A 71,347-nucleotide genomic window follows, 5' to 3' on the forward strand; every position below is an offset into this window, starting at 1 on the left:
TGTTTGCGATGCTGTACCGGCAGGAGCACGTGCGTGAATGAGAACGATAGCGGATAGAACGGAGGATGGAGTACCATTTTGATTAGTAGCTTAAAGTCTTAAATTAAAAGTAAGTACACGCCTACGCAATAAATAAGAAAAGCAACCGTTCGTCTCCTGAATCTCCGATAAGATTAACTCGCGAAACGAGGGAAAATTAATTGCTTTTATAGAATGCGATATAATTACGAGTTAAGCAGCCATTAGCTCGATATATCACACGATATGCGCACGAGATTTCGTGTTTCGCACGATGTGCACTCGATCGCGAGTAATATCGATTGCCCGGGTCGCACCACTTGGAGGTTGCCGCTGTTAGAGACCCATATTATAGAAATAAATCGATCCTTTCTAAAGACTGACTTGGTAATCGTCAAAGTCGAACGAGCGGTACGCATCTACGTCGGCACCGTCTACGTCCACGCGTACGAGTTCGCGATAACGCCGACTGAAAAAAGTGCTTTCGATCGGATAAACGCGATTAACGCTACGAAATAAAATATTAGCTCCCTGTCGACGGAAAACGGATACGGATTTTCGATTAACGAAGAACCGAAGAGCGACGAGTTTTCGAGAGTGGATCATCGATACGCCACCTGTACGTGCGTCTGTAATATTATAGGCATGCACATATGTCTCTATGTATTGTACATATACATATATACACGTATACACGTAGGTACATCTTGTGTCGCATCGCTCTTCGTACATGTCAACGGGGATGATGTTGCTAGTAAATCGGGGAGCTACTGTTAATTTTCGTTAACAGGAGAGGCACGTTGTGTAGCGAGAGGAGATGTCGATATCCAACGGGGAGACTTATTATTTAAAGGGATGATAAAAACGTTGAACGCGGCAGGATAGAATATCGCATCGCGAATATTACGAACGAGCACGGGCCCGCGTAAACGTAGCAGAACGCGTTCGGACAATGCTCGAAACGAAATGATTTATTTCGAATCGACGAGCGGATACGAGCGAATTAGTACGATATAAATAATCGCTCGTTCGTTCGATCTATCGATGGACCGGAGGTCGGATAGGGTGAATTATCTAAAGTCACGAAACGTTAAGCGCACAGGTGCGTACGTATTTACGTATGTAAATATGTTCTCTCGGCGTAGGGAAATATCGGTTAACGCGATAATGTATACGTATTGCGTATACAGCGATGCGTATTAGCATATCGTTCTTACGGGACGAGAATATGCAACGAGAATATGCGAATATCGAGCATAGGGTTAAAACCGTGGCAAACTAAAGCTTCGATCGAGCACGCTGGGTATTAATGCCGGGCGATCGATGGAAAAATTAGACGGTCGTAGTCGGAATAAAAAGACCGCGACTGCGAGGAGGAATTAAAGAGGGAATTAACGAAAAGGGATAAAGGCAAGAAGAGGAGAGAAAATCGAGATCGCCGATTCGTCTTAAGTAACGATTACGCGACCTTGACGAAGAACGACCGCTGCGTTACGACGTTCTCTCGCTTTGAGACAAGAAATTCGAGATGCGCCGCGAATGCCCTCGAATCCTCTCGCAGTTGGCCGAATTCCTTCCCCTTCTAATTGTAAAATGGTACGAGAGAAAGAAATTCTATCTATGGCTCCTCGCTCCTCGTTTCTTTCGTCGAACGGTTGCTCCTAGATAGCGTTTCGAGATAGCTATCTCCCGGTGGATCAAAAGAAAAAGGGAGTTCCATAAACAACGGACGAGCGATACGAAGAATTTATCGATCGTAGAGCCCGACGTCTCTCGGTGGAGAATCCTTTTTTCTTTCTTTCCTGTCGTTTCGTCGTCGTTTCGTCCGCGTTAGAGATGGAAAAAGGGCTTCGTTATCGCCGTCGTTATTTCTTAAAACGAGCCTTTAACGGGCCTTTGTACGAGAGTACGTACGTACGTAATATACGTAAGGTATATAGTCGGTAAGAGACGCCTGTCTCGTACCGCGGATACGTAATTGCTCACGACCTTATTGCCATTCATACGCGACGATCTCGTATCGTAGCGTTAGACGCGTTATAAGCCGCATAAAAGGGCACTAAGTAGGATAGAGATAGTTCCGACCCGCCTCCTCCCGCGATAATCTCGATCGCTTCGCGATCCTAAACGACGCGCAAACGTTTCGATCGGAAACGTCGCGACGGCCGCGAATACACGGCTCGATGGTATTCGCGATTAGACAGGAAACGATTTTTAACCGAGGAAGAACTACCGAGGCCGCCGGACGTCAGATCGATTCGAATGTCACCCTTTAACGTCGACGTCCGACACCGACGCGCCGAGCGTACGATACTATCCGGAATATGTCAAAGGTGAGGGCGTACGGTTTCGAGTCGACCGCAGGGTTTACGCCTAACGAAATGCCGCCGATGGATCGCAATTTCCACGGTCCGTTCACGGCTTCGCTTTTCCTCGATTTTCAAAATTAATTTCACATCCGCGACTCGATAACGATTACGTATCGTCGTGAACGCCGAAACGGTTCGTCTCCGAAAAAGATCCTTCCGTTTCTCGCGGGTCGACTTTATCGAGTCCGACGTCGAAGGGACCCCTCCGTTGTTATCGTCCGATCGAAGAAGGCACGTATACGCATCGATCGATGTCTCGCAGCCATTGTAGCGCTCTCGAAAAGGAACCTTTTCCAAAGACGACCGTACGCTCGGTTGCAAAAGCTATTGTTGCGTCGCGACCGTCGCGGCGAGCACGGCTTAAATCGTGTCTATCCGGAAAGTCTAGGGGCACCAGGCTTTCGTGCGTCCTATTCCGTTTCCTAGGATACGATATTCCACGATATTATTTTATGCGTCTATATAGGCCACCTCTGTTATATCGCGGCGACGGATTATTTTCGCTTTAACGAGCGAGCCAGCCGTAATTGGCGGACTCGGCCTCTCTCGTTATCGTCCGACGATGTTCTCCCAAGTAGCGGCTCAAAGAAATGCGCAAGGACGATCGCGTCTATCGCGTTGAAAAAATAATTGGTAAAGCGGATGTTCCGTCGAAAAGAAGATCGATATCTATCGAGATATATCTTTCATCCTTCGATCACGATCGATCGCGATCGTCGTCGCCGCCGTCGCTCCTTCTATCTCGGGCGCGTAGCGTCTCGTTTTCGCGCTCTTGTCGCGGCCGCGTGAGCGCACGACCGAGGAAGCGTATAAGCGTTCATTCATAAAAGCCGTCGTGGTCGGCCTCGTGAATGTAACGCGTTTATCGGCCGTAATCTTTCAGTGCATTCGCTCGTCGAGTGAAACGGTTACGTAAGCCGCTTGCGACATGACCGAACGACCGGTCAAACAGTTTCGAAGACAAAAACTGTTGCTACGATTAGCCACCTTTCCTCTTGCTCTTCGTTCGGCCCTAGAAAGAACGATAATCGCATCTCGAGGCGACCCTTTCTCTTCCGACTGATCGGAGAATACAGTCGTGGTAATTGGAAAAATGAAATTTGAGGAAGAAAAAACGTAAGTACGCCCGACGCGATCGAGGACGCGTTCTCGAGGATCGAGGAGGACGAGAGCCATCGATCGTAACGCCCGGGAGCGAGTGTATCGCACTTATTACGATACCGAGCTTTTCTCGATCGTCGTTCGAATTGCGTGTTGTATTGTTGGCTCGACGTTTATTCGAACAAAGGAAAAGTTAAAAACATCGAAGAAGAAGTATTTACGAACGCACGCGCGCCCGTCCTTCGAGAGAAAATAGGTAATAACCTTGCGAAGGACGAGAGAGCGTCCTTCTCGGAAGAGGTCGGTCGTAGTTTCGCGTGGCTTTGTCTTTCGGCGGATGAAAACGTCGCGTGTTTTCTTTTTTCCTCTATACGCTATCGCGCGACGACAACAAAACGCTCGAGGAACAAACGCAAATTGGCCAGTGGAGATAGGAATATCGAACGGTAAGCATCGTGCGTCACGGTTTAAGCTTTCCTTCGTTGCGCATTTTAATAGATTAAGCAAAAATCAATCTGCGTTCGACATCGTCGACGTTATCGACGCTCTAACGTTACTCACGACTCGCACCGTCAATACGATTGTAAAATTATCCGTAACAAAAAGAGCGTGAGTACGCATCGAGGGATTCGCCGAAAGCGATCCACTGGATAAAGAAGAAACTGTTATTTGCTCCGGAGTCACGTACGCAGCCGACGTCGTTGAAGCATTTTCGTCGGCGTAAAAAAAAAGTATGAGTGAAAAAGCGAGCGATACTCGAAGAATTTGGTCCGCGTTGACGCTTCGTCGCTGATTTGTAGCGAGACGAGTCAGGCAGTAAAGGGGTTTTCGACTCTCCAAGAAGTCTCTCTCCGAAGAACGTAAGTACGTCGTAGGTTACGTAGGTTACGCGTAGGTTGCGCGTAGGTTACGTAGGTACGTACGTACGTACGTGCTCTCGAGTTGTCGCACAAAAAAGACGTCGCGTACGTATTATCGCTCGACTACGTTCCGAGAAAGCGAAAAGTTCGAAAAAAAAAAACGTTACGGTCGTTATTTCTCCGCGACCTGCGCTACGTACGAAGGCAAGGGTTGAAAATTCGTCGATGGGAGAGGTAAAATTAAGGCGTGTCCGACATCGTTCGCAACCTCTTTGCCGAATATCGCTTCGCGAGTTTCTTTTTTCGTCGATACGGAGCGCTTTTTTCTTCCTTCTTTCTCTTTTTTTTTTTTGTGTCGTTCGACTTTTTCAGAAATCGCTGCGTTTCGAGCCTGTACTTTATCGCTCGGCGGCTCGACATTTTGCCAGGGCCCGTTGCATGCGTTTTCCCTCTTTCAAGAACAGGTATCGCGTGAATTATATAGAAAAAGGAAAGTGGCCGGGACAAACGACCTCGCGCGTGTATATACGCGCACGACATACGTACGATATTTATGTTTTCGCTTATACATACGTAGCGATCGCGCGAAGCTGTCGAAACCATAAGTATATTACGAACGTTGGTCCTAGCCAAAGTCAGACACGCCAACTTAGTGCCGCGACACGCGAGCACCTTTAAAGTTTCGAAAAGACTAGATTTCGTCGATGGGATCGAAACTATCGGTGCGAGCCAACGATCGCGATATTTCACGCAACCGAGGCGATAACGTCCACTGCACGGTACCTCGCTCCAACGTTCGTGCTAATTGTGAATTAGAGATTTATCGATCGATAAGACCGATACGTTTACTTCGCTCGCAAGGGTACACGTGTACGTCGGATTATTTAATAAATCGATATCAGCGAACACGGCGAACTATATCGCGCGATGAACTCGATTCGAGTTTCGCCTAGTATTTTATCGAGAATTGGATACGTTTACTTTGGAGTTCAAAGGTGTCTCGGAAAGCTCGAAAGTTTCGTTCGTAGACGCGCGCGATGAACGCGTTGGGAAGAGGATATCGCTAAGACGTAACCGAGGTATCTCGTTTCTCTCTCGCTCTCGCGTTCTCGAGAACGACGTCGAAACTTCTTCCTGGGCGAGGAAACTTTTTCTCTTTTCTTCGACCGAATCGTTTTCACCCTCGCGTAAAACGCGATGTCTATACGCGCGCTATCGCGAACGTAATAATAGCGCATACTTTACGATTGTGTGTGCATAGTATCGCTTGCAGTGCGGCCTGCCGTGCGTACAGACCGCTAGAGGAGGATGAAGATGGGGAGAAGGTGGAGGAGGAGGAGCGGTCCCCGAGACAGGATACCATTTAAGTGTTCCGTAAATACTGTTACCACAAGCGAGGGAACAATCCGCCTTGGAGCTACTCGCTCCGCTCGATAATGCATTTTGTCGGTAGGGTACGCGCCCGGCGATGGGCATCGTTTTCTATCGGTTTTATGTCCGATCTAATGGCCTTCGATGAAGTAGAAAAGGAGCAGAGGGAAGAAGGAGGGGGGCTGAGAGAGAGAGAGAGAGAGAGAGAGAGAGTTAGTTTATTTACTACGACGAAACGAGCTCGCGCGTACGAGCTCTCCTATGCCTACGATCATCCGCTCTCTCGCTTGCCGAAGAGTCAAACTTTTCGTTCCCACTTTACTCTACTTCGCGTAGACGCAACACTTTTGGAGGATCCTGTTAAATAATTCTGCATTTGTAGAATTTCCGTTTCCGTTGTAACGAGTTAGCCGTTAGTTTTCCTTCAAGATCCCGTTATAAAATAAAGTTAATTAGCGAGAAGAGCAAAAGGGAAAATCCGCGTTCCGTTGAATCCCTCGTAGGTATCTCGTACCGTGTCCAATAGTCGAGTAATTGGCGAGTCGCGTCGAGATTACGGTAGCAGGGACGTCTTAATGAATTAGCACGAAATAGTTCTATTAATAATATAAAGATGATCGCACGTTCGGCCCGAGACAGGAGAGGATCTTGACACCGTTTAGTTATTTCGATCTCTAGCCGAGCGAATACACCGGCAGCAAATTAGACACGGATCGGTGGAACAATAGGTTAGCGTACGCTAATTAAACACGATATCCTTGTCTTCCATTAATTTCTTGCGACGCTTCGCTCGGCTTAATCCAACGGATAAGTAATTTTCTAAACGCTGCGAGATCAGACCTCGGTTCGGTGAAACTTTGCTAATTACACCGAGTCGAGATCATAATTCTGGCAATTTTACGATCAACGATGAACGAGCGTCGACGTTTACGAATGCTTCGGCACGATACGATCGAGTTGTGCTTTTTTTTTTGGCTCCGACAAAAATATCTACCTACTCGTACGAAAATCGAAATCGAAAGGAATCGACCAAATCGGCCCGAATTTGTTCGACTTTCCTCGAACTCGGCTCCGCCCACGATCTCTCGTATCCTGCCGACGAAGAGAAAGAAGAAGCGAGAAAGAAGAAGAGGAGATTGATCAACGCGCCGACGTGCGCGCACCATCCCTCCCAACGATGAACCACGACGCTCGCAAAAACTCCCTACGACTCGGACTTGTAACGCAATTGTGGGACGTTTAATTCGATAAATTAACCTCTGGTCCGGCTCGGCCCTGGTCTTTGCCGGCGTCGTCGTCCGCGTCGCCGTCAGGTTGCGCCTGTGGTGCGGACGAGAGAAAAATAGTCGAGCCAAACCGCGGCAGGAAATCTCTTCAATCTGCCCTGATGCGTCTCGTTAACGAGTGTTTGTTTTCTTCCGGCGAGCATGAATCGCTTGGCACGCATCGTTCTTCTTTCGTCCTTTGTGTACGGGAGACAGAGAGAGAGAGAGAGAGAGAGAGAGAGAACGAACAGTTTCTCCTTCCTTCCTCCCGTTCTCTTCGCAATTTGACAACAAACGTTTCGAGCGTCGTTTCGGAAGCTTTCGCTCCAAACTCCGAAGGAGAAGATAAAGCTTTGAGGGACTTCATTTTCCAAAGTGCTCTAACAATTTTATAGATGGAAAACTACCGCTTCGGCTCCTCCTTTCTCCTCGGTTTACTGCTCTACCTCCCATCTAACTTGTACGTTTAATCAGCGACAGCGTGACCCGAGGCTGTTGGCTCTTCCACTTTTACGATCTTAAATTCTTTCCTGTTCTACCTTTCTCTTTTAGCAGCGCGCTCGTAAAAGATTTCGTCGTGGGTGTACCCGTCTAAAAATATGAGCGATAACGAGCAATCGATACGCAACTCCGTCCTCGCTCTCGAAGCTCATTATTGCGTAGCTACAATTTTTTCTTTTTCTTCTTCGTCTAATTCGTATATATCTATATAGACGTACATATTATTACGAGCTCGAGAAAAATTCATATAAAATAATTGAAGAGCGAGGAAATTTATTTCTATTATTTACGACTTTTCTCGGGAACGTTCGCGGAAGGAAAATAAATTCCAAGGATTTCCAACGCTCGAGGAGGGAGAGAGAGAGGGGGGGGAGGGAAAGGTTTGCGGGGAAAAGGAAATAATGTAATTAAAATGAGATGCGCCGACGGACCAGGATGCGTAGATATATAGCGAGTGAGTAAGTAAGTACATATGTAGGAGCTCGCAAGATGTAAAGCAAAGGACGTCATTGCGAAGGGAAGAATTCCCAGTGCAAATACGAGAGGAGAAATTGACTCTCGGAAGCGTTCGAGGTACTGGTATAATCTTGTTATTCCAACGGCGTTGCGTATCGTCGTCGACCATGCGCCGCCACCTGTGTCACGGTAAAATGTGTCGGCGTGTCTCTCGATATCCCGTCGAACGATCTCGTCCCGTTCTTTCTTTTTTTTCCAATTTTTTCTTTTTTCCTCTTTTTCTTTTTTTTTCCTTTTTTGCCTTTCGAAACCGTCCTACCGAAAGCCTCCATTGTCGTCGAACGCGCGTTAGAATCGACGATTGGAACTCGCGATAGCGGGCAAAGCGAGCTCTCTTTATATCGTTACTTACATATTTGTTTTTAGGTTACCTCCGATAAAATCGTTTACCTCTTTGTGGAAATTTTACTAAATCTCTAAGCACGAGTGCGTAGATAAATGAAACGAGGCTGATTCTGTGCGAAGCAAAAATTTGAAAAATTTTCATAAAGCTTGACGGGAAATTTCCGCTTTGTTCAGCTGCATTCGCGAGCAATAATAGCTCCCGGAGAATCGTCTTTATTACGCGATCGAAGAGAACGAAATTGCGCTCGTACGCGCGATAAAAAGATAAAAATAAAGAAAGAGAGATCGGAGGTATCGACGCTTTCGAGATCGCTTTAAGATCCGGTCGTTCTAGGATCCGTCCGTGTAGGAAAAATGCCTGTTGCGTTAGTGGCAGAGCCTAGAGTTAAAAGGTTCGCTCGTCGTTCAACTCGACGATTCCGGACCGTAGAAATATCCGACGTCTCGTTATAGCGATTTGTCTTAATCAAAAGTGAAATCTCGGTCGCTATGGTTGCCGCCAAAGTCAAAGCCAAAGCTTTAGGTAGCGTTTTAACGAAGAGACTCGCGCGTGACGACAGCAGAAAACGCTCATTAACGTCGAACGAAGCTGGCCGGCCGATCGCGTCGAGCAAATTTTCCTCGAAACTAATCGAGAATTTGTCTGGGCAAAAGCACCGTCGGAATAGAGGTTTCGTTTATACGCCGTGCGAGACCTCCAATTAATTATAGTCGCTGCGATCCGAGTTTCTACTTGGAAGGTGTAATATCTTGTAGAGAAGCCCGATACGAGATACGAGAGAGAGAGAGAGAGAGAGAGAGAGAGAGAGAGAGAGAGAGAGAGAGAGAGAGAGAGAGAGAGAGAGAGAGAGAGAGAGAGAGGAACGTTTGTTGTCTTCCTTCATCCTGCCATTCTCCGTCATTTATAAAGATCGAATTTCGTGCTCGAGCGAGTAGTATTTACGAGCGAGTTTCTTTGAAATTATTTTATCGAAGCGATATCGATGGGTTGCGATGTAATCCGTTTTTAAAGAACTCGAGCAAAGAGTAGGAGAAAATTGATCGAGTGTCGGTAGCATCGCGGGTTGGGCAGGATTAGCCGAGATGGATTTCATCGAATAAAAAAGGAACTTTTCGGTTCGAACGTGTTCCGAGTCGTGATCGATTTATAGGGCAGGAGGGAAGGGTATCTCTCTCTTTAAGTATCGACAACTTTTCATTCTTCTAATCGGCCATATAGCGATATAACGTACGTGTTCGCACGTCCAACGTTACAATCCGACAAAGTTGCATCGTCGTACGATCGAGGACATCGATAAACGAAGCCGACAGCGCATGCGTGTTTCGAGATAAGGGCCACGATAGACGACTCCGCCAAGTCGAAGTACATTACCGTCGAAGATAACGCGCGCGTGCATTTTCAAAGATCGATCTCGGATGCGCTTCGATCATCTCCCTAAAACGACCGACGGTGGAGGATACGGCTAATTCGCGGTCAAGGAAAAGCGTTTGGCGAACGCGACGAGATCTGGCTACGTTGTCATAGGCTGTAACAAAAAGAAAAAGAAAAAAAAAGAAGAAGAAGAAGAAGGAAAGAAAGAAAACAGGAATAAAAGAAAAACTCGTCGGAAATGGGATCGAATGCAGCCAACAATGAAATACAATTAAAACGTGGAAATCCCGTCACATTCGGTGTTTTGAATATTAATCTTTTACCGAGAGCGATCGAGTGGAAACGCATGATTTCACGGACAAAATGTTGAAAGCGATGCATCGTTAAAATCGTCCGCCAAAGGCTCGTTCTCACGAGTAAATTCAAACGATAGTTTATCGTTCCATCGTGCGGTATTAAAATTTTGCCTGCGTTTATCCATACGTCAATTACGTTACCGCGCGCGTGGTCAAAGGACGTCGCTGCGTATCAGAATTTGATTTCTAAAGATATCCTCTATGAATTTTAATCGTCCGCCTCGTATCGATAGCTCGACCGAGGTCTCGCGTTTTTGCGTATTATTACATCCGATCGATTTGTCGCGACGCAGCGATCGCTCACTTGATTGATAAACTGGACGCGCGTCGTAAACCATCGTTTTAGTTCGCAAAGAAAAGCTCGTTTCGTGGGCAACGGCGTTACTTACGATCGGATTCGTCGACTCGACTCGCTTTCACCTTTCGCGGTTTTATTTCGTGGAACCTTTTCACGCTCGACTCTACGATCGATTTAAAGGTCGTCCCAGCGTGTATAGCCTCTCGTCGGCGAAGCGTTCGACTCCTTTCCAGAGCTGGTTGCATCATTGCCGGCTGACTCGTTGAACGCCTTCGCATACTACGCGATAAAATGGGAAAAGGGGCCGTAATGGGAGTTTGGTGTATCTACGATTATCGGGAAATTAATTTATCGAGCGCGAACTAATCGCAAGTCAATTTTAATCAGCGAGTCGTCGGGGATTTCGCGAGAGTCGTACGCAATTCCTTCCAAGAGAAAAGTTTTAAACGTTTTTCTCTTTCTTTCGGAAAGATAATCCCTGCAACAACTGCCAAGTACCAGCTTAGGTACATTGGTCGATGCGAAAAATTGCATTTTACGTACGCATTTGTATAATTCTTTCCAAGTTGTTCTACGTTGCTGTCGTTTACTACGTAGAAGAGATCAATTATGCGGGCTTAAAGTCAAATCGTAGGATCTTAAAAAAGCCGATTAAAATCGAGACGAAGCATAAAAAGAGCGAGCGTAAAACCGACGAGGAAGAAAAGCCCTACCATATTTCGTTGCTTTCTACGCTTTGAAAGCTTAAATCTCCGATTTCGTCCGATTCGTTCTCTTTGTCGTATCGAATGAGCACTTGATCGAAGTTATTGCCTTTCGATTTGATTCGATCGTACAAAGCTTTCTCGGTTGACCGATAAAAGGACAATATTTTTTTCGTGCTACGCTCGGCGAATACGGACTGCGACGACCGACGTTGAAATTTTTTGCGTGCGGCTTTCTTTGTAATCCTCTTCCGTCCTCCTCTCCCTCTCCCTCTCCCTCTCTCTCTCTCTCTCCTTTTCTTTCTCGAGATGATGTCATCGACCCGAGATATACCGTACCTACATGTAGTACACAGAGTGATAAGCGGACAAGGACGTTGCCTCGTAACGTTTCCAAATAGATACATACACGTATTTCAAGATCACGGCGATCGTTGCGAACTGTCGTAGAATTATCGCTACATCTCGCATTACGTGCCAAGTGCTTGTTCGATGATACACAAGCGTGTAAGTACGCGAATACACGACTATTGGAAAGCACGAAAACGTCGGTATTTCGTTGGGACGAAAAGGAAATGCGAAACAACGAAGAATCTTGCGAAATGTGAAAGGTAAAGAGCATAATGGCACGAGATTTGCGCTGTTCGGCCGGCAGGATTAAAGCTCGATTTTAATTAAATTAGTTTGTCCTTTGAAGTCGTCTTTGCGCGCCTTGCCGAATTGGAACGACGAGGAAAAATATAAATATAAGGCGAAAAGGAAGTTTTAATCGCGGGATAGCGTATATAATGGCGATGTATTCGATACAGATATGTGTGTGCGCGCGCGCGATATCTCGTACGTTATATTTTCGATAAATTCAGATTGCAGACAGATCGGAGAATTGGGTGACGTACGAGCGATAATATCCAAGATTTATTCGCTGCCGTCGTCGTCGTTGGACGGGCAGCGTCTTTTGCCACGTCTCGGCAAATGGAACGACGTCGTTCGATTCGCCGTAAAGTTACTAGGATCGAAAAAGAAGAGAAGAGGAGAAAGAAAGAGAAAAAGAAAAAGAGAGGGATGACCGTACGGACATGGAGCAATTTATTTTCGCGGCGTTGCGAGTCGCGCTCGATTTTTATAACTCGTCGAAACTTCGAGCCGAATAAAAACTCTCTTCGAAAGGATCGAAGCTTAATCGCGATGTCGCTAGTAAGGCGGAGGGTAGTAAAGGAAGTAAATCGGAGGGAATAAAATTGGAAGAAAAGTAAAGGCGATTTTAGGTCGGTAAGGTCTCGGTCGTCGGTCTTGCCTTTAATTATTCGCGTTCGCGGCCTAGATTAGAGTCGCACGCTCGCGATGTCGCAATTATAGGCGTTTATCGTCAAGTATTTACATATACCGCGAGACGCGTTACGCTACAGTCGCCTTCGTTCCTTTCCACGAACACCCTTATCGAGCACGGTCGTCCGTCTTTCAAAGCGCGCGCGCTCTCTCTCTCTCTCTCTCTCGCTCTCGCTCTCTCGTCGCTTTGATAAGTCGCTCCCGAGAAAAAACGTTCGATCCGAACTGGCGCAATTGTTTCTTCGCGTTGCGTTGGCGTCGCGCGCATAAAGGAGAGTAGCTCGTAGTCGCGATTAATGTATAAATATAATATAATGGAGTTATTATCGTGCAAAGGTAGAGGATCTCTTCTCGAAAGGCATCGCCTTTTCTTAGAGAGAATCAAAGCCAAGAGGCACCTCGTTATCCTCGAATCCATCGAGAATTAACGGAGCAGGAAGGATGATCGTCGAGCGAAACGGTATGTATCCCGGTATATCGTTATCGCGAGCGCGTAGTTATTATTCCGGTCGAAGGTAAACGGGAGAGGAGCGAAAGTCTCCTTTTTAACGCGTAGCAATTCCAACTTCCGCTCCCTTTGACAGGAGAAAGGAGAGCTCCCGGTCTCCCACGCGATTCTCCTCTAATTATCTCGCTGCCCGATGGTCCCTAGGTTCTCCGAACGGAGAAGAAACCGAGAGAGAGAATTCCTCGAAGGCCGAAAGGCAAAACGATCGCCCGCATAGGGGCGTTCGTAGCGTGCACGGCGGCGGTCGACGACGCGTTCGGAATTGAATAGCATCGTAACACGTTTCGAACGGGTATCGACGTAACGCAATTCCCACGGAACTCGCGGTCTCTCTCCGTGTGCAAAAACGCCGCGAGTACCAGCGGGCATTAGGCGCGAACGCAGGCGTGCGCGCACCTCGCACGCGTCTCCGACCGATCGACAGGGGGCTCCCGTTAACGCGTTCCGTCGGAACGCGACGTCGCTTTCTCCCTTGCGATCATTTCGACGCGACGAGAGGACGAGTCCTCCTCGGCCTTGCCGCTCGCGCCGGCCGTTATAAACGGCTTCGTCGCGATCGACCAGGAATATCCAGTCGTGTTTCCGGATTAGATTCGACTTTTATCGAGGATTTTACGCCGAACGAGTAATTGCTCCCCGGGAAATCGGTTGGCAATAAACTTAATAAAAGGGAGGAAGGGGAGTCCAGCGAGGAGAAATTTCATTCGTCTTTGTCGTAAACCTTCCCTCCGTGGCTCCGCGACCTATGAACCGAGATAGAGCGCTCGATAGAGAACACGAGCAAAAGGGGGAGAGATAGAGAGGAGGAGGAGGAGGAGGAGGGCTCGAAAGAAAAGCCCTTTCGAGCAGCTCGTCGGCGTGCGCGTGGGCGTTGAGGTCGTCTTGGCAGCTTCCTTCGCATCGAGACTCGAGGCGATCGTGCGACGGAAGTGCTACGGCACCGTCGAGAGGATGTCACAATTAATGCTGACCGGGGCTCGTTAGCACGTTTCCTTTTTCCCTGAGTCATCCCGATGGAAGTCGTCGCATCGAGGAAACGGAGATGGCATCGAGGAGGAGCAGCCCGTCGTAGCAGGAAGTAAAAAGGCGCGAGAGGGAGAGGGGACAGAGACGGTTCGCGTTTTTCGGTCCACGAGCTTCTTCTCGATCGCGCGACCCAACGCGTACTCCTTTAGTCACGATCGAGACATTATCGGACGGAGTTATCGATCGGTCTCCGATCTCCTTTCTCCCGTTTACCATTTCGTTTCCACTTCGCGCGATAGTTTTACCGCGAGGGTGATTCGTTTCAACAAAAAACGGCGAAAAGTTACGCTGTGTCGAGTAAAGTCTCGATCGAACGAACTTTTATCACCGGTCCGATCGAAAAAGAAGTAACAGCGTTCGACGTTTTTTTAACTTGTCGACTTTTCGACGATACGAAATATACGAGTTGGAAGCGAATCGAAGCGTAAAAAAAAGTTGGTTTTATGTGCACGCGCGTATGGCAAACAACGCATCGTTGCGACCTCGAGTCGATCCAGAGCACCGTGAATGGCACGAAAAAACGTGAGATATTTTTCATTATTAAAAGTCAAACGAACGCTGCCGATACGAGAGATATTCCGATCGATGGTACCGACCCAACGCCTGTCTCGTGCTTCTTCCGCGCGTACTTAATAAAGTCTATTGTCCGATCGGTTTCAATAATAACTTTGACGGCGATTCGCTCGAAGAATATACGTGCTTGTATATATCGACTTGTCCAATGGTTTGTCGTATCTAAATAAACGAGGCGGCACTCGTTTATCGGTTGAAACGAATGACTGCCAAAGCGCCGAAGGATATACCGTCGTCGAGCGATCGATTACGTTATTGCTTCGTCTCTCTGTTGTCGTTTCTCGCCTAGTTGTGTAATTCTTTCGAAGGTCCGATCTTTCGAAATAGAATCTTTAAGGCGAGACCGTTCTCTTTGCAAAACCTACGGTATATACGTACTTATTATTAGCAGAGAGAGAAAGAGAGAGAGAGAGAGAGAGAGGGCGGGGGTGGGCGGAGAGGAGATATTCGAGAAAGGGAAATATTTCGAAAAGAGATCGTATCGGAATTCATAGAAGAGAGTTCCTTTTGTGAGAGCAAAGTTAAAAATACCGAAGGGTGAAGAGGCAGGCTGGCTCTCTTTTGGTTCAGCGAATCGCGTTAATCGAGTTACTTGCATCGACTTGATTGTTCATTATCAGGCGATAGGAGGAGCGAGGTAAGGTCGTCCGGTCGAAGGCTAATTAAATACAACGTCTTCTCGATTGATACGAGAGTATCTCGCCAAGATGTACGATCGGTTATCGTCCCATCTATCGCGTGCGACGTTTTCGGACGGTCCGGGCTGTCGCGTTAATCGTTTTCGTGGCAAGTATCGAAAAGAAAGGCGGCGATCGAATCGCCATGCCCGTTCGTTGTTCGCGTTCGATTCTCGTTGCATGCCTCGAGAAGAGACACGCGCTTCGTCGAACTTATCCAACGGCTCTGGTGGAAGAAGCGGAAGTAACTGGTCAGAAGGCGTAGATAGGGGATCATCGTTTCCTCGGATTATCTCTCGTTGTCTCGCCTCGATCTCCCTCGAGAGATCTTTCCTTGGATGCCGGAATCCGAAAGTTATCGACCGCGATACCACGCAAACGGCGACGCTTCTAATATCGGCGGGTACCGTCCTCGGTAATAAAAACGACAAACTTTGGAAAATACGACGAATATCGTATAGCCTTGGATTGATATTATATGCCATATAATATATACCATCCATATATCGTAGGAAATGAAAACGTTAGAGGGGTTGCGTCGTACCACCTAGCGACTCCACGGTCGAGAACGTTGCGGCTTGCGGCTGCACGCTAGTTGCGGTAGTTTTAGTCGAGCTAATTACGCGTGAATTTTGTACGTCGAAGGTACACTTTGTCTTTCGATCGACGTAAAGTATCTACGCGTGCACGTACGTTCGAATCGATTTATTTCGTCTTTCTCTCGTGGAAAATATCGTCGAGCACAGTCTTCGAAGAAGAACGCTTAGTCGGGTAGTTTTAACGATACAAATTTGATCAAATTGGCGCGTACGCGTCGAGGAGCGGACTCCTTTCGATCGCGTCGGCTCCTTTTCTTATTTCCGCCTACGACGTTGAAATCGTAAGAAATCTGTAAATTTGTCGGGGTTACGTTGGACGTTGCGCTAAAAGGGAAAACGAAAAGGGAAGAAATTTGTCGTCGATATCGTTTCTCGATTTAATTCGCGTTCTATGGAACGGACACCTGTTGTCGGATTGGCGCGAAGCGCAAACCGAGGTTAACCCGTGGTTTGTATTGTGCGTGTTGCAGAGAATGGAACATGAAGGAGACGGGTGCGAGTTGGTAGTAGAAGCGAGACCGCCGTCGTCACCGATGCCACGTCGTTGGTCATCGTCGTTGTCGTCGTCGTCGCCGTCGTCGTCGTTCAGCGTCACCGACATCCTCGTGCTTTCGACGGAAGAAGAAACCGATCGGCATCGGTACTCGTCAACGTTCTGGTCGTTTTCCTTGCCGGATTGGTCCCTATCGTCGTCGGTGCCGTACGAACCTAGCATAGAGAGCTCGACGAGAGCGATCGGTGGTGGCCCGGGTGCTGCCGCCGGGCCGGCGATGCGACGATGAGCTCGTCGAGGGTGTCGGCATCGCCACCACCACCACCACCACCACCATCACCGCCGCCACCGCCATTGACGCTATTACCTTCGGCACTTTACGTCCGTTTCTACTTGCTGCCCTCCGACCGTTGTCATCGTTGCCGGAGGCCTCACCTTCCGGAAAAGTTAACGAGAGTAAAGACCTGGAGGAGAAGGGGGAAGAGGAGGAGAAGGGAGGCGGAGAGAGCCGGTGCTGGACCGACGACGACAACAACGACGACGACGACGACGACGACGACGACGACGACGACGACGACGACGACGACGGCAACGGCGACGGTGACGGCGACGGCGGCGACGACGACGACGGCGACAACGACGGCGACGGCGACGGCGGTGACAACGACGACGACGACGACGACGACGACGACGACGACGACGACGACGAGGACGAGAACAAGAACGACGACGACGACGACGACGCGAGCGACGAGGACGAGGTCGAGGACGAGGACGACGGCGACGTTTCTTCGATTCGTCCTTCGGCCATGGACCTCGAGACGAGGAACGGCACCGGCAACAATGAAGACGACGACGAGTACACCAATATTCACTTTATCGTCGGCGACCGCAGGGAGACGGCCACCTATCGCTCTGACCAGGTTACGGACATGGAGCTGAAGGGTACGTCTTCCTACTCCAGCCTGTTTGTTTCTCCTTCGTTTCTTTTTTTATTTTCTTTTTTCCTCTTTCGTTCCTTCTCGTTCCTTTTCTTCCATTTTAATTCCATATATTTCATCCGATGTTTCAAATACCATCAAACGTCGCCAACTTGAAATTGGCGAGAATTCGATCGTTCGTTGTCGGAACCAATTTCGCGAGTTTGAAGAGTAGTTCTGTTCCTATCGTGAAACGTCCCTTTGATTTTACGTTACACGTACATACTCGTACGTAGGACGGTCTAGAGTAGTAGCGGCAAACGCGTTACGTTTGCACGTACTCGTATTTACTTCGCTCTCGTGCCATGACCTATCGACCGCGCGCTTCTCCTCCCTTTGTACGTACCGTTCTTCGAATATTTGACGAATCGTTTTATCCTCGTCACCTTCTCCGTCTACGGTTCGCGTCGATTCGACGATTTTTTTCCGATTCTCTTTGACAGAGACGACGGAAGGATGCGGAAGAAGGAACGGATTCGTCAAACGTTTCTTCGCTCGGTCGTCATCGATGAGGCGCCTTATATAAGATTATTACGTTAATTAACTCGCACGAATTCTATTCTCTCTCGGCTCGCCTTGGCCGCTAAACTATCTTACGTAGTACTCGGACGCGTAAGACGGAAAGTCACAGGAGCTCGGTCGGCACGGGTTCGTCGTTGCGAATCCGTTACCCGGACTCTCTTTCTCTCTTTTCACGCGGGCCGATCTACCCGACGATTCTAGCTACCGATGTCTAGGTAGAATCTTTAAAGATTACTACGAAAGTTCTCTCGTTTCATCGTAGTATCGATCTTCTCTTCCGCGTCGCGTCGTGGCGCGTCCATCGCGCGTTCGCGAGAATAGCCGTTCGTCTCTCGTGGGTGTAGCAGCAGCCAGGGATAGCGTTATTTAAGAGAACGGTCCTTTAACCACCTGGGAAACTTGTTCGTTTTAGCACCAGCTGTTTTTCGTTGAAAGAGTCGTTTCGAGCCGATGGTTTGTTTCAATTACTCTCGGAGAAAGCAAATTCCCGTAAAAATATGCAATGGATGACCGAGACGAGATATATTTATACTTATAATTATCGTCTCGCGCGTGATTTCCGTAGCGAGAAGGTTGAGAATTTGGAGATGCGAAAGATGGTCCGTTCGATCGTTCGATCCAGGAAAGTCTCGCTTTCGATCGCACGTGCCCGCGGTCGACGCTATTTTTCGTTCAAACGGCGCTTGGGATGGCGGCGTTCGTTACGTCGGACTCTTTCGTAACCGCTCGCGTATCCCGCGTATATGCGTATTTATACGGTTAGCTCGTGCAACAAATGGTAATACCAGGTGGAAGTAAATAGCAGGCGGTGGTAAATATCGATCGAACGAGTACGAGCACGGGTCTACGACAAACTCTCCCGGGCGCTTCTTCGTTAGGAAGTTCTTGAAAATTCATTAATCCTGCTCATTGAATCGAGCTCTATCGAATACCGACGATTTCGCTTTTATTCTCATCTCGCGAGTTCGTCGAGACAAAACTTATTTGCGGGAAATTGTATCGTTTCTCTCTCTCTCTCTCTTTCTCTCTCTCTCTCTCTCTCTCTCTCTCTCTCTCTCTCTCGATGTTCTTTTTTGGAAAGAAAAATATTCTCGCGTCTGAATGAAGGATGATGAGGAACGCGTGCGCGCTCGAAAGAAAAGCGAGAAAAAGAGCATTTACGTTGGCGCGTCCGGCTGCTTTATAAATTACGAATAGTGCTTCTTAACCGTTGGCCGAGCAAGAAATATAATAACGTTTTATAACAACGACGAGTTGTTCCGTTTTGTCAGGAGAGCGCTTTGCGAAGAATAGTCCGATCGGCGAATGAAAGAGAAAAATCGTTAATCGTTACGTCTATCGGGTGGTGTTACGAGGACCGATAGCGTTACGTTAAATTTTCGTTTCGTTTCGTTTCTAAACATTTAACTCGTATTTGCGCAGACGCAATCCAAATGTTCGCGAAACGCGGCTACTTTCCAGAGATTGCTAAATTTGTTACGCGCATGTGGTTCCGGAAAGCAAAGTGCAACGAAAGTACGGGAGCTTCGAGCGGAAATCGAGTGCTAACAAATTATCGACGCTCTCGTTCAGGAATTTCCGGAAATTCCTGTTGGCCATTGCCAACGACCGTGACGTGGAACGTGAAATTCCACTTATTTTCCCTGAAAACTGTAGTCCTTTGAAAGCCGATTTACTAACGAGCCGATCGGTCCAATCGTGATCGGGAAAGGAAGAGCGATTCGTTAGGAGAGGATAAAAAGTGCGTCCAATCTGGTATTCTTGTAGCAATCTATTTTCCGCACGGACGAGTACGTTTTTTAGCAAAATTCATAGCGGACAGTAAAAATGTCCGTACAACGTACGCAAGCCGTTCCTATAATCGTCACGCGCTACCGTGAATTATTCCATTTATTATTACAATGCCGTACCGAGTTAAGGGTAAAACGACGTTCGTAGGGAACGATACTCTCCTCGGCTCCTATCGATTTCATTTCGAACCGATCGGACGGACGGTTAGTAGGTACGTGGTTCATTGGCAACGATCGAAACTCGCGAGGCGATACATTCCGAGTACAATGGCTTCCTGCACCTCGTCCCAATGATATTGGCCTCAACAAAATAATGAATAAATTGAGCGTGGGTCAGAATAAAAATATAATCGTCCGCCGTACGTTCATGATTCACGTTTCATTATCCTATTAGAGCCAATGGACGGGTAGCAGAAGATGGACTCTCCTCTTCCTTCCTCTTGCGGCTTCTGCATCTCCCTTTCTCTCTCTCTCTCTCTCTCTCTCTCTCTCTCTCTCTCTCTCTCTTTCTCTCTCTCTCTCTCTCTCTCTCCTATCCGTCGCGGACGCGTTTATTCTTCGTCGGAGGAACGTTGAGAGAGTAAGATTCGGTCGGTCGTAAAAATCGTCCCGAGAGGCGATCGTTCGCGCGCTTTCGATCGTCGTCGGCAACGTTGGCGGATAAACGCCTTCGAAAAGCAAACGGCCAAAGTGCGAGAACCGCTTTGCGAGTCAATGCGTAGGAATGATCTTTCGTCTTGGCACGCCGTGATCGCAGACAGAAGGGATGCAGGAGATACGGTGGGATAGAGGTGGGTGCGTCTATATTTGCGCGTTATAGCTCCGTTACTTTTTTTTCGATTCGTTTGATTTCGAAGAAATATCCTAAGGTCGAAAAGATCAAAGATCGAGCGTCACGACTAAAAATACGAACTGTACTTAAGAATCAGATAACGTGGCTTTCTCTTATGCTTATAGAGGCCGCTCCTAGTTTTCGAATCAATTAGAGCAGTTTACTTGACAAACGATGAACGCACTCGATGCGAAGTTTACTCTGGCGGAGTTATGATGGTCGAGAGCGACCTTACGACACACAAAGAAGACGCGCAAGCTCGCTCGCCGTCTATTCGTTTGCACGTAACCGAAGACTCCTAGTTCGATTTGTAGGATCGCGCGTCTAACGCGTTTCCTTTTCTTTCTCCTATTTCTGTCGTACTAATCTACGAGTTTTATCGAGGCGAAGTCTCTTTTTCTTCTTCTTCGATTTTTCGATCTTTCGATTTCTCGATCGGAGGCCAACCCCTCGTTTGCTCGCGAAAGTTCGTCACCTTTGCAACTCCCAAGAGGTCACCGTACCTCCGGAGGGTAAAAACTTATTTCGAGTACGGAGACTCGTTTGTTCGCTCTTTCTCTCTCTCTCTCTCTCTCTCTCTCTCTCTCTCTCTCTCTCTCTCGGCACGCGGCAGCCATTCCGAGGGTAGAGTTCGGGCAGGTCGCGCTCTTACTCGTTCGCCAGCTTCTTCTTCGCTCGTCCGTCGTCGCCTTTGTAAAATCGAACCACGTCTTGTCGTCGAGCGTAAATGGGATAAACTTTTCCCAGTTTATAGGCATTTCACCTTTATTACCGTTATCAGCGGCTTCTAGAATTTTCCTTACGAATTTTAGTTTTCCACGATAATGCGAGATAACGTTGAAATTTCTTTTTTACGATCCTTTCGTCGACGAGAATACGACGCAGGTGCGAGAGCAACGGAAAATAATAGAAGCGAAAGGAATTTATAAATGATCCCCGAGGTAACGACGACGTATACGGCGGGATCGTCGAGGAAATTCATTTTTCATCCTAGCACGAAATACTCGAGCGTATAAGAAAGTACGTACGCGTCGGAAGGATCTATGACGAAATAGGATAGGCGCGTATCGTCGATTCTGTCCTAACATTTTTTCCTTTCCTTTCGAAAATCGCGTTCCTTCTCTCTCTCTCTCTCTCTCTCTCTCTCTCTCTCTCTCTCTCTCTCTCTCTCTCTCTCTCTTCTTACGTCTTACCCATCCCATAAAAGTGATCGGAAGTAGATTAATCGTCGAATCTTTTCGGCCACGTTTCAGAACTCTTTAGAAACGCTGCGGAGGCTGGACCTCTGGATATCGTGAAGCTTCGCAAGGGAGATAAGCTCCTGAACATTTCGTGTCACTTGCCGGCAAACACTCCCGACACGCCCTATGTTCTTCAGGTAAGAGAACATCGATTATAATTCGAACGATAATGGAATTTATCGGAGAGAATATCCCTTGTTCGGAATACGGATCGCGCGCACGTGTTGGTAGTTACGTCTATTCGCGTACTAACGTATCGAGTAACGTGCTCGAAGTAATCCAGCTTGCGTCGAACAATTCGGTGCATGCATAATTCGGTTCGGTATAATCCGATTTGATAACAACATCGGCAAATGCGCGGATCGGTTTTGTACCGTTACAAATCGTTCAATGGCCCGCGAATCGTGCACGATAAGCATCGAATCTACGATTACCGACGGACGACGTTCGATGGCGCTCGAGCGCGATAAGTCGTTGAGCATCGATTCGCATCGATTCGTATCGGATCCGTTAATAATCGAATCTAATCCAGGTAGTAGTGCACGATTATACTCGGAGGAGGGGCTAATCGAGGGACCGACGAGCGGGCGAATTTATCGGACTCGTTTGAAAGAAACGTCTCGAACGGTGAGATCTCCCGAGATAAGAAAACGGGGAAGGAATGGGAGGAACGGAGAGGGGTATAAAAGAGAAGAATAGAAATAATGGAAAGAAGGAGGGGGGAGTGTAGGCACGATGAAAGGGAGAGGCGTCGCGCGTGGTAAGAGGGGGGAGGAAGAGCGTGTCGTTGTAAGTGGGCGATATTGTTCAAGGTCGTCGGTGCTCACCCCGCCTCCTCGGGGATGATGGAGCTGGAAGTTTTGCGGGCGCTCGAGAGCCGCGTGGCGACCCTGGAGCGAGAACTGCGCGAGCACCAGGAGGCCGTTTGCGCGTCACCACCGTTGGCACTTCGGGAACTTAAGAGGCAGGTCGACAGCTTCAAGAACAAGCTCGAGACTACCGAGCACCTCAGCTGGCTGGGTGAGTACGTCGACGGGATATCATGGCTCGGCGGATCTTTCGGTCTCGGTCCCCCTCCGGAGCGGAGCTTGGAAGGTTACCGCTTTCTTTTTGCGCTTTTCCTCGAGAATCGAGTACACCGAAGGGTACTCGACGAGGACCGAAGCTCGAACTCTTGAGATTCCTCAACGCCGGCGCATTCGTCGACCCCGTCGAGTAAAGTCTCCGAGTTCCGACTACCTTTCGTATCTCGTATCGTCGCATTTTACTTGTCGAACGGGCAAACGCGCGCGATCGAGCGAACGATCGTTCGGAGAGAGCCCGAGTCGAATGTGTTCGAGCGAAGAGTGTTCGTTCGAAAGCTAGCTCGAGACCATTCCTATCTCGGACGTCTCTCGGACGACAATTCGATATTCAGATTCGATCGGAGAATAGACTTTCTCGGGAAGAACCTCTTTCCAGCCGTCAAACGATTCTGCGATGGTTCGTTCGGATGGGAATAATGGGAGTAATCGGTGTCGGCGGTAGTTTATTCGAGTTTTCCCTGATTGGCTTAACCGATCTTTGTTCCGCTCGGAGATATTCCTGGATCGTCTTGAGCGACGTTGGTGGGGTAACGTTGTCGCAGCACGCAGCTTTGTAATCGCGTCATTTTCAGGTTTCTACAAGCAACTCCCAGAACCCATTTCTTCGGAAGCATGTAGAAGGTTGCAATATCGTCGAAAGAGCGACGGTATAAAGCGCAAAGTGCGAGAAAAGTTCCTCAACATCTGGTAAGTCGACGAACTTGATCGAATTCTCTCTATTTGTTCTTCGACAAAAGCAGATAGGTAGGCGTAGAGTTGGAGGAGTCGATATTTGGCCGCGTTATGCGCGGTACCAGCCACTCGGAGGATTCGAATTTTTCGCGATATATCGATTGATTCGTTATCGCAGACGTCGGACGAGCGTTACGTCGCGGTGCATCGACGAAATCGTGTTCCGTTTAGAGGTGGTCACGGAGATCGAACGTTTGATTGGAATACCACCGGGGAGAGGAGGGTGCATTTGTATTCGAAATAGGTCATCAGTCGCGGTGGCCCAAGACGATTAAGCTCCGGTTATAATCCTATCTATTAAGCGGCAATACGTCCTTGTTTCCAGTTATATCGTCGTCGATCTAAGCCGCGGATGCGGCCGAGTTGCCTATACCAACGCGCGTGATTGGTAATGATCGAGGGCCTACCCGAGATTACGATTTCCACCAGCTACGTGTCTTGTATCATTCGCGCGTTATAAATGTACCAATGTCTATTCGCAAATGACATCTTTCCTTCGAACGCTTCGAGATTATCCCGTTAAAATTGTACGCTTCGGAGAAACGTCAGAGTACCTACGGACGTCGATTTGCGATTACGGAATTCGATTCGACGCGGATATTTCGCAGCTTTCAATCGTTTCAATTTCTAGCGAAATGGAAGAGAATTTTCGCTCCATGCTTGGCGGTGTTATTATTCTCTCTCTCTCTCTCTCTCTCTCTCTCTCTCTCTCTCTCTCTCTCTCTCTCTCTCTCTCTCTCTCTCTCTCTCTCTCGCTCGCTCTCGCCCGCACGTTCAAAGCTTTTCAGCCACCAAATGGAAGTGGCGCGTATACAGAAATTGGAACAAACGTCCAAGTGGACGAGGTCAAAAATATTTTGAAATTCCCTTTTCGACGTTATTTCCTTGTATCGTCGTGCATCATCGTAATGCTTATTCGATTGGACTGGCGTCGTCGTAGAAACGCACGAATACGTTTCGAATCGAATCGAAATTCACGAAGGACGAAGATCTCTCGGATTCGTCGCGCGGCCCGTTAAAAATTTTGGATAGTTGCCAATCTTTTTTTAATGTTGCAGAATTTATGCGCTCGTCTCAAGGACCAAAGCGCGGACGCGTCGTAAAGTTTTAAAAATATGTACGTCTTTGAGAATTTTATTTTCCCCTTTGCAGGCGACAAGAAACGATCATCTCGATTTTCTGCTCGTCGTACGACCTTAAAGGAGCTTTCACTTTTTGCGTTTAGTACGCTTAATCTCTCTGAAAAGCTCCTTTGTATCTCTGATCTCTTGTCAATTCGATGCCTCGTTATCGTCGAGTTTCGCGTAGCTTTTGAAGAAAATATCGAAAGCGATGCTGCGATTTTTGTCACCTCGGTAGAAGGCTTTTTTTCGTTCTTTTCTTTTTTTTTTTTTGAAAAAGTGCACGAAAGCAAGAAACAATCGTTTGGCTAAAACGACCCCGCGGACACGAGAAAGTATCGCAAGCGTTGTACTCGAAAATTGCGTCGAACGACAGTTTCGTTTTTCTTTCACGACCTAACGAGTTTTTAAGTCGAGACTTTTGTCTCGATAGGGAAAGAGGAAAAAAGAAACTCGACCTCGTTGTTTTCCATTTTCCAGCGGGGAATTTACTTTCATACATCGTGCGTTACTTTATGATACGAGTAAAGGAAGATAAAAGAAAAAAAAAAAAAAGGAAATAACAAAACCAAAAAATAGAGGGAGAAGGAGAAACCCGACGTAATAATATCGTAGGAAAGGTTAGCGCGATTGGTTTTTTCTTTGGAAGACCCACCGAAACAATTGTTATCATCTTTCGGAAGTCGACGGAACACCGAGATCGGTCTCCGGGAATTGCGTTCGTTTTAAATGGAAGTCACGTTGATGGAAAATGGTAATTCGAGGAAGCGCGGAACAACTTGGGGAATCTTAAAATAGGAGCTTTCGCGCATATGCATATCTCAGCGATGTCGAGGAATGTGGTTGTTACGTAGCGGCGTGTACGTAGAATCGTCTCTACGTAGCTAGCTACTCTTTGCCGAGATACCCTTTGCCGGCACCGATATACACCGCTTTCGCATCTTTCGCCGGTGTATATCGATTTATGCAGCTTTCGCAAATCTGGCATTCCGCCATGGATCCAATAACGAAGACTTTAGACGCCTCCGTGCAAACCGTCGCACGCCCTTTCGCGTGTTCCTTAATTGATTTTACTTTTACTACGTTAGGTACACACGTCGTAGGTAGGTACCTTCGTTCTTGCGTTTGCTGGTTTAAACTTTGAGACGATTAAAGCGAGATGCGCGACGTAATCGTTGTATTTATAACGTCACGCTATAAGCTCGCCAAGCCGAACGCTTACTTCGAATACTAATAATAGAGAAACTTGTAATACAATTTTTCCCTCAGAGGAAATTTAATCGAGCGGTCTCAAAGCGTCAATAAATTAATTATCGCGGCGGTAACGCGACGAGATTCGTTTCGAGGGTTCGATCGATCGATTCGCGGCCAGTGTTAATTTTTGTTAATAAACCGACCTCGTGTGATTAATGGAATTAACGAGCTCGTAAGGGGGGATTAAAGATCGACGATCGAAGACTGGAAACGTTTTGTTCCGTAATCGGATTCGCTTCGTTCTCTTTCGGACGACGTCTTTTTCGGTATCCCAGCCAGGATACGCGTGCGCGCGTATCCCGTTCTTACAGAAACGTTTATTTAGGGCTCGAAAAGAATTTCTTCGAAAGGAAAAGAGTCGTTTCGTTGGGTTTGCGGAACAACGTGTCCACGTCCTTTCTTCTCTTTTTCTCACGCCCGATGATGTCGGCTATTTCGTAGCTATTGACTCGAAGCTTGGAATTCGACGTAAGAGCAATGGAATCCAATGTCCCTGTAGGTCAGCGATATGGAAAGAACGCGCGGGAGCAGCACGAGAGAAAGTATTTCGTAGGCGATTAAGCTCGGCGAGCCTGCTACTTTATCCGAGATTACCGTCCTACCGTGGGACGTAAATTGAATCCCGAAATGGATGAACCATTCTCATTGACTCGTGGAAAATTCATGTCGTCGCTCGCCTAAAGAATTCATTTTCCCATTGGAGAAACGTACTTCCGCGTAAACGAACGCCGAGGATTTCCAGAAAGAAAAAAGGAAAAGAGAAAAAGGAAGAAAGAAAAAGAATGACTTCTCGTTTCATAATTTCACGTAAATTGCATTACTTCGCGTCGAGGAAAAAAACATCCTATTAAGAATTCTTCGGGTCGAGCCGCATCGAGCGTAAGCTAATCTTGAGAATAATTAACGCTTTTTAAGAGTCGAGTATCCACCTTTACCCAGGACATTATCATTAAGGAGACATTAATTAAATTCGCGACAAGGAATTCTTTTTAACAGAGCTTTACTCTTTTAGCGCTACAAAAGTTGCGCGCGCGCTCGCAGAGATGCACGCACATTGTGGAACGTGGTATTATCGAGCAGCGAACGTAAACACGAGCGATGCAGCTTGAAAAGAGCCAGTAGCATGTACTAAGCTACACTCGATGTGTAAATCCTGCTGTCGGTTCCGGGTCATCAATAATCCGAGGATTTCGAGCTCCCTTTTAACCGTTTACTCTCCCGCACTCGATTCAATACGGTGCATTAGGTAGGGCTCTCGTTTGCCGTAATTCACCAGTGTTTCCTCGTCGATGGTTATCAAGCAAAAGGGTGCTTCGAAGCGTTGCTTCACGGGACAGAAATCCTGCGAGGTCCGACTAAAAAGACGACAAGTTTTCGACGGCAAAGCTTCTTTAGCGAGAATCTCGGGCTTTTCCGAATACGAACGATCTCTTTGATAAAATCGCGTGCGACTTGCGATCTTACCACCTTTTACGAGAATCTAACGGTATCCACGGCCGAACCGTAACGAGGAAGAGAAGCTCCGAAATCGTTTATCGCGCAGCAGATTCTTTGAGAATCGCTAAGAAGGACGACGGATAATAATTGTGAGATAATTGGAGAAGGATTATTTCGGACGCTTTTTATTCCTCCCCTCGTACGAGGAGAACTCGTAGCTGCTGAATTAATTACGAATGAGAAATATGGGCCCAGCTTCCGTGCTCTTTTCGCGACGGATAAAACGAGCTCGCGAGAGAGGAGGGGTGCGCAACTTATCTTTTAATGTCATTAACGAGTCGTCCAGAGGGAACTCGCTCGTGTAATTATTTGCATTGTTTATACACCTACCCGTATAACCGCATACGGCGGCGTTATTGTCACGATAGAGCGGATCGCGTTATTCGTCATGGCGAGCTAAGCTTCTTAGCGCGTTACCGCAAAATGCTATTAAGCCGCCGTTAGCCGACTAATAATCAGATGCGGCGTACCAATAATGGCGACCGTCGCGAGGCGTGCGTTATCACGATGCCGAGGCGATTTCGTGCGCCGACCTAAATTCGGATTGGCAATTAACGCGTAGCTCGTTAACGTCCCTACGAAATGATTTTTTGTCTTTCCTTTCCCGTCCTCGATCGCGAAGACGCGGTGCAACAATGTGGGAGATTTGACGTTCTGATCGTACGATCGTTTCAGCGAGGTGGCCATGTCATCGAACGTTCGGGAATGGCTTCGCTCGCCGGCCTTCGATGCCCGACAATGGGAAGACGAGGAGCTCCTACTGATGCTGCAAACGATGTTCGTCGAGCTCGACCTACCTCAAAAGTTCAACATTCCCTTGTACGTTCTGAGGAACTTCCTTTACGAGGTCTACATAAACTACAACGAGGTGCCGTTCCACAACTTCCGGCACTGTTTCTGCGTCGCGCAAATGGTAAGGATCGATTTAATTCGAGCGAGGAGATCGATTTAAACGAACCGACGATCGTAACGAAGCGATTGCTCGAAACGCAGATGTACGCGATAGCTTGGGCGGTGGATTTGCCGTCGCGGATCGGCAATCTCGAGGTCTTCGTCCTGATCGTCTCCTGCATATGCCACGACCTCGATCATCCGGGCTACAACAACATCTATCAGATAAACGCGCGTACCGAGTTGGCCCTGCGCTACAACGACATCTCGCCCCTGGAGAATCATCACTGTTCGGTGGCCTTTCGCGTCCTAGAGGCTGCCGAGTGCAACATCTTGGCGTCCTTGGACTGTTCGACCTACAGGACGGTGCGCGAAGGCATCATACGATGCATTCTCGCGACCGACATGGCCAGGCATAACGAGATACTCGCCCAGTTCACCGACATCGTGACGGACTTTGATTACGCGAACAGGGCCCACATTAATCTGGTAAGCGTTCGTTCTAGCTCTCCCTCGGTCTCGTAAGACCATACGTCGTCATCCGTCGTCATCATCTCTCGACGACGAAAATTATTCTCGCGGACGGACGAAGGAGTCGCGAGAAACTCTTTAACCGAGTTTGTTTTTACGTAGCTATCGATGATCCTCATAAAGGTCGCCGACATCAGTAACGAGGCACGGCCTATGGAAGTCGCGGAACCGTGGTTGGACAGGCTGCTTCAAGAGTTCTTCAAGCAGAGCGACGCGGAGAAACTCGAAGGGCTTCCAGTAACTCCATTTATGGACCGTGACAAAGTGACAAAACCCTCGTCGCAGTGCAGCTTTATCGGCCTAGTTCTTCTTCCTCTCTTCGAAGCCCTCGGCGAGCTGTTTCCAGAACTTGAGGTAACGGTTGCGGGGAGAAAGAGGGGGAAGAAAGAAAAAAAGAAAAAGAAATCGATGTTCCTCGGGCGATGATCGCCTCCTCTTGCGTGACTATTTGCGTACGTATTACGTGTACAATTCGTCTCTTTGCAGGATCTCATAGTGCGGCCGGTGAGAGAAGCTCTCGAGTATTATCGAAGACTGAACGAGGCGGCGAAGGACGAGCGACATCATCGCAAGAGCGTGGTCGATCTCGGAGAATCGAATCAGTCGTTGGCTCAGATCGGTAACGCGACCAGCTCGACGGCCGCGACCGCGGCTTCTCCGGCGACTGCCGCGTCGGCCTCGGCCTCGGCGTCGGCCTCGGCCTCGGCGTCGGCGTCGGCGTCGGCAACGACGTCGGTCGTTAAGTCTACCTCCTCTCACAGCATGCGCTCCAAACGTTCCGGTGGTACCGTTCACTCGAGATCGCGCTCGACGGAGGAGGACATCACGGAGAATCTGACGCTCGAGGAAGCGGATAACCTCGAGAGTTCGGATCCCGAGACGGCGACCGAGGTCGAGATAAGCGAGAAGACGTTAAAGTTTAAAATCTCGACGGAGGGTACGACGGTCGGATCCGGCTCGCACTCCGGCAGAAAGAGTTATCCCGGTAGTCGAAAGGGCAGCAAGGAGAAGTCCTCCTTGGATTATCACAATTACGAGCTGGCGCGAGCCATGAGGGAGCACGAGCGCGAGCGCGAGCGCGAGCGCGGGCGCGAGAGGGAGAGAGAGAGGAGACGCAGCCGCGGCGAGAACAATCTCGGAAGCAATCTCAGCTCGCCGGTTAGCGCGAGATCGACCGACGGCAGCAGGATCCTCGAGGAACTCGAGCGAGACGATTCCATCTTCTTCGATGGAGGGAACGTCAACAACGAGACGCTGCAGATGGTCGAAGGGAACGGGAACGCGAACGCGATCGGCGGCTGCCGAAAGGAACCTGCCAGAAGGAACGGCTCGAAGCGTCCATCCTCGTCCGGCGTCTGTCGCAAGGACGTACCGATAATTCGACGAGAATCGGTCGTCTCTTTGCGTTGCTCTTGCGACGACAAGTCCTCGAATAATCACAAGTCGCTGCTGTCGCGTTTGAGGAACTTTACGGATCGTTTGAGCATTAGTTTCGACTCCAAAGATTCACCTAGTCCAAGAGCCACGAAATACGTGGCGAAAAGTCTGAATAAAAGCAGTACCGTGAGCACCGGTACTTGCACCGCTATCGCCAGGCGCCGCCAACAGCAACACGATCCCACGAGCCTCGTGTGCAAGCGATGCAATCTCAGGAAAGTGACGACGAGCAAGGAGCACGCCGGAAAGATGCCGACGACGACGCTGCTCGAGTTGTCGAGCGTAGAGAAGAGAGCTATGACATTGCCGAAGGTGAGGAAGACGCAGGATTCCAAGAGCAAGGGTTGGAAGACGGTCTTTGCGAAGGAGAGAAAGTCGTCGGCCTCGTTGGAAGTTTTACCCGGCGAGAACGCGGGCGACGATAGGAGGTCGATCGAATCGAAGCATCGTAGAAATCTGTCGAATCCGGAAGGTAAATGTTCGAAGGGACAAAAGGGTCTCGACGTCGACATCGACATAGGCATAGACATCGACATCGAGTTTAAGGAGATCGAGGTGCGCCCGCCCAGCAGCGTCGGCCAGCAACAACGGAAGAAACCGGAGATCGTCGTTGATCCGGATAGCTCGTCGCCTCGCGGATTCGACGACGCCGAGGACATGGGAAAAATCGAGATCAGACGGAGCTCCGCCAGCATGGAGGACATATCGAAGATCACCAAGCAAACCGAGACCGTTCTCTTGGGCTCGTTGGAGGCGAAAAAGGCGGAGGACCTTCAGCACACGGGTAGTTTGGACTCGATGCTTTGCAAGGAGTCGGTAAAGGCGAGCAAAAAGACGAACGCTTTCTCGTCGCCTGCCGCCTCGAAAAAGTCGTCGCCGGGTCTCTTTTCGCGTTTCAAGTCCGGCATGAGCATCGACAGCACGAGGAGCAACAGCAACAGCGGTTCGTTGCACGATCAGGGCTCGCAACACTCTCAGACCGGCTGGATTTCGTCCTTGACAGCGAGTTTCCGGCCAAAGAGACAAACCACGAGCGAGGTACCGTCCTCGTCGTCGCCGGCCGCCCAGTCGCAGAAATCCCAGAGCCGCGAGGAGATCAAGTGATACGTCCTTCGCGTCGATCGACAAGCCGAGAGAGATGGATCTTCCGATACGTCGCGTCGAGAATGGTGGGCCCGACAGCCGTTCTGCTGCAACAGCTAATTCTAGCGCGACTCAGCGACGAGCTCGGAAGTATCTTAATTCGGCTCGCGATCGAGCGCGAATTCGATTTGCCAAATCGCTACCAAATTTTTCCCAGGAGTTCCAGCGATCGCGCTTCGACCATGGAATCGACCAAATTTATAACGAGACTTTCAAATTCCTTGGATTTCAGTGTAGCGTCTCATTCTCCCGCTGCTGTACGTGACTTCCTACGTCGAATCGCGCCACGCGATTATTTTCCTCCTTTCTTCCTTTTATCTTATATTTGCTCCTTTTCTTTCGTTTGGAAAAAAAAAAAGAAAAAAATAATAGTTTTTACTTTATTTATTGTCGAATCATGGCACAGCCTAACGAGTAAATGTCAATGTTGTTCGTTGAATAGATGCGCGTATATACCTATATACATATATATACATATATATGAATATACGGAAAGGGGGTAAGCCGTAAGAAGGTGTATTCGTCTCGTTCGACATCGGACAACACATCGTGTACGCATACGTGTGTCGCTTAAGCGCGTTTTACGCATGTGTGCAGCTATCTGTGTACATATAAGACACGTCACACACAACAAGTTTATATATGTATATATACATAGGATATGCTAGTTAGATAGAGAAAAGAAATGTCGATTCGTAGACGGATCGATTCTTGCGCGTATGATCCAAAAACGAACGAGAGATAATAGGTACGAGATAGATGGGTATACCTGGATACCTAGCGGTAACGAGAAAGACGCAGCCTAATTGTCTTTCTCGTTCGATCGACCGCTCGATCCCTCGACGTTTTGTTGCTCGGAGAAAAACGCGCCTTTTCATCTTCGATTTTTATCTACGTTTACTTTTTTCCTGCTTTCCTTTTTTTTAGATGTTTATATTTTTATACTATTACATCGGCGTGTCCGTAAGCGATTAAGAAACCGCACGTATTGTTGAACTCTAGTCTTATATTATCGTTTTAGAGAGATTAAGAGAGAGAGAGAGAGTGAGTGAGAGTAAGAGTGAGAGGGGGAATTAGGGTATTTTTTAGTTTCTTAATTTTTTCCCCCTTGTTTCTTTTTTCTTTTCTTTTTTATTTTTGTTCTTTTTTTTTTAACAACGACCGTAGCTTTATTCTTTAGGGTAGAATTACCCTTGGACTTTAACGATCTCAACGATCGTTTTGCGTTAACGCGCCTAACGTTCCTTTCAACCCTTTTCCTTCCGTTGCGTCGAGGAAAAAGGCTCGTTAAGTTTTATCGAAGGAAAATAGTCGAGAAATCAAATGAATGCGAGGAGCAATGTCTACGAGTTGACTCTAACGATCTTTTTAAATTTCGAGGTACGCCTCTCCATCGAATCAAAAATCGTAACTTTCAGGAAATGCTAAACAAATGTCGTGTTCTACTTGTGTATGTCGATTCGTCGATCGTCTGTCTGTCTGTCTGTCTGTCTCTTTCGAATATAAATGTGCAAACTTCGTTTAGATGTATGAACTTTTATCCTAAAGATTGCAAGTAAAAAAGGATTACCTTTTATATCGGTATATGTTGGCAATTCGGAGGGATTCTAAATCGTAGAATGAGAATTGGGAGGAACGAGTGTGCTACGTCGTCCGTTCAGAGAGAGAGAGAGAGAGAGAGAGAGAGAGAGAGAGAGAGAGAGAGAGAGAGAGAGAGAGAGAGAGAGGGAGAGAGTGAAAGTCGCGTAAAGTAAATGTATAGACTATATATGATCAATTATCAAACACTATCTGTGCCTGACCTACGTATTTATTTGTCACTTTCCTACTTAGTAATTTTACCTCTTACCCTCTTCTCATAAGGCCGAATAAACGCGGGCCAATTTTTCTAACGATACTGGCGAAGAAAAAGAGAAGATTTTTAATCTAGCCGGACAATCAATATCGCTCGATAGAATTCCAAACGGATGCGAACGAACGTTCGAAGCGTCCTACGATTTCATTTAAAAACCGAAAGACGTACGAACGATAAGAACGCGTTTATCATCCGCGAAAATCGAACATCAAACGAAAATTTGAAATATATTTTTAAATGTCCACTTTAATACTAATGCTTTTTTATCGGTTAGTATATATAAATTAGAGTCGATCGAATAGCGGATAAATTCCTCGATCGCGCATATAAATGCGCGATATGTATGAAGAGGAAGAGAGAAGAAGGAGGGAAAGTGAGAGCAGCGATCAAAAAGTTGAAACTTTGAAATCGATATCAAATGGGCCAAGCGGGTCGCAACCTCGCGACACCGCCCTCACTTGTCAATTCGTTATTAACTCGCACTAACGTGTCCTTCTCATATTTCAATTACCATTGTCAATTACGGGGTACAACCAATCGATCTCTGTCATAGTTTCTCTTATCTCCAAAGAGAATTTACTTTAGTGTCGTGAAATATAAAAATCCTATTAAAAGCGCACCGTCGAGTCCGTTCCTCCTCTGGCATGCGTCGATCCTATCGAACGATACGACAAACTTATCCGTACGCCCGTTCGTCGTCTTTCCCAATCCATAGATTAACGAACGAGATTCGTAAAGTAAAGATTAAAATCGTATTCGCGTCTCAGAAAAAGATTGCACGAACTGACCCTACGTCGTATATAAGAAAAGAGTAATTAAGTATACAAATGAATGAAAAAAAGAAAAAAGAAAAAAAAAACATATATGTATATATATATATGAATATAATTCCACGTACGGATAGAAATGTATTTAGCTTAGGTACGAGACTTTATGGAGAGAGACTTCGAGGAGAGATGGAAAAAAGAAATAAAAAAGGATACCGTTAATTTAAGCTCGCGGGCGAGTCACTACTGCGATAGTCTAACGATGTAATGATGTATAATGGTGTGTGTAGGAGATGTAATGGAAAAAAAAAAAAAAAAAAAGAAAAGAAACACAGCACGATAAAAAAGAATCTCCGCTTCGCGGAAAATTCTTAAAAATAAATCGTTGATTTATTGCTCGATCACGGCGATGAACTTCGATTCGTGTTGATAGATTTAATTCGATAGTCGTTTAATGAATTTCGCCCTTGTGCCAATGAATGTAAACACAAAGACACGAACGATCGTTCGTTCTCTCGTCGAATAAAATGTTCTAAATTAAAATTGAGCCTTTCGGCTGATAATTCGATCGTATGCGAAAAAATGTTTGACGATTGTTGCAGATCGCAGCTTTGCGTTGATACGACGTTTAGAGAGAGAGAGAGAGAGAGAGAGAGAGAGAGAGAGAGAGAGAGAGAGAGAGAGAGAGAGAGAGAGAGAGAGAGAGAGAGATAATGAAACGAAAGAACGATGTATTATCGTCTCACGTATACACGCATACACGCGCGCGCGCGCTCACACACACGCACACGCCCATACACATACACATACGTAGAAAAACAGAATGAGAACGAGGCGAATAAAGTATATACGATGATACTACTGTCGATTACGTGGTACTTATCTACTATTCATTTAATTCCAAGATGTAATAATATCAATGTTATTAACCAGATGACCCGTGATCGATATCTATGCTTATCGATCGATAAGATCGGTCTTCTTTGTAAATGTAATTGAACGAATGAGACAAAACGAAGAAAAAGGAAATATTGCGAACGATCGAGTCGAGTTAAAAATAATTTTTTCTCGCTCGTATCTTAAATCGATATTATTTCAATAGAAAAAAACGCTGTTCCCATCGATCGAAAGAAATTTGTCTCATCGTTCGCATACGTTACGCATAGGTTCGGAAGAGATTTGGAAGAGAAGTGGAGGCGAGAAAGAGTAAAGAAAAATTGTTCCTTTATTGTCTTTCTAAAGACACGAATTGTAAATTACATAGGCGAAATAATATAAAGGTCGTAGTAGAAATTAAGCGAGTAAAGTAGAAATACGTTCAAGCGACATTTTGGACGTATTTACGAACGTTCAGTCGTATACCGTCCAAAGACGTGGTCGTTAAGCCTTTCGGATCGAAACGCATCGGTATGGTAGTACTTTCGGACGGAGTGTATTCGTATCCCTTGAGTAAATGTATCAAGCCCAGTTTGGCCTGCAAAAGTCCAATGCGAGTCCCTGAAACGAAAACGAAAAGAATATGCAAAAGGGAATGGACAAACGCGTGTATCGTCCTAAAGTAATTAAAAGCATCGTTCTTACCTATACAAACGTGGGGTCCTTCGCCAAAGGGGAAATAAACGTAACTCTGTATGTTCCTCTTGTTTACCTCGTTGAATCTTTCGGGATCGAATTTATCCGGATTAGGGAAGTATTGGGGATCGTAATGCATTCCGGTCATCGATATCATAATAGGAGTACCCTTTTCGATGATCAGATCGGAATTAGGTACCTTGTAATCTTGAATGGCGACGCGATCCAAAAATCCCAACGGTGGATACTTTCGTAGCGTTTCCGAGACGACCATGTCCAAATACGGTAAAGCGATGACCTAAAACGTCGGTCGGTTCAAGGAAGGAAGTGAAAAAAACGCGTTGCATCATCTTCCCGAGAAGACTTTTTGCGTCCGGGCGCCATCGTGCGACGCGACTTTATTTATGTAATGCGATGCGATTACATAAAACGAAAACATCCTCGAGTCGATCGACGGTATCATATCTTACCAGTTTTTCTAGCGACCTTAATATTATTACGCTCTCGCGTAACGAGAGGTATCAATTAAACGTTATTATGACGAATTATAGTCGTAGCGGTTGATTACCGTGTCATAGTTGAGTTTTCCGTCGTTTTTGTCGAGAGCGCCTAGAATTTCTTGCCTGAGTCTCGTCTGGAGATCGGGTTGAAGAGCCAACTCGTAAACGGCGAAGGACATAACCGTCGAGGATGTCTCGAAGCCACCCGAGAAGAAGATGGCCGTTTGAGCGACCAAATCGTCACCATCGAATTCTGAGACGTAGAGGAGAAACGTTTCAAGCCCGTTAATTATCTCGCGTTGGCGCGATCCACCGAACGATCGAATTTACTTACTAAATCCGCCGAGATCCTCCGAGCCGTAAGTCTTCCTCAATTCGATCAGCAGATCGATCAGGTCGTTTCTCTTAGTACCGGAGGCTATGCGCTCGTTGATAACCTCCCAAAAGATGCCACGGAGAAAGTTGCTGACTTCTCTCCCGAAGAATTTGGCGCGTATTGTTTTGACGATGCCCGGCATGAAGAATATCGACATCAACTCGAAGCCACGACCGATGTCGTAGTCGAATATTTTGTGGCCGAATTTACGAAATTCGGCATCCGGATTGCTTAGGGAATTAGCCCGAAGGCCGAAGGCGGTGGTGCCGATTAGATCGGTGGTAAATTTCGCGCACACATCCTTCATCTCCATGTCCTTTCCTTTACCTGCGGAGACGTTAGCTCCGTGATTATAATTCGTTCGTCGAAAAGCGATAAAATATCCTACCTTCCAGTCCTGCGGAATCGAGATATCTGTCGAGATCGTTGCCGATCTCGATCATCAGCTCGAACATCTTCTTCAATTTGCCGGACGTAAAGATCGGAGTGAGTTTCGCCCTTAGAATTTTCCAGCCGGGATTTTTCATCATGAACAGATTGGCATAGCCCAAACGATCGTTCACGTCCGAGCATGCGTATCTGTCCGAGAAATAATTGAAATCTTTGACGAGAACGTGCTTCACCAAGTCGGGATCGCGTATCAGGATGAAGGGCTTGTCGAATATGTAGAAACCCATATAGGGTAATCCCTTGGATCGCTCGTAGAGCTCCTGGACGAACTCCCACGAAGATTTTTTCATGAAGATGCAATCCCAAAAATTGCCGATAAACGGCAACGGCGGGATCTCCATTATACCGCGTTTCTGCCAATACTTGAATTTTCTCGTCGTATAGAGGTAAGCGAGTATCCAAAAGGCGAAGAACAGTAGGATACCGTCGAGGCCCCAGTACGCCGTTAGTACCGCCATTCCTTTCGACTCGACCTTATCACGATTCGAAATAATATCACCGACTACGCTATATCTTAAATACCTAATCCACTTTCCTCTTCCTTCGAAACGTTTGTTCTCGTAAAACGTTAGCTCTCGTTGCAATCGGAGCGAATTGTCCTCCTAAGAAACGGAAAATCAAAGTCTTTGCCGTCTTGCCGTCGAACTTGTATTTATGAACTCGCATAATATCCCTCCCGACAATTCATCCTCCAATAGCGTGACTCGCGTTGTTATGTCATGGCATGTGCGTGATAATATACTCTCGTCTCTCGGCAGACGCTTCACACTTTCCGTTTGGATTCTAAAAAATAATTCGGTCTCGCATCGCGTTATCTCGTTCACCAAATACAAGTGTCTCGTTCGATCGGATATACATGAGTACGTCGCAAGGACCACAAACTCCGATTTCATTCCGCTAATCATATCGTACCGATTTTTCGATTCGTACTATTAACATGCGCAATTTTTGCGAGCACGCTCGATCATTGAGCAAAACGAGGGGCGCTTCGATTTAATTCACCTCATTCATTTCAATTCATTTTACTTCGACTATAAAATCTCGAGATCGCGTGGAATCTTTAACGTCGCATTTTTGCGATAAAACTGCGGATTCTCTTATCCTTCGCTTCGTTCGTTTCTCCGTCTTATTCTTTGACCAGAACAAATGGCCGATGTTGGCTATCGCTACCGCCACGAGTAATTATTAACAAATAGATTAATACTCGTTAAAGGAGAATGTTATTAAATGGGATACCGTCGAGAGTGCTCCATCATACTTCGCACGCTCCTTGCGATACACGACAAAATTGCATAGCAACGTTCTTTCTTCGTAGTTTACGTGATTATACGTTATCTCTCGATGCTGACGTTGTCGGGGAAAGAGTAGCGTGTCGAAGCTTGCGGAATCGTCTTGTTGAATCGTTCGTTCCTCGGTCATTGTCAATCGTCTAAGGACGGTCGTGAAGGAGATTCGGAAATGGCTCGAAGCGGCAAAAGTAACGACTCGTCGAATATATAAATTTTGTGTTCGTACTTTTGGTACACGTAGACCATATATAGGATAGGGGCGAAGATCGTAATATGAGAAAAAAAGGATAAAGGAAGCGGATCGATCGATCGCGAGTTTGCTCGTGTTTAGATAGAATCCTTCCAACGGCGTAATGGCTAATCCAAACGCATAGGTATCTTCTCGCCTTCTCGCACGGCGAAACTCGGTACCTTCTTAACATTTGTACAAGGCCGTATTTCGATTCCAAAAGGCCAAGCCGAAACCCTGAAAGAGATCCAACATCGAACGTCGGAGAGTCGAGTAGAAAACGGTTAGAGAAAGGCGACTACTTGAAAGGCAAAACGCGTCAGGAAAAAAGTCCGCGCTTACCTATTCACGTGCGGGAGCCTTCGTCGAACGTCAGATAGGTGTACGGTATTATATTTTGTTTATTCCCTTCGCTGAATCTTTTGGGATCGTAGTCGTGCGGTTCGGGAAAGTATCGTGGCTCGTAATGTAGTCCCATGTTGGATATGTAAACTGGCGTCCCTTTTTCTAAGGTTATCTCGTGACCCGGTACCTTGTAATAGTCGGCAGTAATTCGTTCGATGAACGAAAATAGAATCTCCGAAACGACCATATTTAGATAAGGCAAGGAGGAAACCTTCGAACGGATCGAACAAAATGAGAGATCAAATTAGAAAACGAGAAATTGGTTCGTCGAATTGGCGTGTGATTCGTTGCGAGCTCCTTACCAACTCGTAGGTAATTTTGTCGTCGTTGCTTTGGAGAGCCTCGAGAATTTCCTTTCTGAGCCTCTTTTGTATTTCGGGATGCAGGGCGAGCTCGTGCAGCGAGAAGGCCAAAGTCGTCGTCGACGTTTCGAAGCCGCCGGTGAAGAAGACGACCGACCGGCTGGGTCGCCAAATCGTCCCCCCTCGAATTCTAAACGAGAACGACTCGTGACGAGGGATTACGATTACGGTATCATATTCCGTACTTACTAAATCCAGCAAAGTCCTGCCCCTCGTAATTCGTTTTCAACTCGATAAGAAGATCGATCAGGTCGTTCTTCTTCGTTCCCGAATTTATCCTATGTTCGACGTTCTTCTAGAAAATCCTGCAAAGGTAATCACAATTCTCTTTCCCGAAGAAATTCGGCCGTACCAGTTTTATCAACGACGGCATCAGGAACATGGTAAGAATCTCGAAGCCGCGACTCCAAGTGAAATCGAATATCTTTTTACCGCATAGTCGAAAATCCGCGTTCGGATCGTTCGGCGAGTTGGCTTTCAAACCGTAAGCCGTGATACCGATCGGATCGCTCGTGAATTTGGCGGCGATATCCTTGACGTCGATCGTTTTCCCTTTGCCTGTAATCGAAAGCGAACGAATTTATACGTCGATCGTCGCAAATATAGTCTCACGGATTCGTTCGGCCTTCCAAAGACGGAGATTCTAAATGCGAGTGGAGAGATCGTCATCGATGCGGAGCATCAAGTCGAACATATTCTTCGATCTACCACTCGTGAAGAATATACTGGTGCGTTAACTTCGTTCGAAGAAATTTCTATGCCCGGTTTTTTATCGCGAAGAGATTCGCCCAACCGTGTCTATCTTCGATATTCGTTCTAGAGTACTTGTCGGCGAAATAGTCAAAGTCTTTAACGAGAACGTGCTTGACGAGCTCGAGATCGCGAATCGAAAAGAAGGGTTTATCGAAAATATAAAAACTCATGTAGGGTAATCCGTTCGACGCGTCCTACAGATGTTTCATGAATTCACCGGGACATTTTTTCATGAGAAAGCAATCGGCAAAAATGGGATAGGCTTTATTTCCACGACGTTGCGTCTTCTCCAATAACCGAATCTTCTCGTCGCATAGAGACGAATCGTCGTGGTCGCGAAGCACGAGAGATCGATCGTACCACCGAGAAACCAATAGCCATTGATAAGCGCCATTACTGCGGAAAATTTGCGAGATATAAAGTCGACGCGGACTTTATTCGTTCGTTCGAGAAATATATAATATATTGGGAGGAACCGTTATCGAACAACACCGTTGCGTCTTCCTCGAGACGATACAAACGAAGAGATCTCGGACGCGCGAAAAAGAATCACCTAAAGCTTTCTCTTGTAACTGTTTTCAATTCGCTTACTGCCACGCTGACTTACGGTACTAAGCTTTACGATACGACTGACACCGTTAATATCATTCTGGACGCGTGCAGCTACATTATCTTCGTCTCGTTATACTTCGACCCTCTACTATCGAATATTATCTATATGTTTTTATTATATTTTTTTAATACTACATTTTTGTCAAGGAAGATGCATTTTTTCGACGTTGTTTCACTCGCTAAATTTCGATCGTTCGTTGCTTGGAAGAATGGATACGCGCGCACGCGCACGCATATAATAAGAGGCTTTCTTTCTTACGTCGAACGCAAAGGAAATATAATGATCGCGAAAGTTAAGTTTTCTTTAACGTTATACGTCGGAGGATATTTCGTTGGACCTTTGACGTAATAGCTCGATAAAGGACGAACCGCCGCCGTTTGCCGGTAGAAGATGTTCTCTAGGGGATATTTAGGCGAGTTTAGTAATTTCGTTCGACGACGGTGAGAGTGCGTGCGGATCATCATTCGTCACGAAATGTGTCGTGTCACGTATACGCGGAATATCGAAACGCGCACGTCCTTTCGTTCCTCTACCGATCTCGCGATGATTTCAGAACGCTCTACTATTTTTTATATCCTTCTTATTTATTTGCATTTATATAACGTCAGATATATAAGATAGTTTTTCTCAATCCCAAAAAATGTATCAGCATCGGGAAAACCTTCCCATTTGAAATTTTCTATCCATGCGAGAGAGCAGTTCTTTTATTCTAGTAAAAACTAAATTTGTAACGATAAAAAGAACCGGACGTTAATTAGTATTATAAATTACATTATATTACAAAAATATCGAGATATTGTTCCGGCGAAGGAAATAACAAACTCGTAAATTGATATTTATAGATTTATCGTAAAATGTAATGACCTTTGATAGCAAGCGATGATTTTATAACGTTGGGCAAAAGAAAAGAAGTAAAAAATCGTTCTTTAGCCCCGTTAAGTCGCATTAGCTACGTCGTAATAGTTGGTAAAATTGTTATTTCCAAACGCGAGAAAAGAAGAGAAAAATCTTAGACGCGGTAATTTCATGTCTCACGACGTATCGTGACGGATCGACTAATCACGCAAGGTTAAACTTTGTTTCGTCGAATATCTATCTGGTAGTTAACTACTTCTCTCTCTCTCTCTCTCTCTCTCTGCCTCTCTCTCTTCTAGCTTTCCACCAATCGGTACAATGTCCGCGATAATATAAGTTAGTTTGTTGCGATCCTCGGGTCACGTAACGTCATGTTACGAGCTTAGCGTTTTTCTCGCACGCGAACTCTCGAGAGTTCGAATCTTAAGGTCTATGAAAATTTTCTCTTAGTTTTCTTCGAAAGAAGAATCACTGACGTAGGCGTATACGGACGCGTGTGTATCTTACGCATGCAGGCAGTATCTTCCATCGTCCGATTATTTAGCAAATCTCTTTCTCGTGTAACGCCGCAAAACGGAAGGCTTACACGCGAGCTCGCGAGAATGCTCCTTCGTGACGATCCTGGCCGCGGGCCGAGGATAATGAAGGAGAGTATACATTGTAGGAAATCGTACGGATAATCGTCTCGTGTATTCAACGGGAGAATTCGCGTAGAAAGAAAAGGCCGACGGGAGCGTAGCGAGGGCATTGTAAGCGAATTGCTCCAGCAATTTGTTAAACTTTATTATTTCTCGATAATGATCGTTAAAGTAATAATTGCCCTTTGACCTCGTACCTTCGTCAACGATCAACGAAAGAACGCGCCTAATGTTCGAGGATATCGCTCGAAAAGATGTTACTTCGATTCGAATTACGCGGGCTCGATGGGTCGGTAAACCAGCGCTGTTTGATACCGAACGTCGATAATTACGCACGGAAGAGGAGGCTCGCGCCGCGTGTCGGTGTTTTCGAAACCGAAAAGAAAGGGTTCCTTCGGAGTCCGTCAGATGGCAAATGCGTGGCGCGATTTTTAAACGAGATTCGAACGTTCGTAGCAGATAATAAGAAATTTTAACTCTACGTTCGTTCGCTCGCGACGAACGCAATCGTAAATTTCTTACGAAGCGTTATCTCTTTAAAGGTCGAACACAGAACCGGGACAGATAGTTCCGACGGGTACTTTGCGCTCTCTTCGATTTTCCTCCCTCGGCGCGACGACGAAGAGCGGATTGTGAGGTATCGCGTCGGTCGGCCGATCGGTCGGTCGCCTCATGAATTAGACATCGAACGAGTTAGTTAATGAAACTTTTCCCGAACCATTACGTCTAATAATAGAGCGGATCGTGGCGTAGCGGAGCGTAATGAAAAAAGGGACGCTCGCGCGTTCCTCCCTTCTTCCTCGTTTTTGCCAAGATATAACCAACTTGCCGGGGAGGGAGAGAAAGAGAGAACATTGTTTCGATTACATAATACGCGTATTAGTCCGACTGGGTACTCGAGTTTCGTCGCGACGACTATTCGATCGTCAAACTCCGGCAGACGCAACGCAGACGAAAGAAGAGCATTCGAGATGGAGGAACAGGGAGAGGAGGAGCTCTCCCGATGGTGCTCGATTTTAAGCTCGCGTAGCTCGTAGGAGGCGTCTGTCGGTGCGCGTTTATAACCGGCCGTGGATTAGTAGCGCGGTATGCGCGATGCACGATGTTTAATGCATGCCGCTCGAAGCGCGTTCGCCGGGGGCGTGGAAAATTGAATCGGAATTTGGATCGATACGCGACAGGAGCCGTAGGAACTTTGCTTATTCGATATCTCGACCGGTCCGCGACGGGAGGATCGATCACTGGGGAGAATGGAAATACCATTTATTCCTTTCAAAAGTTCAAACTATCTATAACGAAATTGTTTTCCTTTCTCTCAATTTATTACGTTACACGTAACAGTGGTCGCACGTTCTGTCGTTTCACTTTCGCGTTTACTTTCCTAATAGTGGAAACAAAGGAAGCACCGAGAGTCGACCTTAATGCCGCGCGTCAAGCTTCCTACTCGTTAGCTCGAGAACGCTGTTGCGAGCGTTCTCTCTCTCCCTCTTCGTTGAAGATAGTTTCCTCTGCCGGCCACATTTTCCAGCGTGCACGAACCAACCGCGGATTGGTCGAGTCACTTAACAGACGGCTGCAGGAAAAGCGAAACCGGAAGCGGCCGCTCGCGAACGCGGAATCCTCTCGAAATTGCCGCTGGCTTGCTGCTCGCGTTGAGAGTATATACGGGACGACTACGTAGAATAGAATTTCATCTTGAAAGTCAATCTACCTTCGTTCGTCTCTGTGAGACGTTGCACGTGTACGAAAGAGAGAGAGAGAGAGAGAGAGGACAAAATAAGCCCGGAACAATTCTAAATCGAGCTTCTACGAAGCTTAAATTTCTGAAAAAGAGAAACGATTATTTGGTTTCGTTCGATCGTCGAATACGTATAGCGTTAACTTATTGATCGATCGTTCGATCGGCTCTCGATCGCGGGCATAAATCACGCGAAAGCGTTGCGATATAGCGTATGCGGGCACTCAAAACTCGGGAGGAAGTTATCTCGATCGAACGTTCCTTAGAACGCGGTCGAGCAGCCGCGACCAAGAGGACAGAGTTTTATCGTCGAGACACCGATTCTGTCTTTGGTAAAGAGAGTCTCGGTCCATCGTAAAGGCGCCACGCGATCGCCTAGAGATATACGAGAGATTCTTTCGTGAGAGTTACGCTCTCTCGGAAGAGCCAAGCGCCGAGCCGGACTCGGATCCCTACCCCTTTTACTCGTCTTCGTCGTCGTTTAGCGAGAAATTCGAAATCGCTTTGAACGGACGCTTTCCCAGGGCAGCTCTCGTAGAAAAATAATCGACTCCCCGAGCAGAAATGTATCCCTTCTCCGACATAGTTTACGTAAGCGGACGCGAGCAAAAGGGTTGTCGGAAAATAGCGACTCGCCTTCCTCTTCTTCCCGCTCGTTCGGACGCAACCCCGAAAGTCCTACGGTGGATTTATAACAGAAAATACACGCAATAAAATCGCAGGTACACGCACGGTAACACCAATACGCACGCAATAAAAATCGTACGGACGACGGCGCGAGAGAGTATAAATTCGCTCCTCGGACGAACGGCGAGAATCCTTTCTTTTTTTCTCCCATTTTTTTTCTTCTCCTTTCTTTCGTCTCGAAAAGGAAGAGAACACAGAAGGAGAAGGAGAAGAAGAAGAAGAAGGGCGCGGTCGCCCTTCCTGACACCGCTACGATTTAAATATTATCTTGTAAAAGGGGATGGGTTTAATGCATTTATAATTGTAGACGGGAGTGTAAGGGCGGGCCCGGGTCATCGGTCGGACATCAGTGACCCTTCCGGATGACCCCGAAGAAAAGGGGTCACCGTCCACCACGTTCTTCGTAACCTTTTCCTCGGCAATGGATGGACAGTTAGGGCCGGAAAGCGAGCGAGTCGATCGACGCCAGTTCGTTCTCGATTCGAGGCACGGGCCTTACCGGTTCCTACCAGCATTCTTCCATCGAGCGACGCCAGCGCACCGTCCCTTCCTCGTTTCCCTGACCCTTACGTCCCGGCCCAAGACCGATAAAAATGTCCTTAAAGCGAGAAGCTTCGAGTAACGACGAAGCCGAATAGTCGACGCGACGGATTTCCAAGTACTCTCGTCGCCTCTTTCGTCCTTCTCGATCGGAACGAGAATCGTTCCGTGGTCTCGGTTTCGTCGCTCTCGTACTTCCGCGCTCCGACGTGGAGTAACCGAGGCGGGTGTTGGCTATCCTCCGTTCCAAACGTTTAAAATGGCCGAAGCGTTTTCATTTCGGACGACGTTGAGATATAACGGTTCGTAGGAAAATTGAAACGCGACCCTCCGAAGACTAGGGCGTCTTTCTCTGTCTCTTTCTGGTTCTCAGCGACGCTTCTTCGCGCGTACACTCGTGTATCTCGGACCCTTTCTAATTGTTTGGGAGGTCAACTGAGACACACGACGCATGCATTACGCATGAATATTCGCCGATGTCCGTTCTCTTTCAGCCCTCTCTCTCTCTCTCTCTCTCTCTCTCTCTCGCTCCCTCGCTCTCGCGTTTTCTTCTCCGACAAGCCGGCCGGTATTATTAGCGTCCTTATTCCACGCAGCCCTTCTCCTCGCGGCCATTACCTTTCGTCCACCTTGGTCCGAGCATTGTTCTTCTAATTTATGCCAAGGTGCCTCTAACCGAGTACGCCATCTCTCTTTCTCTCTTTCTTTTCCTGCGATACCGAAGCTTTTGAATTATGGAGTCCGCGGTACTAAATCTTCGGGGCTAATTGAATTATTGCCCTGAAATATCTCGACGCTCGCTTTCGAAAGTGGACTTCCTCCTTCTTTATTTCGTTCGCGCGCTCGCTTCCTTCCTTTGTGCGCGATCGATCCGTCGTTGTTTTTAGGGAACGCTCCCGTGTCTCGCGGCTACAAATTCTCTCGAGACTTTCGAAAGCGTGAGAGACTAACTCGCAAGTAGGTATATACCGAGTCGTTCCTTTGTACTTTGTCCTTTTTCGAGGCTCCGGGCTATCATTCTTGCGATAATTTTGAAAAAGTATGCCGGAGCGATATCGTTGAGAGAAACGGAGACAGAGATTTTTCCAGTCTTGTGTTTTTTTACCAACATCGATTCCAAACCTTTTTATACGGAGACGAAACAAGAGAGAGAGAGAGAGAGAGAGGATCCCGCAAACGGGTGGCCCGAAATTCATCGACCAACTATTATCGACTTCCAAGAAACCCTCGTAGAATTTATACGCTCCGAGCGGTTATTATGAGATATTAGTCGCGGATACGTGAATAATGCGACGATGACACGATGACATTAATATGATAATTCGAATTTATACGAAACGCCGACGTGATTTCCACGCTCGCGTCCGATAATTTTGTGCCGGTACTGGCGCGTCTACGTCCGCGTTTCTCTTTCGGGAAGGCCGCGATATTATAATAAAGAGGAGGAGGAGGAGAGCAGACCGAGTTAATCAATCTTTCAAGCGTTAATTTCTCCCTGTCATTTACGAATCGAACATTGTCGTTACGACACTCTAATAACTCCTCGGCGCGGAGTCGAGGTTCGTCCGAAACTCGAATAGTTAATCAACCTTTCCCGGAATCGGGGAACCAGCTTAGTCGAGAATCTCCTTGAAATCGACGAAAGATCCTCCCGAAACCGCTCGCGATTCGTACTTTCGATCTTTCGATTCTTTAACGAGATCGAGACGAACGTAGGTAAGTCGAAGGTAACGTGGCACGTTGGTTATCTCTCTCGCGTTCTTGCGCTGTCAAACTCGGTGAGCAGGTCGGAAAAGCGGCCGTTACGATAAATCCTACCGAGGTATCGAGCGTTACGAGGCCCAACCGAGGGTCTCTCTCTTTTTCGTTTCTTTCTTTTCCTTTTTCCTCCGTACGCACCGATAGCATCGTCCAGCCTCCTGAATACGTACGAGCGACGACGACACCTCCGAGGATATATGTCTGCGATTCCGTTACAGTATCGCGAAACGGTACCGGGACTTTATTAAGAGGCTACCCGAAGGAACGAATATCAAGGACCTGAGAGTGACCTAGGGGCACCCCGAACGACAACGACCCTAAATTAATATTCAAATCCGTATCAACGGTTCATACGCGGACATGCGTTCGTGCCTCGGGCGATTCTATTTCCAACGGACGGACCTTTAACCATTGTCACGCGGGACTTTTCGATGCGCGTGGCCGTACGGTCGACGTACGGTCGGCCCGAGGACTTTTCGAGGACCTTTCGTCTTTCGTGATCGTCCACCTTGCGCGGATCCTTCCTTGCGACCCGTTTCTCGAATCGCGATCGACCATTGGCTCGATCTTTCCACCGGGATCCAACGGCGGCAACGTGCTCTATTTCTTTTTTTCTTTTTCTTTTTTCTTTCGATCTTCTTCGCCGTACTTGGCGAATTTCAACGCCCGTTACGAACGTCCGTGCGTCGTTTAGCGAATTTCCACGCTCCTCCGTCATGGTTCGTGCCATTCGATCTCTCGTCGATATATATCGTTTTTCGAGCGGATCTATTCGCAAAAAAAGAACGCGCTCGCGTAAGGAAAAATGACGCACGGTCGGACGGACGAGTAAATATGGCCTAAAAGAAGGCTCCATTATTGGTTAAATTGCGGACAAATGAGGGCGTCTCTATGCGCGAACGACGTCGAGAAAAAATGTATGAAAAAAAGAAAAAAGGAAAACGGCGTGGATTCGATAGGAAAAAAAACTCTGATTCCCCAAGTCGTGTTACAAAGTATCGTAAGAACGGGGAAAAAAAAGCAAAGGGAGAAGGAGAGGGAGAGAAACGAAGGAGAAATGGGACCGCAAAGAAGCGAGATGGAGAGAATAGAGAGGAAAAGGGAGAAAGAGCAGAAGAGAAGAATTGAAAACGGCACGCAAGCGTATTGTCCTCGCATCGAGAGGAATCGTGAAATACGATCGCCTTTTAGTAAAATGAGACCAAAATATAGGGTGTCGACCCCGCGCTTCCCTCTCGCTCTCTCTCTCTCTCTCTCTTCTCCCTCCGCATCATTTCTCTCCCTCTCTCTCTCTCTCTCTGCACTTCTCTCCACCATTCCGCAGGAACAATACGAAAATGCCCGTGAAATGACCATTCCGACGCGTCTCTCTTCAAAAATCGCATTGTACTTCGAGATCTTGGGCGCATTAGGGCACCCTGATAACTTTCCATCTTGACATTCGATCTCTCGATTTTCATGCTCAACTTGCCGTCGACGAAACTAATGGCTTTTCTTTTGCATTTCGAGCAAGGAATATAGCCGATATCCAGACATTTCGATTGTTATTTTAAACGTGGAATTCTGATAACGATATTACTTGTCACGCAGGAGCAAACATACCGAGGAATCCATAGGAGCTTCCACGCGAGTTCTCGATAATTGAAGTTTTAGCCGCGACTGTATGTATATTCATACTTTGATAGTTTCGCCGATAGCGTAACGAATTTAGAGAGGAATTTGAGCTCGTAGCGAAGTACCGGCTCCGTGAAACTTTAGAAACGAAAAGGTATGGCTTTCCACAGTCCATATAATTGCCGAGTGTAGCAGCATCAAACTCCGTCGTTGTAGGTCTTAGACGTTCGAGGTTCTCACCCCCTTTTCGAAGATAACGGATATTACCGGTATAAAATGGTCGAGGTACCGTCTGTGGAACAAAACTAGTAAAGTATTAATCTCTTTCGTTCGATCGCGTTACGCGCGAGTTTATTACCATAGTTTCATATTTTTAACGTTTTTATCCGATCGATATTTAATAATGGCGTGCAAACGCACGTAAAAAAGAACCCGTTAACGGGGCTTCGTCTTGCTCGTAATCGATAAATTTTACGTATGTCTGACCGACGGATCCCCACCGTAGTCGATATTCCTTTCGAATACGAGAGAGAAAAACGTTTTGAAAAGAAAAACTCGAGGTTGAGAACCTCTTTGAGGAATCCCTTTTCATCCTCTCCCGCACCCTGCAGTGCCTGACTCAGCTGGAAGCACAGAAAATTCTTTTTCTCTGAAATGCGCTTTCGGCCGTTCTAACGGCAACAGATTCGAAGCGTACTATCTGTCCACGACCTTCACCGACGCTTTACAACTCCTCTCGAGAGTTTAGCACTCGTACCAACGACTCGCCAATTTTTTTTCGCCGGCTTCCTTCGAGAATACGTTCGACGTGGCGGCAAATTCAAATGTTTCTCCGAATCTCGTTTCGCTGCTAACGTTGATCGACAATAAGCATTTTTGCGATTTAGCGAACTATAGTGATAAAGGTAAACGTAAAACGGAGGGAGAGAGAGAGAGAGAGCGCGCGCTCGCGTCCCGTTTATGGATGAAAATTGATGGCCGAGTCTTTGAATGCTTTTTTTCCAGATATCATTACGCCAAAGGGGCAGATGCAGCGGCATCCCTCCGAGCCACCCTTCGCGCATCAACGTATCTCGTAGTCTCTCGGCGAAGAAACGAACGAACCGAGACCCTCCGCTTCATCCATCCCACCGAGTAGAATGGAGCCAGAACAATCTTCCCTTTATAGGAGACATACGAAGCTATTCGAATCCTGGGAACCGTTTTTTTTTCTTTCGTCTCTTTCTTCTTCCGCGTCTCTCTCTCTTCTTCTCCGCTTCTCTGTCTTTCCGAGTGCAATTATTTTCACAGCTTGAAGTCCTCTTACGCCCAAGAGGGACAATGCCCCGGAGAAAGATCGAAAGACGCGCGGAAATTATAAACTTTCGGATAGAACGCTCCGTTTCTCGACGGTGCGCGAAATTTAATGAAACGTCTGCGTAAAATCCACGTATCGTTTCCATCTACGCATCTCGGTAGAGATGTACCGAGCCCTCGTTAAAGATAATCGTTCGGCGCGTAAGTTTGGAATCGAGCATAATGATCGCGTATATTATCGTGTAGTTTGTGCGCAGGTGCATCGTACTTTGCCGTCCATGTGCATCGATTCGACAGGCGCAACAAGTGCACACTCGGTTAGTTTCTTCTGATTCCGCAGCTGTTCCGACGTCACGGATATGCAACCGTAGGCAAGCAGTAAAATAAAGCTAGCGCGTGTTACGCGATTAGTTTTTATCGTTTAAAAGGCGTCTCCCCTCCTCTCTCTTTCTCTCTTGAAGAAGAAGGTTGCTTTTGAAAAGACTTTGGTCAAAATCTCGTCACTGTTCGAGGAACACGAATACCACGTTCCTCGAGTGAGAAAGAAACGAAGGAGAAAGGAGAAAGGAGTTAACCGTGGGCCATGTTAATGGCGTCCATGAAGCCCCGCAACAGGTTCATTTCTCCAAGGAGCATCCTGGCACTGCGGTGCGCGAAGATCCAACGAGAGAAATACATCGCCGCGATCGTCGACCGTTTGTCATCGGAACGCTTGATAAATACGCCATTCGCGGTACGCGGCCCTTGGATTCGTTTTCAAGGTGGAATCGTCGTTTTAGAATGAAATACGAAGATCGGAAAGAAGAAAGGAACGTTTAGCGAACGATGAAAAGAGTCGTCGATATCTCGGTACCGTTTACGCGTCGAGACGAGGGCTCCTTCTCTCGCGTTGGAATCGTTCCAAGGGACTGCATCGCCGAGCGAGCAAAGTTTCGTCGTTCGCCAAAACCGAGACGCAGAAATCGAAAGGGCTTCTTCGTTCGGTAGATGCTCGGACTAATCGCGCGATCGATCTTGGGATAGACACGGCCAAATGGCAACAGCTGCTTGGTGAGAGTCAGTGTGACGTCACCGCAGAAGAAAGATCACTCCCTTGCAGCATCCGACTGGAAGGAAGCGGAAAGACCAGCGCGACTCGCTCCTCTCGCTTTTCCCACCCTTCGCTCGTTTCTTTTCGTTCTCTTCCGCGCAGCTGCTTAACTCTCTAACCTACCTTGGCTGCTTGCCCGTGCTTGTCCTTTCGAAAGTCATTGTCTTTGCTACTCTTACCCATCTTCGATTAACTCTATATCGTCGTTAAGGAGAACCGCCGTTGTCGGAAGGGCGCGGACAGGACCTGTCGTCGATTTACCTTCTGTTTGCAGTCGCATATTCGTTTTTATTACTTGTTTGGAAAGGAGGAGGAACCCCTCCTACCGGGTGGAATCCGTGTACCGGACGCTCCCCGGTACACGGATTACACGCTCGTGTCTCACGGGTCAAGATTCATCGTAGGACCATTAGCCGCGCTCGTCTCGTAATCCGTCAAGGAGCTTCCCGATGATCCTGGAAAAGCAACGAAGCCGGTCGAGCGAGCTGTCCACGCGAATACGGGTTGACCTTTCTCGATCCCGATTCTTCGGGGAGCGACCGTTGACAAAGTCCGTCGCCTTTACGTCTTGCTCGGTTTCGAAGTAAGGAAAGGACCTGCGCGACCGGTAGATCGAGAATCCTCTCGTTCTCGTACTTTGGAACGAATTTCATTGTCAAGAGGATCGAGCAACCTGTACCGAGCGAGCGCGTGCTGTCCACCGTGATCGTGATCCACTCGAAGCCGAGACTCGATCGTCCGGCTTCGTGTTTCCGCTCTTCGAACCGGTCAAGTAGTCGGTGGGCCGATCGCTCGACTCCGATGACCCGTTGATCCCACGGTGATGACCCTATCGATGATGAGCAACGATACCCTAACTCGTGCTAACCGGCTCTATCTCGAGGCGTATCGCATATTGCTACAATAAGGATCAGGACGGTCGATCGTAGAGCACGATAGGAAGGAAGGAGTAATTAGACTCGTTAACCGTGAATACTCTTTATCCGTACTTCCGCGTGCTTCCTTTATTCACGACCGGATCTCGTCCTGCGAAACCGTCCGTCGTTTCGTGTCGTACGATAGATTTACATAGGATTTGTCGTTCCGATGACGTTCTCTTTACGTCCGGTTTCCCGAAGCAAGGATCAAGACGTTATTTTCCCTTCTTCATTTACAAGATAGTCGCTTTCGCACGGGGTATACGTACGTAATCGTCTAACGACGATCCGAGCAAGGGAGAGAGAGAGAGAGAGAGAGAGAGAGAGAGAGAGAGAGAGAGGTCTCGCTCGTTTATTCGACGAGCAGCGAGGAAAGTCGTAATTCCTTGCTAAATCCTAGAAATCGTCGAAATTTTCCCAGAGGTGTACGTTACCGATATTTGCATAGGACCCGTGTACGCTCGGTACACATCCTAGGAAAAAATCCAAAGTCACGGACACTTAGGAAAGACCGGAAGGATTTGCTTTTGAAAAGCGGACGCAATCCGGAGAAAACGTCGCGAATGCTCGGAGACGTCCGTGGTAGGTCCATCCGTGACTTCAATCAAGAGAGACGCCGTCCTTAAATTTTCTTTGACTCTTCGTCTTCCTTTTTCCCCCTATGTACATTTCGTATTACGCTAACTGCGACAACCGCGTCGCATTCGTTAAATTTCGAGATCTTTGCGCGAACGAGCCCAACCGGAACGGTCTCAGATCGGACAAAAATCGAATAAGAGAGAGACGACAGTCGAAGGGACTGTGCGTAATATTTCAAGTAATCGCGCCGTTCTCTCTCGCATTTGTCAGACGGAATTCGATCTTTCCGACTGTTTTTTCTTCCACGGATTTGCATACGTAGTACCTCCAGTTAAAACTGGATCGGTGTAATCTTTTCCGAGGCAACCCCAAAATGCAATCCGAGCTCGAGGTAAGGGCGGTTTTCGGGTTGCAGCAGCGTCGCACGAAATCGTGCCAGCTTTGATCCGCTCTCTTTTCTTTTTTTTTCTCTCTCTCTTCTTCTTGCTCCGGGGGTTACCATCCAAGAAGCGATATCCTAATGGGACCGTGACAGGGACCTGTTGGTTGGTCAGAGGTCCAGAGGAGAAACCGGACGTTGGGGCCTAGGGGTCAATTCGAGTCAATGGACGCGCGAGTTCGAATCTGCTGCCGGAACGAGTCAATCGACGTGTTCGACCTTCGAACTTTCGACGAAACCGGCAGGGCTTTCCAACGTGTCCTTTTTTCGCGATCGTCGTCGAATCGATATTATTATTAATAGACGTCAATTACATCTTTGCGACGCAACGTTCAAGCGAAACACGTTCAGGTGCGTCCTCTTCTCCGCATTTCCTATCGAAACTCGAAGCTTTTTTCATCGCATTGTTATTTAAATATTCCGGCGTAAAGCGCTTCGTATCAAAGAGCTTTATTTTTTTTTTGCGTTTTTTACCTATAGGTAATTAGCGCCTTGCAAACTTAAGCTCGTCCTTTACTGAAAATAAGAAAATATCCGTAGGTCCGGCGGAGAAGGAGTACCCTCGTCGGTTTTTTCATTTTATAGGACAGCGAGCTCCTTCTTCGCGTCGTCTCGCGTGTATTCTCCGTCACGTAGAGTCTTCCCCTTCTCCTTCTTCCTCGATTGTCTCTCATCGACGGATACGCATCTCGAAAGAAATATGTCCCTAACCGTTTACCATTATACGATCCGTGCAACGTCGACGATCAAGGGGCGAACTTATCCGTTCAAAAGGGGTACGCCAAAAACACTATAGCACCTAGCATCCTATCGAAGGAGACGCTTCTTGCCTAACACACGTACGCGTGCGTTAAAATAGATACGGTCCAAGAAGCGTTGGTAGAGAGCGTAGCGCACGAATGAGCACGAAACGAAAACTCGCTCCCTCTCTGTCTCTCGTGTCTCGCTCCTTGTGGAAAGGGTGACTGTTCCCGAGGATGCTGTGAGAACGTTCTCACAGATAGAGCAGATCACCTGTAGCCATTGTGTAGAGCATCCCTTCGAAAAACGAATCTTTCTACCCCCCATCGATCGGTATCCGTCGGATAAACGCGATCTTTGAACGATATAGCTAGCTCGTCGATCCTCCTCTCGAGCGCGATAAGGTCTTTCTAGAAATCGATACGTCGACGGGATATACGTTTGACTCTTTGCTAGAAAATTTTTGCAAAACGTTTACGACGTAGGAATAAAATTCGTGTCTCTCTAGGAAGAATTTGACGGTTATTCTTGCATGGACGACGCAGAGAAAGCTATGGAGGGATAGAAGCGACGTAAACGAGGAAGAGTCGAATGGAGTTGGGAAAGAGAACCAAAGAAGAGGGCAAAGTAGAGAGAGAGAGAGAGTAAAAAGCCTAGCTCCGATTCCACAGCGCGTCATCCCTTTTACATTTTAATTTCTCCCCTTTTGCACCGGCTTTTCAAACGTCTCTCCCCACTTCGTTGATATACCGAAATTTGCCGTCTCTCCTCGCTCTCTCCTTTATAATCTCTCCTCCTTTCCATCCACCGCGACTAGGTGGCATCCCTTTAACATTATAATGTTCCCTCGCTATTTCTTTCCTTCCTCAGTGGCTATCTCCCTTCCTTTACCAATACTCTTCTACCCCTTTCTAGTCGCGCAACGTACCGATTTATGGGTTAGGAAGGAAATTCTAAGGAAATGTTATGCCACCGGCCCGGAGTATCAATGCGAAAGCCGTTGAACGGCGAACTCGATCACGATTTTCGAATACGTTCGCGGGATTATCGAGTACCTGGGGTATGTCTCTCCTATCGACGATAGGATCGTCTACGTACGCGAGAGAAAAGGCGAGAGGCCGAGTTGGCTTAGGATTCTCCGAGAGGAGAGGATCGTATCCTAATACCCGGCATATATTAACGGCCACGAGGGAAATTGGATTAAAGCGTTGGAATCGTTAGCGCGGATTTTGCATACACCTCGCGACCCCTTTTCCTAGAGCTTTCCTTAACCCTTTCCTACGATTCGAACGACGTATAACGGAAAGATTTTTACGCCCTATCGTGTAGCTTAATCGCAAACACGATTCAACGAAATCTTTTTATTGGTTCGCTCCGAAAGAAATAACAAGTTGGAATGGCCGAACGACGAGCAAAATATTTCAAGTCGTCGCGCGACACGAAAGCGTTCCCGGGTTTTACGAGTGATTAATGATCTTCTCGACGGACTCGTACCGTCGACGTTCGTTTCGTCGAGGATAGGAAAATGCGGGGTGTTGCTCGTGTACAACACGTCGCGGTGCACCCTACGATTTATTTTCAAACTTGCGAAGAAGTAGACGTCGGAGCACGGTAAGCGTCGGTACGTAAGGTAATTCGATAAAAGGGCAACGAGAGTTGTATCGAAACGATAAATTGCCCGGATCGTTGGGCGAACGTTTATAAGTCGATCCGGTAATTCGTGCACGGAGCGCGAATCGGAGGTGGATCGAGGGGCCGAGCGGTCGCAGGCACGTGCTAGGAGAGCTCTTTGACGCTGCTCGTAAAGTGACCATTGGTCATTGTCGCGAGCGAGAACGCAAGAGGAAGAGAAGAACCGGTTACCTCCCGCCAAGGAGAACGCAGCCACGTGCCTCGAGACGTGGTCCACCGAACATGGAAGAAGTGCCGATTATGAGCAACGCTCGTGTAAGACCCGGTAACACCTGCCCCGGCTTGAAATAAACGCGCTCGAGCTCGCAAGACCAAGGACGACGTCTTTCGCTTTTATAAAAGGGAAACGATACCGTTTCGGGAACGGGACGGATTTTTTTTCGCGTCGATTCGTTTCATCCGAATTAATTCGCGCTCTTCTCGTAAACGGCGAACGTCGGACGTGCCCGATAATCGGCTCAAGTATTTCACTCGTTCCACGAACGAATTACAAAGAGTTTAACCGAGACGCGCTTCGGGCAAAGATCTCGGCCAAAGTCAAGGCAAAGTTCGTTGCTCGCGAGAGTGGGCCAAGCATGGAAATCCATGCGATTTGCATACTTTCCGTTGAACGACAGTTGTCGCTTTCTCTCTTGCCATCTTCCGAGTCTCTCTCTTCCGAGTCTCTCTTCCGTACCTTTTCTTTCCGGTCGTCGGATAGTCGCCCGAGTCCGTTGACCGTGCGCGATTCGCTACATATTCTCAAAAGCCGGGCGTTGTCTACCTAGCCCCATTTGCTCCTTTTCCTCCCCCCCCCCCTCTCTCTCTCTCTCTCAGCGTCGTCGTCGACCATGGTCAAATGGAAGAAGCAACGAGAGGAAGACGTGCCTTGGAAACGTTTAAAAAGGTTCCTACCTTCGTACCTTCGTCATCGAATGCTACTTACATATGTACCAGGAGCGCTACCGAATTTTTTACACGAGGAACAATAGAAACGTTCTGACCAGTGGGCCGTCGACCTGCCAACCGAAATCGGATAGGATCGGGCCAACAGCCCGATCGTGAGCCACTCTCCTCCACCCGGAAAGGTGGCCGACGTCGGGAGAAGGGGTAGTTCGGCATTCCGTTCCTCGCCGGACGGACGAATCGATAGGATTTGCGAGAACGTGAGTTCGCTTTCGAAGACTTTTCGATTTCCTTTCGTTCCCTTCGCAACGCGTACCGCGTCTCGATCGTGGCCTAGGGAATTTTTTGATTTCTTCGAGGAAACGCAATTCTCTGAAATAGAATCTACGTTCGGATTTTTAAATAAGATTCCAAGAGAATCGAAAAGTCGATAAAACTCTTCCCACTCGATTACCTATGACAACACCCAAATCATGATATATCGTCTTCTCGAAAGTTTCCAAAGAAGAGACAGTTCGTTTCGACTTGTTCACGGAGCTTACTCTTATCGGGAAAAAGTTTCCGTGTCCTCGTCTATCCGTTTTCCTTTTTCGCATCTTCCACGGACGATTTCGATCGATAACGAGCGATACTCGCGAATATATTCTCTCGACATTCGCAATACGTTTTATATGCACCGAAAAGAAAATGTCTTCGATTCGATTAAATTCGAGCCTTTAGCTTGGAATCTTTAAGTCGCTTCGCGTATGTTCCTTTTTTGTTTTCTTTCTTTAATAGAACTTTCCGAGAGATGCCAGCCAAGAATTTAGTTTCCTCCATCTGGTTTTTCCACTCGCTCGGATATAAGACCGTTTTATCGTCGCCTCGAGTATCTCTCTCTCTCTCTCTCGCCTCGCGAGAAAGAAAGTTCAGAGTATTCTCTCCGTAAACCAATTCCCTCCTCACTTTGTCGGAGCGATCGAATAGCGTATTGTACTCTCCCGATAGTCCCGACGTTATCGGCAGAGTTTTCAAATCGCATCGAATTCAATTTATTAATACTCCGAGGGAAGCTTATTTTTAGGAAAGGAAGAAGCGAAAAGGGACTTCCCTTCGCGAAATACGGTGTTAACGCGGACGCCTCTTTTCATCGAGAAACATGATAGATGAGAAAACATTTATAATTTCGTCGAGCGTACGAAAGGGTCGACCGCAAGAGAAAACCGCAGAGGACGGAATGTAGTTCAAGTGCAACCCTTCGTTGTCGGCTTGTAACGCTCGAAAGTGGAAAGGCCCCGCGCTTTCGTCGGGGGGCTGCTTGCGTTCCTGCGATTAATCAGGATTATCCGAAGGTCCGACCTCCTGGCCTCGCGCTGTCCTTCCCTCGATAACCGTGTGCGATGACCATCCGTCATCGGGGAGAATCTCCCTTGCGGATACGTCGCACCTCCCTCGGGACGACGATTGGCTCGCGAGCCACTATAAACCGGGCGATCATTACGGTGTCATTAACTCTGACGAGCGTGTAATCGTACCACGGGCAAGAGGTCAGAGGGCGAGCGACGTACCTCTGGCCAAGCCGAGGCCACGTCGGTAAGGTCACGGTTCCGCACTCCACTCGTCCCGATCGAACGGCTCTTCCGAATTAATTGACCCATCCGAGCGTGATCGAACCGTTATCGAAGGAAAAACTCGAAGGATTCGTCCCCGATTCCTTCGTGCGCTCTTTCTCCGTTTGGACTGTCGATCGACTTTTTACATCGATAGATAATAGAACAATTTTAGTTGGTATCGGGTTTTACTACCTCCCCGCTACGAGGGGAGTTCGCCGTGACGCGCGTAACGAAGATCGCGGCCGTCTCGTCCTTTCGGCAAAATTCCGACGATCGTGAAACTCCGCTAGTCCGCACCCTCGAGGAAAGACGACAGAGGATTACGCGAGAAGGATCCCGCGCGGAGCTGCGGCTCGAGATGCAGGTCGTTCCGTAGGTCCCCCTAATGAAAACCGGAAGAGAGATAGCGAGAGGTGGAGAGAGGGAGAAAGAGAGAAGGAAAGCAAAGAACGCGCCATTGTCCTGTAAAACGTCGAGGACCAGGTGGCTAGGATCCGAGCCATTACGTTCGTGGATTAATTGTAATGCAAAAACTCGAGATGGCTAACGAAATGATAGAAGTGTCCGTCTCTAAAGCAACCGTCCGCAGCATAGAAGCTGGACTTTTTGTCGACTGGCCGAGAGCAGCATAAGTTATCAGCGTGATTAAACAAGGGATCGTGGCGATGCATCTAGGAATTCCTCCGGGGACGCGGTACGGTCGAACGAAGGGTTCGTAAGATGTCAGTTGGTAATCCGTCCTTGGAAAATACAAAAGGGCGGGGACGAGTGCGCGGAGGTCGGAGAACGGTCGCGATACGGGCGCGTAATAAAGACCGTTCTCGATCGTCGATGGATATAATCAACGGAAATCGAATTCCTTCCCTTCGAAGATATCTTTATTAAAAAAAAGGCGAACGGTCGATAGATATTTTACGCGACAACTTTCCTAGCGGATAGATTATTAAAATTTCGAGAGAACATCGAAGGTTGCTCGCGAAAGGACGCTCGGAAGCGAGCAAGTCGATCCTTACGGGCGAAATACGGAGACTCGTTTAATACGAGCACATCGCTTTAAAGCTCTTGGCGTGGGTGAGAGTAGATGGCCCTAGGATGGTTGCCACGGCGGTGGCTGCCACGCGGTGGTGTGAGTGGGTTTTGGAGGTTGGTGATTCTAAGAGGTCCGGCGCTCACACACGTGGGAGCCGCTTGGGAGGAGGAGGAGGAGGAGGAGAAGGAGGAGGAGGAGCAGGAGCAGGAGAGTGGAAGGACGAAGGCTGCTGGAGGCTCTGGTCCAGGGGGCGCCGGTATTGATCTCTTGGCCCACCTCCTGCCCCGACTCCTCGACCACGGCGAAAGGAGGATGCTGGATGGAGGGAGGGTGGTCGGTGGGTGGGTGGACGGAGGGTGCCCAGGGTGTGTAAGATGTCAGCGTGCGTACATACAAAGTAGAACGGGTCCGCGTCTCGCCAAGACGAGACGCACGCAAGTCCTCGGGTTTCCTCTTCTACGTTGTTCCACTTAAATAAGTTATCTCGCACGACGTATACTCCTAGTAGACGGATTAAGAGCACCGTCCTCCGATATGTACGTATACATATATATGTGTGTGTGCGCGTATATGCTATCTTTATATACCATATAATAGTATGCACGTATATATATATATATACATATATAAGTCTCGAAAGGGTTCCAGGGCCGACGGAATTTCATTATGATTTTCAAACATTCCAAGTATTCTCACCGTCTTCGCGAAGACCGTCGCTTCGGTAATAACGTTCTTATATCGTTCCTTATTCTTTTCTCTTTTCTTGAAAAAATTCTTCCTTTCGAAAGACTACGAAATATTATATCACCGGTTAGAAATAGTTGTAGTTGTAAGTTAGGGGCTTGTATCGTCTGCTACGAGGGTACGTTCTACAGCGGTGTCTTGCGATATGGAAATTGTCGGGGGCATCGTTTAAAAACTTTGTAATCGACTTATCGTTTCCGACGCGTTGGAAACGACGAGAGAATCCAGACGATGATTTACACCTTGTTACGAGATTGCCGATAACCCCCGTCACCCTTCCGCCTTACGGAGATCGCATCAACTTCTTTGCTTACCCTCTTGTCGTACGAGTGTGAGTCAGTTACCAGGAAGAAAGGACAGAGGCAGGCAGGCATCAAGGACACGGACGCGTAATTATCCACCACCCACGCGTATACGGCTCAAACTCCTTCCAGCATCCAGCTTCCATTATCTCAGGCACGGGGTGCGAGTTTTGCTCGTTACGTTCGTGTATTCGAGCGAGCGAACGGGCGAACAAGCGAGCGAGCGAGCGAGCGAGCGAGCGAGCTAGCTAGCTCTCGCACCTATCTACGTATGTATGTAGGTACATAGTACGTACCTACACACGTAAGCTCCTGCGCGTATACGCGCCTAGCGTGAATAATGTAAGGAGGGCAAGGAAAAGGGGGATATGGCTTGGGAAAAGCCGATACAGCCTTTGTCCACCGCACCGAAAGTTCCTCCCTCGAAAACAAATTAATTTCGTTCGAGAAACTTTCTTCTCTCTCTCTCTCTCTCTCTCTCTCTCCTCTTTAAGGAGAAAGCACTTTACATTTTGAAACGCGGTCTCTTTGATAACGAGGAACGTAAATGTGGGTCATTGAAAAAGCCGATAAATTCTTTGAAAATTGTTCTTTTCGAAAAGCAGAAAAGGGTCGTTCGATCGATCGCGTGCGTCGGTCTCGATAATCGTAAACGCCACGAAACGATCGAGATAACGAATTTTCCTCCCTGTCTCTTATTCGGCATATCTAAGAAGGAGCAACGAAGGTAGGGTGCACCGTGTCCAGGATATCGTACGTACGAGAAGACACACACACACGGAGACGCGAAGTGAGCGCGTGAAACACGAAGAGCGACGTAGGAAGGTTCGACCGGCCTAACATACGCGCGAGCGTGTGTGTGTGTGTGTGCTCGGAGTAGCACTTGCGCGCAAACTTGGCGAAGCTCCGGGAAGCAATTTACATGGCAGCATCTCCTCTCCTCGCGATCCCGTAGTAGGTGGACGCCGGCGAAGGGTACGAGACGGCATTGTAATTCAAGTAATGTAAGCTTTATGCAAAATACATGTTAGTTAGGAGTGCAGGAGATGGAGCCACCCTTCGCCGCTCTCTCGCCTCCCTCTTTCAACCCTCTTTCGTCCCTCTGCCCCTCCTTACGTCCTCCCTCGATCCCTCTCCTCGAACGTTTTCCATCTCCGTCGAAAGTTCCTCCGGGGTAAAGCTCCCTGCTGCTTGCCTGCCACTGGCTACTTCGCCCACACGTAGTCACACGTGCTCCACATCGACGTTATTTACATACGCGCATATCCGTATATATAGGTTCGTCTATATACGTAGGTACACGTGACGCATGGAAAAGTGTGCGAGTCGCACGGAAAACGTGCGATCCTACGGAATTCTGTAAAGGTCCGCACGCACACGCCTTCGCGATCTCTTTCGTCTCCCCCTCCCTCTCTCTCTCGCTCTCTCTCTCTTTCTCTCTCTCTCCCCGCTTGCCCGACTCCCGTCGACCACCCTTCGTCTTTTCTCCGCTTTCTCCCTTTCGTGTGCTTATACGCCCGCACTGTACCTAAACCTCCCTTGACCAAGGGCTGGACCAGGCATTGGCGTACTCGACCGATTTCACCTCGGGCTCTTGGTATTTTTGCCGATTGACGGATCGCTCGAGAACGTGCGTGCGAGACGAGAGAAAAGCTAGCTGCGTCGATCCTCGCTCTATAGATTACGCGCCGAAGATGGAAATAAGAGGGAAATAATTTTCTAGGTGCCATTTCGAACTTGAGACGTAACGAGTTCGTTCGACCTCCGTTACAACTCGTAAAAGCGTTTTCGATCCAACGAATTCATTATCGTTAATTTCCGTTCGACTTGAAATTTCGATAACTCGGAACGTTTTACAACCTCGTTCTCGATCCAACTTTGGCTCGCGGCTCTTTACGCCAATGCGGGGGTGAGAAATAGCTAGGAGGGTGTTGGCCGGATGTAAAAGCGAAAGGGGTTGGTGGACCTCGTCCACGGCACACGCGAAAATTCTACGGCGCCTCGCAGCGCCACCGAAAAACGCTACGAGGACACCAGCCCCGGGAGAACTTCGTAAATAATCTGAAAGGCGACGGTCCCTACCGAAAGGAAACCCCCTTCCTCCTGCCTTTCGCGATTCCAGAAAATCGATTCTCTAACCGCGTACGCTAAGCCGAAAAAAAGAGGAAAGGAGGCGTATGTAGAAACTGATTTTTTCTAAAATACCAGACAAATAAAGTTACAACGGATAAAGGAAAAAAACAAATCATTTTCCAAAACTCGACTCCGACCTCGGTTCGCGGTCGAAAGTTTTTAAGATCGAGAGCGAAGTCGTACCGATGTAACGTTTAGAAAGGACGCGATTATTAGGAGAATATTTGATCGATCGATGGAGTTTTCCAGAAGCGACCCCTTCTGCGTCGTAAGATCCCGCTTCTAATTTGCATGGATGGGAGAGACGAAGGAGGGACGAAGGAGAAACGAAGATGGTAGCGATGGCGTTGAGCTTAGGCCGAATTCTCGGCTCAAGATCGTTGCGAAGGACTTTCGAGCGGGAGGAGAAGGATGGGATGCTCGGCCGTGCGAGAGAGAACGTGGCGACCACCCCATGGGGGATGCTGAACCGTTCGAGAGATGAGCTACGGCCAGTTCTGACCCCCTCGGCGAGCAGAAATTACCCCCTTATCTTCCAGCGGCAAGGCCGGCGTTATACACTGAATCCTAATGCCCAATCTCGAGATTAACGTGCAGCAAATTCGTCTGCGCACTCGTCTTAGGCTTTCGCCGACTCGAAATCATGCGAGTAAGACGGTCGATGGTCGTAAATAAGTTTCATCGAGTCAAATGCCACTGGATAAAATACGCTGGAAAAAAGAAGCTCGGGAGATAAGCCGAAAATTTGGGCGAAGCGGCGATCGATGCGGAAACGAGGAAGGCAAGGATAGAGCGCGCGCGTGTGTGCGTTCGCGTTCGAGATGAGAGAGAGAGAGAGAGAGAGAGAGAGAGAGAGAGAGAGAGAGAGAGAGAGCCGAAATCCGGCCCTAGGACGGACACGGAGCGGATATTCCGTGACGCGAAGATTAAAGCTCGCGTGTAGCCGCGAGCGTAGACGTATCCAAGCGCACATTTACGAACGAACGTAGAGACGTGGCAAACACATGCACGAAAGTGACACTAGCGCACACTCGTGCACGCCAACGCGCGTAGAATGTAATTAAGATAAATTAGCGTTAAGGGGAATCGGGCTGAAGCTACGAGGGTGGAGGAATGCGAAAGGGTGGACGAGAAAACGTAGGTGTGTGCGTGCGCTTGTAGGAGTCATCTGCGAGGAGAGAAGCCGATGTAGAAAAGGAAACGGGAGGAAGGGTGCTTTGCGAGGGAGATTTGCGAGGGCGGCTTCGTCGAGGGATGCCGGAGATAGGAAGAGGAGGTGGAGGAGGGGGAGGGAGGCATGCACGTACCGAAGTTGGCGCGAGCGAGCTACGTCGACGTTACGGCACGCTGGAAGCTTAATGATGCGTGCCGTTGCCGCCAAACGAGCATTCACTGATAAAACGATGACCAGAGGGCGAAAAGAAAAAGAAGGGGAGACGAATCTCTTTCCGTGCGTTGGCCAAGGTTATCGGGGAGAGAGGGAGAGAAAGAAGCGATTATCGATCCGACGCATCCGGCATTATGCACGGTTACGCACGGTTTCGAAGGCGAAACTCCGTGAAGGAGCGCTTCGGTACGCGAGACCAATCCCGTATCGTTCGAGATCGAGAATATCGGCCTCGCGATAATCTCCTGCCGAGCGTTAAACTCTCGCCAATATCTTTTCTCTCCCGCGCAACGCCTTTCCCCGTCCGCGCGATTCGTTCCACCCATCTTGCGATTCACGATTCGTCGGGAGAGGAAAGGTTTCTACGAACGTGGCTACGAACGAAGGTGAGAGGATGCGCCGACGAGGAGGATAGCCGCGATATCTCCTGCGCATAAATGACCCATTTACTTTTATCTTAGCTACCGCTAGGATCTACTACTAGGATCGCCTCCATCGAGGCGATATCCGTTATGCCTTCGTATAGCGTTAATTTTCAGTCTTGAGACGACGCTCGCGAATTGGCTACTTGGCCTTTACGAGCGCGTTCTAACGATATCTTCCGAGCTCGCTAGGAGGTTTGGACAGTAGGGAGAAACAATGCCTCGGGGATGCTGCCGTTGATGGACGCTTCCGATAGCGTTGAAGGGTATCGTCGAAGGTAAAGGACGAAAGGGGAAAGGCGCCCGGTGAGAAAGAGGAATAACGCGCGGAGGAGTTCCTCTCTAGTTTCTCCGGCTATTATATGATTTAATTAATTAAGTTCGCAAGACCCTCGGTAACGCGTTCGCGTGATTAATAACATTGTACGGACGGGCCACTATTAGCTCGGCCTCCGTTTGTGGATTTACGACCTTGTATATATTCATATATTATATACGTATACGTGTACATACGCGCGCGCGCGCACACACAGATATATATATATATATATATATATATATATATATATATATATATATAATGTACATATATCCAGGCATCACCTGGTCCAGTCAACGCCAAGTGCACGCGAAAGATGGTGTTTTTGTTAGAGCAAAGCCATTGCCACTCGAACGCGTTACGATAGCGCCGACGATATCGCGTTAGATTTATGGATTTACTTGGAACTATTCCACCTAACGCCATTCATCGCGAATTTAGTCTCGCCACGAGAAAAAGATGAGAAAACGGAGATACGATAACGGACGTATGAGGGTCGAGGAAGATCCGGGAAGTAGGCAAATTCGGTAAAAATGCAAACTTTTTAAACCGACAGGGTCGAAATCGTAAAAGGGGAAGAGAAATTCAGCTAGCTCGGTCTTATCGTTCGAGAGCCGAGCTCCAGCCGTCCGTTCTTTCGAGATAAGCCGTGTCCATTTACGGTATCTAATCTTATGGAGAACCTCCGAGAGGGGCCTCCTACCAACGTACCTCGTCATTTTAAATACGAATATTGGACCGATCTTCCGAACGATCCCATTTCATTTTCGATATAATTAATTATTTATCAGAGACGAAGCTGAGAGAAGGGGATAAAAAATTATGGATCGTATAGTCGTTGATCCTTCATTCATCACGTTCGAAAAAATTGACGAGCATAAAAGTGGAAACAATGTGGATAGAGGACTGGCTATAATGTTCGATGAATAGGCCGCAATATAGGTGGGATGCAATCGCTCCCAGGTTTGTTCACGAACCTACCCCAACAAAGTCGCAGCGACAGCAAAGCGGCTCACCCCCGTCGGTGCTCGGAAAAATGCCGAAACACGCCGGCAACGTGCCTTCGTACTCCCACCGACGCGAAACCGCCCCTATGTCAGCTCTCGACGAGCGGGTCATTGACATGCACCCTCATAAAGAGACTGCAGATCCCGCGCTCTCGTAAGCAGATACTGTCGTAACGTTTGCATTATTTCGAGATCGCTTCGAAGAACGAGACAACGAGAAGGAACGAGAGGGAGAGAGAGAGAGAGAGAAAGAGAGAGATAATCTTCTTTAAATCGATCCAACTGGTAACTCCATTTTATTTTCATTCGATCTCATTATCTTTACCATTTCTAATTTACCTCTTGTTGCGAAATGGCATCAACGAGCCGAACGATCCATCTTTTCAGGGTGATCGTTACGTCGAAAGCGCATTGATTATCGAACGCGATTATCGATAAAATGCATACTCTCGCGTAACAAGCAGCCCCGTGGCGTAAGTGCAACGGAAGCGTTACGCGCGAAATTTCGTTCGTAACAATGCATCGTTTTTTCATTCGCCGGCCAAAATACGAGCGACAGCAACCGGTGAAAATAGCTCGATCACTACCCATTGTCGAGAGGGGTAACCAGAGAGAGAGGAAGAGAGAGAGAGAGAGAGAGAGAGAGAGAACACGCAATGGTCTCTTCAGCTGGAATGAAAAATTCCAGCGAAGCGCGAATCTTGGTCGCTTCGAAGAGAAAAGCGACATTTCGACGATAATTCGCGTCGTTTTGCGTTGCGTCTATATCGACGAATTGCGAGAAGAGGAGAAGGATGAAGAGTCATCCTTCTCGTCATCGGGATAAATCATTCTCGACTGGCAGGCATTGAGTAGTCTAGCGGAAGATTTTCTCACACTCGGTGTCGGCCAATCGCCGCTCCGGATTTCGGCAGCAAATCCGCACGCTCAACCAATCGCCACACGTCGAGAGATGATCGATGACCGCAGAAATTACCGATTGTCGTCGTCGTCGTCGTCGTCGTCGTCGTCGTCGTCATCGTCGCCGCTGGTACCATCCCCTTTATCCGTCTTTTCCCTTTCTTCTATATCCATAACACTTGCATTTTTGAGCTTTACGACTAACGTTTTTTAAAAAGTTTTTCGGTTCCGAAATATTTACATTTCTTTCTTTTCCTCGTTCAAGCTTCTGTTCTTAAAAAAATTATATTTTTGAAATATAGAAATATTAATGGGAAATAATTTTAATGTTCGGAAAAAGTATGTCGTAAATTTTAGTTTAGTTTAATTCTATTGTTAAATTATTTATTACTTAGTTTATTACCGTTCTAAAAATTGATCTACGAAATTATCGTAACAAAGTATTTGCCCAGAGAAAGTTGTGGAAACGTACTGTTGGTCCAGCTTAGTCCAACGAGATACCATTTCTTGCCTACCTGAACTTTGAAATACAATGCGACACGACGGCGGTCTTTAAAGCTCTTTTATGGATCCTACCGTGTCGTCGGAAACACCCGGTATATAACATTGTTCGCGAAACAAAAGAATTTCCAAGCCTCCTCCTTCTCTCTTTCCCTTTTTCTCTTTTTACTTTCCTCCCTTGCGCTTTCGCTCCGTCGCCCCCCTAGCGACCAAGTGCACTTGTCCCTTTAAATCGTCGTGGTATACAGTTATGGTAATTATGATTACCCGAATTTCCTTTGATGCCTAATCGCTTTTTGGCAACCAACGTGCAAGAAAGAACGTTTTTCTTTACTCGCGCGTACTTGAAAATATTCTTTTCTCGAGATTATTTTGCCAGGAGCATTCGTGTTATTTCATAAAATTCGTAAACAATAATCGAGAAAAGGAGGACGCTCGGCTCGACGTCTTTCGTCAGAACCGTACTCGTTCGTTTTCAAATCGCACGCGAGTAAAGCGTGAGTCGAATTTCGATCGGTGCTCGCCTATGGACGCGAACAAAGGATTTTTGTCTCCTCTACCGTTCCGTTCGTTCCGTTTCGTTCCGTTCCTTTTCTTCCTTATCCTTCATTGCCCCTCCCCCCCTCTCTCTCTCTCTCTCGTAGCTCGCGTTCAACGAGAATGAAACTCGTGGAAAAGGCGATGATCGGCGAGTAAAGGATAGAAAAAAGAGAGAACGAGTAAGACGACGACGACGACGACGACGACGAAAAAGAAGAAATCCGAGTCGGTCTCTCGTACAGCGGATTGACGACGCATCGAAAATTAATGTGAATACCACGAAACTGGTCCCCGCGGTATTCGCCGACGGGAACGGTATTTCTGTATTTACCAATAGTATCGATGATATTTCTTCGTTTGTTCGACGATAAGATCTCTCGCGGGACGGCAGAACGAAAATTATAGGTTATCGCGGTTTGAATTATTTCCTTCTCGACGAGAGCCGATGGATCGGTTCGAAGATCGTCGTGGTCAAGTCGGCCGCCGACCTGAGACGAGCGAAGCGTAGTAGATCTTATTATTAGTTCGAGAATTAGTCTCGCGTATACGCTCTCCGTTAGACGAGTCGAGACGATCCTATCGATTCCTTTTCTTCGACGTTCGACGCTCACGGATTTATCGATCCACGAGGAGACGTGAATCATAAAAACTAATTGGCCAGCGCGAAATTCATATAACGTACTTGCCTAATGAGCTTCGTCCTTCGACAAAGATTTACAATCTCTTTATTTTATTTAGATTATCGCGTAAAACCTGCTTGACGTTAATTTCACGTTCCATTATAAAATGTCAATGTATGATATTATGAAAAAAAGATTGGAAAGGTTTCGATAGGTCGAACCTATCTCCACGGAACTGTAGCGATAATTAAAAAATATCGTTGAGGTCGAACGCGAGTATTCGGCCGAGACCACGTTTCCCGATCTTTCATCTTCCTTCTGTCTCTCCTCTCGTTCTATCTCGGCCGATACTTCATTTTTCTGACGCTCCTCTTTTTTACTTCTCTCGAGTTGGCTTCGATAATTAAAGTGGACGGCGTTTCGCAAAGAGAGCGAGAGAGAGAGAGAGAGAGAGAGAGAGGAGGACGACCTCCGCGGCGGCGAATCGCGATTAAATTTCGAGGAAAACGTGTGAACGAACTTTAATTGTGCCGCGGTGGTCCAAACAAAAGAAGCTGCATCCCCCTCGCGCTCCTCTCTCCCCTCGGCGGCTCGGCGCGCTTCGCTTTCCTCCTCTCGGCTCCTCGCCTCCCACCTCGCCAGACCGCTCGCTCTCTCGCGAGAGGCTGTACGAGCGCGTGCGCTCGAACGAGATGAGACGGAGCGAGCGAGCGAGCGAGCGAGCGGCCGCCCGCGAGAGAGAGAGGGAGGACGAGGAGGAGGGCGGGTGGGTGGCGGGGAGGAGGAGCGCTCTCAAGGTTAAGGCGAATCGCGCCGCGGATGACGTCAGGATGCAGTTAGACTAGTTTTAGTTTTAGTTCGAGGTCCAGCCTCCCTCTCGTCCCCCGGCCGTCCCCCTCTCGCTCCCTCTTTCTCGCGCCGCGCCAAACTGGACAAAGGATGTTGTGGGAACCATGGTGCCGACGAGTCTCTCGCGAATTCACGCCAAAGAAAAAGGGGTGTGGAGTTACTTTTAAACGCGATCTCCTCCTCCCCCGGGAGGGGAGATTTTTTCCGACTTTCTCTGGGATATATCCTCTTTTCTCTTCCACCGAAACATTCCCCTTGCTCCTTTCTTTTAATTACCTTTCGATCGTTCGAGACGCCGAAAAAAGAGGCGCTGACCTCGAAACGTCAGACTGGAGCGCGTTTGATAAATTGGCTCCTTTTGCCGGTCCGGTTATCGGTATTATGAGAGCCGGACGAGCTCGCGCGTTCGAATATTCTTCTTGCGGTGTCTCCGCGAACTGCACAAAATGTTTTTTATTTCCTTTCGAGTCGAATATTTTGTCCGAGTTGCGTCCGAGTCGGCTATTCGAATCGTTCGGTATTTCGATGCCGTTCGCACGCGCTTAGATTGTAAATTCATTGTCGTCGAGAATGGAAACGTTCCTGCTCCGGGCGTGTAAAAGTCGGCGCGAGACAAAGATCGCCCCGATCTTTCGTAACTCTGGCTCTATCGAGAACGTACGTACATAGGCGAGCACGTAAGAATCGGTGATCGCGCGATTACCATAAGAAGGGCTGTAATTTCACACAATGCTCCCCTTTTCTCTCTCTCTCTCTCTCTCTCTCTCTCTCTCTCCCTGTTTCTCTAGTACGAGTTGATCGTGTGCGTTCGAGGTAGCGATCAACTTTCTCGATTTCTCAATAAATTTTCAATGGCTTCGGAACGCGCGTGTCCGTTCTTATAGGTTTTTATAGGGAAGGTCGGAGAGAAAAATTTGATACGGACGATGGAACAGTGACGACGGAAGAAGGATCGAGAGCGGTCCTTGAATGGATCTCGAACGTGTCCCTTCCAGTTTCGTGTCCGAAAACTAGGCGCGAGCCGATCTATTTTTCGTCAGGTGTGCGCCTGGGGTCAACGCGTCGTTTTCTCCCCCCCCCCTTCCTATTTTTCTCGAACAAAACCTCCCCGAGAGTCATCTTCGCGATCGGCAACATTTTTCGTCGTAAGAACTTCTCGACCGGACGAAGGGAAAAGCAGCTTTCGAGTAACTCGTCCTGATAGATCTTTATTCTTTCGTTTCTCGCGTAGAAAACTCGTGCGCGGTTGATCGAGCCACGGTAACTCGATACAAAACCTGAATCCGATGAAGAAGGTACGAGAAATCTAAGCCGAAACGACGGACCCCTTTGACGCAGAATAACGCGTTATAATAGAAGCACGTTCCGTACCGTGATACGTCCTTCTCGAAGCGTTATAATGAGACAAAGAAAAGAAAAAGCAGCGAGCGGACGAATTTTCGAATCTCCGCAACCGACGTACGTATGTAGCCACCATTTTGTTAACCGACTTTTAAGAGTCACTGTACTCCCCGCGCGATAAACACTCGGCTATACCGCGGATAATGAAGAAGAAGAAGAGGAAGAAGAAGAAGAAGAAGAAGAAGAAGAAGAAGAGACGGAAAATAACGGTAAAGGTGTAAAAGCGTTTATCTCGTGCGAGGGAGAAAGGAAACGAGGAAGGCTGGAGAGATGCAAGGAAACGGGGCGACGACCAAGGTGACGAGAGAGAGAGAGAGAGAGAGAGAGAGAGAGAGAGAGAGAGAGAGAGAGAGAGCGGAGGAAGGTCGGGTCAGAGGAAAAAGGAAGAAAGATGAGGGCATTTGCCGTCGGGGTGGACGATTAAAATTTCAATTCGTTTTCCTCGCGAACTGAGTCAGCCCTTCTCGTCGTTCCATCGTCTTTCGCGAAAGACTCGGCGTGGTGAGGTCCGGGGCAAGCGCCATGGACCGCAGAGCCACCACTTTGTTATAATTTCCTTTAATGACGCGACCCTGCCCTCTTTTCCGCAGTCCCTTCTCTTCCTCCGACGACGACGACGACGGCGACGACGACGGCGACGGCGACTACGACATCGACGAATATTTTTATTACTTTTCGCTGTCTAGCGGTTGCGCCACGACGAGCTTCGCAACCTTACTTTCTCTCTCCCTTATCCTTCTTCTCGTCTCTCGAACCTTGGGTCACGAACCTTGGCGGTGCCAAAGTAACAAGATTTTACCATCTTGATTAAAATTTTATGCACAGATTGCGATCCATTTTTCTAATCGCAAGTAGACTATGAAACGGATAACGCGAGATATCTTCCTCTCAGTTTTCAGTTCATGGGCCGCCAAAGATGGTCGGCTTTCGATGTGGCGCGTAGGCGACACACGATGTGTTCAGGCTCATCGATATGCGTAACGCGGTCATCGATTTGCAAGCGAAGCTGCCTTTAGTTCTCTCTCTTCCTCCCCCTTCTCCCTCTCTCTCTCCCCCGATCCGTATTCGCGAGAAAAATGTTCCGCCCGGGGAAAAACAATTCCGCTTCGCGAAGGGAAGGAGAGACAGAAAGAGAATTTGTGTGTATGTGTGAAAGAGAGAGAGAGAGAGAGAGAGAGAAAGAAGGGGTCGCTCGAAATGTACGTCGTCGCACGTGTTACGAGGAAAGCTCTTTCCAGTCCCTGTAGGATCTCGTGACGCTCCTGGAAGGAGGATGAGAAGGTGGGGAATGAAAACGGGGGAATGGGGGGGAGGAGAAGCGATGCAATGGGGACGAGGTAGGATTTCCTTAATAAAATGGGGCGCAAACGCCACGCCAGCGAATATCTAGCTGATAGTGGTTCGGTCAGCTCGGCGTCCACCTCGGAAAATGCCGAGTAGGATGGAGCGGAGAAAAGAGGAGAGAGAGAGAAAGAGAGAGAGAGAGAGAGAGAGCGAGAGAGGGAGTCGGTTTGCCTGGCTCTGGAAGTCGTGGACGGCTTGGGTGTGTTGCTTAGGCTGATTCAATCTGATGCCGGAGAACGTTCCTCCTACACCCCCTTCCGTTCACTCCCAAACTCACCC

General features: G+C 47.8%; 2 protein-coding genes and 1 pseudogene across 3 annotated transcripts; 1 reads left to right on the forward strand and 2 right to left on the reverse strand.

The window, feature by feature from the left end:
* The first annotated feature begins 16,981 nt into the window (after nt 1-16,981).
* Nucleotides 16,982-34,647, forward strand: LOC122636267 (high affinity cGMP-specific 3',5'-cyclic phosphodiesterase 9A). Of its 2 annotated transcripts, none has more exons than XM_043827298.1 (8): nt 16,982-17,223; nt 21,656-21,780; nt 22,456-22,663; nt 23,301-23,415; nt 28,008-28,245; nt 28,326-28,712; nt 28,857-29,108; nt 29,241-34,647. In XM_043827298.1, the coding sequence occupies exons 1-8, from the start codon at nt 17,088-17,090 to the stop codon at nt 31,293-31,295; spliced, it is 3,516 nt and encodes a 1,171-aa protein (XP_043683233.1). In that variant the 5' UTR covers nt 16,982-17,087; the 3' UTR covers nt 31,296-34,647. The 2 variants fall into 2 exon arrangements, with proteins under 2 accessions (XP_043683233.1, XP_043683235.1); XM_043827300.1 differs by lacking the exon at nt 16,982-17,223 and adding an exon at nt 20,140-20,361.
* Nucleotides 34,648-35,163: 516 nt separating this feature from the next.
* Nucleotides 35,164-37,314, reverse strand: LOC122636271 (cytochrome P450 6k1-like). Its single transcript, XM_043827314.1, has 5 exons — nt 36,793-37,314; nt 36,363-36,731; nt 36,097-36,281; nt 35,538-35,826; nt 35,164-35,453 (listed from the first exon to the last, which is right to left on the reverse strand). The coding sequence occupies exons 1-5, from the start codon at nt 37,310-37,312 to the stop codon at nt 35,275-35,277; spliced, it is 1,542 nt and encodes a 513-aa protein (XP_043683249.1). The 5' UTR covers nt 37,313-37,314; the 3' UTR covers nt 35,164-35,274.
* Nucleotides 37,315-38,275: 961 nt separating this feature from the next.
* LOC122636389 lies at nt 38,276-40,386 on the reverse strand (annotated as a pseudogene).
* Between the last annotated feature and the right edge of the window lie 30,961 nt (nt 40,387-71,347).

This window comes from Vespula pensylvanica, chromosome 21, assembly GCF_014466175.1.
Source record: "Vespula pensylvanica isolate Volc-1 chromosome 21, ASM1446617v1, whole genome shotgun sequence".
Lineage (NCBI taxonomy): Eukaryota > Metazoa > Arthropoda > Insecta > Hymenoptera > Vespidae > Vespula > Vespula pensylvanica.

Excerpts from the sequence above, each read along its gene's own strand:
- LOC122636271 (XM_043827314.1), bottom strand. The coding sequence starts at position 37,312 with ATGGCGGTACTAACGGCGTACTGGGGCCTCGACGGTATCCTACTGTTC. Across the intron at positions 36,732-36,792 it reads CGATTCCGCAGGACTGGAAG|GTAAAGGAAAGGACATGGAG; the intron begins GTAGGATATTTT and ends ACGTCTCCGCAG. Across the intron at positions 35,454-35,537 it reads AGGACCCCACGTTTGTATAG|GGACTCGCATTGGACTTTTG; the intron begins GTAAGAACGATG and ends TTTTCGTTTCAG.
- LOC122636267 (XM_043827298.1), top strand. The coding sequence starts at position 17,088 with ATGGACCTCGAGACGAGGAACGGCACCGGCAACAATGAAGACGACGAC. Across the intron at positions 21,781-22,455 it reads ACACGCCCTATGTTCTTCAG|GTCGTCGGTGCTCACCCCGC; the intron begins GTAAGAGAACAT and ends ATATTGTTCAAG. Across the intron at positions 29,109-29,240 it reads AGCTGTTTCCAGAACTTGAG|GATCTCATAGTGCGGCCGGT; the intron begins GTAACGGTTGCG and ends GTCTCTTTGCAG.